At 38.9% G+C, this 54,766-nt stretch overlaps 1 protein-coding gene across 5 annotated transcripts; it reads left to right on the plus strand.

The window, feature by feature from the left end:
• The first annotated feature begins 18,840 nt into the window (after positions 1-18,840).
• Positions 18,841-50,850, plus strand: Map7d3 (MAP7 domain containing 3). Of its 5 annotated transcripts, XM_040286093.2 has the most exons (18): positions 18,841-18,980; positions 24,360-24,458; positions 24,547-24,630; positions 25,429-25,592; positions 29,283-29,397; positions 33,557-33,649; positions 34,559-34,684; positions 37,640-38,208; positions 38,741-38,922; positions 39,191-39,393; positions 41,161-41,296; positions 42,460-42,598; positions 43,793-43,897; positions 45,002-45,055; positions 46,230-46,332; positions 47,417-47,615; positions 48,671-48,942; positions 49,514-50,850. In XM_040286093.2, the coding sequence occupies exons 1-18, from the start codon at positions 18,914-18,916 to the stop codon at positions 49,519-49,521; spliced, it is 2,718 nt and encodes a 905-aa protein (XP_040142027.1). In that variant the 5' UTR covers positions 18,841-18,913; the 3' UTR covers positions 49,522-50,850. The 5 variants fall into 5 exon arrangements, with proteins under 5 accessions (XP_040142027.1, XP_040142032.1, XP_040142020.1 ...); XM_040286098.2 differs by having other exon boundaries at positions 48,671-50,850; XM_040286086.2 differs by having other exon boundaries at positions 42,460-42,586; positions 48,671-50,850.
• Positions 50,851-54,766: the final 3,916 nt, after the last annotated feature.

Below are 54,766 nucleotides of genomic sequence, written 5' to 3' on the forward strand. Positions count from 1 at the left end.
TTTTGAGACAGAGTCTCCCTAAGTTACCTAGGGCCTCTCTAAGTTGCTGAGGATGGCTTTGAACTTTTGATCCTCCTGCCTCAGTCTCCCACTCCCAAACTGCTGGGATTACAGGCATGTACTACCATGCTCGGCTCTCATTGTGATTTTAATCTGCATTTTCCTGATCACTAATGATGGTGAGCATCTTCAATGTGCTTATTTTCTAGCACTATGCCTGGTACATAATATATGTGCCTCTACAAGGTTTCAGCTAGTTTTTACCCTCTTCTTCCCCAAAACATGACTTCAGCAAAATCCACCTAGAGACAATAACCCCAGGATTTTAAGTAGCAGTCACATGCTTGGAGAAAAAGGCAGGGGGAGCTAGGGAGAAAAGGGGGACTCTTTTGGAACTTGTCACACACCACATCACAGAACAAACCACAGACTTCTGATAAAAGAAATGCACTAATTCTAAAATTTTTTTTCAACATTAACTTTTCTGAATTAACACACATACATACACAGAGGGAGCTTTTTAAAATATTATTTTAGAGTCATTTGTACAGTAAAGGTAGACAGCTAGATTGTCAAGGAGCTGTGGCAAGTCACTGAAAAACTGCCCATATGTGCTGCATTATCACAGTTATGACTCATGTAAAATGAGATGAGAACATTTACTATCTTTACAATCTTCCCTTCACACTCTGAAATGAAGTCTCCATAGTTTCTCATGTGTTTTGTTATTTTTAAAAAAAAACACAACTTGATTCTCGAAGCCTGATACCTGATTACAAAGCTCCTTTTCACTTACCAAATATATATTGAGTACCTAAAACATACCAAGTGCTACACTACACAACATGGAAAAAACTAATGATACATGAGACATTCTCTCAATTCTTGGAGGGAAAATTGTAGCCTTCTTGTACCCCAGGTATATTTTAGGAAACAACTGAAAATTCTGCTTGTCATCTAGTGTGAACACATGGAGTCTAGGCGTAAAATGAGTCTTCTATTTTTTCTTTAACTGGGCCTTTTCCCTTCTGATAACCCTCTGAACATAAAACTTCCTTTAGTCCTGGACTCACTTCCTCTTTTTTTAAACAGCTTCTCAGCTTGCATTCAAGTATTTCCTGTTTGCATATTCTAAATGTCCTTGTTTATTATTCTATGTGTTTAAAAAACCACAGAGAGCCAGGTGCAGTGGCTCACAATGGTAACATCAGGAATTCAAGAGGCTGAGGCAGGAGGATTAGGATCCCAAGTTGAAGGCTAGTCTCAACAACTTAGCAAGACCCTGCCTCAAAATAAAAAATGAACAGGACTGGGGATGTAGCTCAGTGGTAAAGCAGTCATGTATTCTACCCCCAGTACCTCCAAAATATCACAAAGAAAAAATATAAAATGTTAAATTTGTCTCAGCTTATTTTTTTAGCCTAAGGAACCCAAAAAAGTCAAGGAGGAGTGGAATAGGGGCAAGAGTAAAATCACTGTGGTGCATATTTGCTTCATAATAGATTAGATAGATACATACATAGATATATAGATACATAGAAATATACTGGTTTAAGGAACCTCTTCACCTAATTATAACTCAATAGGAGGAAGAGGAAGAGGGGGTTGTATTTAACAACAAACACCAGAAGGAAGTCCATTCCTTTCAGTGAATGATTCTTTACATGCTTATTTACTATTGAAGAGAATTTTGAGTGTGAAAGAGAAAGATTTGGGTTACTTAACTACAGTTAATTCTTAATAATCCATGTTAACAGAGAGAAGCAATTGCTCTGATAAACTGAGACAACAGATAATGAAAAATTATTTTCACTAATTAGTCACCTATCCTCCTACAGTCTGTCTCCTGCTCCACCTGCCCACCCCCAGACAGCAAATTTTTTTTGCACATTAGAGAAAATATTTTCCCGAGGTAATCTCTCCCCCTACAGGCAACTAGCCTACCAAGCCCATCTATCATTCCCTGAGGAGAGGCTGTAATGCTGAACTACCTATGCACTCATTTACATCAGGGTCTGGGGATAATAAGGAGGAATCTCCTCCTAGAGACAGAAAGATGCATGTTTTAACCAGAAAATACACTCACTTCCTGCTTCTTGGTATTAGACACCCAGGAAGATTAAGAGCTGATATGACCAGAGAGAGCCATGTGATTTCAGGGAAACTGCTCTGAGCCTCAGTTTACCCCACTGTAAAATGGGTATCACAAAAATCATTACTTCATCAGGCTATTGTCAGATATATGAGATAATGAGTGCAAACCACTAGATACAATGGATGTCCTTGATGATAACAGCCATTATTATTAACTAGGGTTATTGACCGTAAAAGTCAGGATTATGTGGATTATCTTAACTAGGGGCTGCCAATTTGTTGTTTGGGGTTTTTTTGTTTTGTTTTGTTTTGTTTATTTGGTTTTGGTTTTGGTTTTGTGAGTTTTATTTCTTTGTTTTTATTTTGGAACAGAGTCTCTCATAGGGCCTTGCTAGGTTGCTGAGGCTGGCTTTGAACTCACAATCCTCCCGATTCAGCCTCCTGAGCTGCTAGGACTGCCAGTTTGTTGTAATTGATCTATTATAATTACAATAAAAGCTTTGTTTTTTAAAAGAATTTTTTCTAGAAGAATCTAGAAAATTCATGTTATTTCACAAAAACGTTTGCTTTTTTCACTCTCACTTCTGATATTCTTTCCTTGTAGCAAAGAAAATGGTCAGATTGCACCTGGTGCAATGAGAACCCTGGGAACTCCCTCAGAGGTAAAAATGTATAGCATGAAGTTTGAGACATGCTAACTGCAGCCTTGACATGCAGCCCCAAGCTGCTATAAGTCCAGATGAGCATGAGCAAGCAAGCCCTTCTTCCAGCCAGGCACAGAGTGTCTTTTAGTACCTGAAGCTCTGCTCAGCTTCACTTTCTCCAGGTTTCTAGGCTGACCACTCATTCCTCCTTACCAGCACAACATGGCTTCCTTCAAACATGTTCACATCATTGATATGTTTCCTCATCTTGTCACAGACCCAAGAGCTATATTCTCTTGTGAAAATGATTCGGCAAATATCCAACCTCATTCATTCTAGGCAGATTTTATCAGACCAGTCTTCATTCTGGAAGCAGTCTACAGGCAACTTTGCCTGCATTAACTTTCTGCACAACCTTGGTCAAATCCATTTTCCTCTGTCATATGACGAAAACTACCCTATAAATTCCCTGAGGGTGATTCCTTCCTTCTCGGACTCCATAGGGTTCTGGGATTCTAAATAGGAGAGAGAAAGGACCAGTGAGAAAGGACACAGTATAAGCAGACGTTTGGAGAAGGCCAAAGATGGATCATGTCTATTTACACTGCCCAGAGTGAGTCTTCTCCCAACCCTGTTAGCTCAAAGGAAAACGTATTGGTTTGAATATGATGAATAAATCAAACACTGAGGTATTTAATGTACCAGTGAAATCCCATAAGTTATCTGCTTAACTAGATGATTTATGGTATTTTTCAATGGGCCTCCACAGAAGGATCTGACCTTGCATGAATGCAATGCTCCTTTTACACACTAGGTGGCAGCAACACTCAGTTTTGCCAACTAGTAGAAAGTGGCCTTTCCGTTGTCATTTCTGTGATTTGGGAACACCTCCATACTTTGTATTTCTATTTTTATTTTTTCTGAGCAACTAAGCACAGTCTAATCCCACTTATGAGTGATCACAAATAATTGCAGAATTAGAATAGAAATTAGAATAATTAGAATATAAATCCAGGAAAGAATGAGAGTAGTAATTGCATATGACTCTTTAATTTACAGAGGATGAAACAGAACTGGACTGACTTGCCAAGGTCATACAGGTAGTTAGTGACTCAAAACTTAACTCTCAGTCCCAATATCTTCCCCTTTTCTTCTTTTGGGAGGTGAAAAGTCCCAGTAGTTTCACTTAGTAACTGCATGTGTACCCTGTGGTAATTAGTTACACTCTCTAGGCCTTGAGTTCCTCATTTTTAGTATAGAGATAATCATAGTATCTACATCATGGGATTTTACCAGAATTAAATGAGGCCATCCACAAAAGGTTCAGAGAGGTATGTCACACTCAAAAGGCATTTCACATACAGGGATGCCTTATAGCATTTCATAACCCAATTTCCTGCAACAGAGTCTGATACAACACACTACATACAGTGTATGCATCTAAAAAAACATGGTGTCATTTTTAATACCTTTGTTTTGTTTTGTTTATTTATTTATTTATTTTTATGTGGTGCTGGGGATTGAACCCAGTGCCTCATGTGCACTAGGCAAGAACTCTGCTACTGAGCCACAACCCCAGCCCGTGTATGCATTTCTAACAAACTATATTCAAAAAATAAGAAATGTCCCATAAGAGATTGTCTAAGGCCTCTTCCAATGCAAATTGTCTCTGATTCTCATCCAACAATTCATTGTGCCTAACTCCAGTTTCCTTTACTTAGACGAGGGACAGTGGCTCCTTCAGTTAATACCCTGTTTCATCAGTCTCTCACCGACACCAAGATCTGAGGTGGAATAATTGAGTTCCCCCTGACAGTCTCTGAGAGCCACTTCTGGTTCATCTGACCCTTTTGAAGGCATGAACAGGACCCCTCATGTACAAAAACATCAATACAGGTAAGTCTCATACATGTGGGAACATCACACTTGTAAATATCATAGTCTAACTATTATCAGAGACCCAACAGTCAGAAATTGTTCTTAGGACAGGGTCCTTTCCAGCCACATAATTACTGGGCCACATTATGTGGCTGGTAGCATTATATAGAATAGCTGTAACTAAATTAAATTCAAGTCACTATATTGCTTTATATTTACAAAATGCTTATACATTTATATAATATTTTGTTTGTTTTTTACAAGGCACTTTGGGATTTTTATCTCATTAGATCCTTGAAACAACACTGGAATCAGTATGGAAGATAGACACCATCTCAAAAATGAGGAGAGTATGAGAGGCAGAACAAGATCAAGAACAAAGAGGAGCCAGGCACGGTGGTCTGTACCTGTAGTCCCAGCTAATCAGCAGGTGAGGTAGGAGGATTGCTTAAGCCCAGGAGTTCAGGGCCAAGCTGGACAACACAGCAAGAGAGTCAAAAAAAAAAAAGAAAAGAAAGAAGGGGCGAGGAAGGGAAGGAGGGAGGAGGGAAGGAGGAAGAAAAGAAAAGAAAGCAGGCCCTCAACTCAGAAGAATTTGAGTTGATATCACAGCTCTGACACTTCTTTTTTTAATTATTTATTTATTTTAGTTGTAGTTGGACACAATACCTTTATTTATATGTGGTGCTGAGGATCGAACCTAGGGCCTCTCACATGCTAGACAAGCACTCTGAGCCTCAACTATAGCCCCTCTGCCACTTCTTAACTGTGTAACTCTGGGCAAGATAAATGATCTTTCTAAACCTCAGTTTCCTCCTTGGTAAAATAGGGATAAGAGAGTATTTCTAATAATTGTTATAAGGATTAAATAAGAGTGCATAGAAATAATGTGCTCATCATTTTAAAATGTTTCTTCTTATTATTAACTGATTGACAGTTTGTGACAGAAGTCAGAACAGGCACCTCAAATCCAGTGGGCTAAGTGCTCAAATTCAAGGAAATGGTTACACAGATCCAGAGGCAGACTTCTCTTTCTAAATAAAAAGAGCAGACTCATCAGCTGATCTTTGAAACCAAAATCCCCTGTTTGTTCCAGGTGGAAATTCACAAACAAATCTCTAACATTTGATCTGGTGAAATATTTAGACGTTCAAACTTCCATGTGTGTTGCTTTCATTAAATTTTGTCTAGTATGGGTGCAGAAACTGTTCATTCTGTTCTATAATCAGCAGGACCACTTCTGCTCCAAGATTCTCTACAGAAAGAGGAAGTTAGAAAAAGGCCAAGAAAGCATTAACAGTGTGGGGTGGGTGGGGGTGCAGAAGGAGGTTTCAGCCAAGAACCCTCAAGTTCCTTTTCTATGCCTGGAGAGAAGCGTTAAGACACTTTTTCCCCAAAACATATAACTCCCCATCACTGATGACACAAAGATGCAATAAACTGGTGATATTTCCCTGGAAAGTAGTTTGATTTGAAAGCTTTTTACATCTCTTCCTGAATTCCAGAGACCATATTCCAAAGATGCAATCCCCCAAGGAGCAGGGAGTGAGATGGTGTAAGATTGCAAAAGGTCATTCCAAGCCTTACTATTTATAATGGTGAAAAACTGGGAACAATCAATAATAGTGTCTAAAAAAATTGACCAGATGGAATGCTATTTAGGCATTAAAAGGATAAGTATGTGGGAAGTGTTAAGTAAAAACAACAGACTATAACATGACATAGACAAAAACATTATAGCTATGCAAAACTAAAATATATGTGGACATTAATATGAAAGAAAGAAAGCATGTGTAATGGGTAGAATTTTTTTTTTTTTTTTGGAGAGGGAATTGAACCCAGGTGCACTTAACCACTGAGCCACATCCCCAGCCCTTTTTTTTTAAAAAAAAAATTTGTTGTGGATGAACACAATACATTTTTTATGTATCTTTATTTTTATTTGTTTATTTTTATGTGGTGCTGGGGATTGAACCCAGGGCCTCATATGTGTGAGGCAAGCACTATACTACTGAGCCACAACCCCAATCCTGGACACAATACTTTTATTTTTTTTATATGGTGCTGAGGATTGAACTTAATTCCTCACACATGCTAGGCAAGCGCTCTACCACTCAGCAACAACCCTAGCCCCTTATTTTTATTTAGAGACAGGGTGTCGCTGAGTTGCTTAGGGCCTTGCTAAATTTCTGAAGCTGGCTTTGAACTTGTGATCATCCTGCCTCAGCCTCCCGAGCTGCTGGGATTATAGACATGAACCATCATGCCTAGCATGGGTAGAACATTGTAATTGAGTTTGATTTAGCTACTATGCATGCCATTTTACAAACATTATCTCATTTAATAATCATGTCAACTAACAATCTTGCTAATTCATGCATCAAAAAAAAACTTGCCTGGAATATAATTTGGATTGCACATACAGCATTTTGAAAAGGGGACTTTAAAATGAATGTCTTGACCATTAACTAGCTATGTGACCTTGGACAAGTCACTTCATCTATATTGTTTCCTGCTGAGGGCCATTGCCAAGTAGGTATGACGCATCGGAATTTCCTTGCCAGCGTACCCCATGTTGCTTAGAGGAAGGACTCGTGGAAATGGGTGTATCTTGCAGGTTTTAGGAAGTATCCCTGTTTAAGACAATCTGGGTTTAGGGCAGTTCCAGGTTTAAGGTTATTCCTGCTGGGAATAGGGATAAAAAGCCTCGTGGAGTATGTGAATGGTGCGGCAGAACTTGGATTTCCCCAGAACGTGTGTAGAGGCTGGTGTGAGTTCAGGAATAAAGAATTGCTGTTTCAATCTACAAAGCTGTGAGTGGCTCGTGATCTTTTGCCCAGCCAGACTGCAGCAGTTTCCTTCATAAAATCAGGGAGAAGTTGATTAAATGTTCAATCTGGGTGTCTTCAAGCTATCAAGTGAACCATACTTTTAGCTTTTGTGTCTCTGGTGTTCCTGAGAATGACAACTTAGACTGCCTAGCATACAGGTTTTGAAAAGTAAGGCACAAAATGGCACTAGAGAAAAATATAACTGAGCTTCCTATTTTAAAGCAATACAGAATCTGAAACTTTCTATTACTGCCATTTATATTTCCATGAATTTTGGAGACCAGACTGAAAATATTTCCTTTCTACCACACCCAGAGAGTTGGCAGTCACTGCGGTGGAGGGGGAGCAACATATCCAGAAATAATTTGAAACTATGCACAAAGAGTTGCAGTGAAAAGTCTTGAAATTCTGTGCCATGGCATCCCCAAAGCCAGAGAAAAACCGGGTTGTTTTCAGGAAGCATTTAAATATCTTTGTCCTCTAGAAGGCACTATTCCTCCCAGGGCAAGTACCTCCTGAGGTGCTTGAAGTGGTTTTAAACACATGATCTGATCTGGTTAGCCCCTCCTTAACCTGATCTTCCAGGCCTACATGCCTCCCTCTTCACCATAAACTGCTGAGGCTATGGCCTCCTAGCTCAGATTCTCACTAAATGCTGATTTGTTTGTTTTTTTATTTATTTATTTTTGGTACCAGTAATTAATTTTGAACTCAGGGCCCACCACTGAACTACATCCCAAGCCCCTTTTAAATATTTTTTTTTCTATTTTGAGACAAGGTCTGGCTAAGTTGCTGACATTGGCTTCAAATTTGCAAATCCTGTGGCCTCTTCAGCCACTGGAGTCGCTGGGGTTACAGGCTTCAGCACCACTCCTGGCTGATGCTGCTTACTCTTGAAAGAAGTTTTCATTTCTTGCAAATCTATCTTCCAATAAGGCTGTTGGCATTTGTAAAACAAAAAAAAATGAAGGAAGGGTTCAAGCACTGTGGTGGTAGCTATGATCTGCTAGTTTGGAATGTATTTGCTCTGCTTTCTGGAGAGGAAGGATGTGCCTGGGGGAGGGGGCAGATGGGTCTGTGACTGTACAATGTGCTTTGCCACTACCTTGAGGGAACAGACCCTACCTTGTCCCCTTCTGAGGCAGGCCTTCTTCTCCTCAACAGCTGAGGGAAGTGGAGGAAGGAAGGAAGGAGGTGGGGCAGGAACACAAAGGGTACTGGCCTCTGTAAAGTTCCAGTATTCTGCTTTTTAAAAAGATTTCAAGTATATGAATGACTCCTGTGTTTATTTCTCCCAAACAAGGCTCTTTGTTAAATAATTACACACAATTATTATCCCTTGCCTGAAAATGTCTTTCAGGCTGCAAACCCCTCTGCTAACACTTTGCTTACAAAATGCTTGTTCTCTTGACCTCTTGTCTTTATTGGCTGACCATCTGGTGAAACATATTCATCTCTCTGTTCACAAATGAAGATATTTAGGAACAAGGTGCAGGGGAGGAATATAAGGCCTTCCAGTAACTGTAGTTAGGGCAGGATTAGTAGGTGAGGAATTACCTATTCCAATCTGAACTATGTGGTATATCATCATTAGTAGTAAGTAGTATTAGCATTTTAGGGGATAATTCTACTGACTCTTATAGCATTATTGTCAAAGGTAAGTGAGGTCACATGAACAAAGTGTCTAATTCAGTAGCTGCCACATACTGCCTCCTCATATTAGCTATTATTACTACTAGCCATGTCATATGGAGTCTGTACTATATATTGGATGCTATATCTGATCTTTTATATCAACTGATTTGAGTATCAATAAAGATTTAGTTGTTACCAACTGTCATTATCCTCATTTTACAGAGGAAGAAAGTAAGGCCTGAGACTGCACAGTCAGTGGCACCCAGGCCCAAATGTACTAAATTTCAAAACCCACATTCTTCTCACCACACTACAGAGGATAAAGAACACTTTTGGGGGCCATACAATTTAGCCAGTCAGTTACTCTCTTAGCTAGTCTGTAACTAAAATTCAAATGCTTATATAATGACAACATTTCTCCCTGAACCAATTTCCTCCAAATGTCATTTCCTCCTTCTATAAACAGACTGAACACATCCCTGACTCACATTTGAACAAAGTCATTTCACATTTCAGATTTTCTTTCCCCTGCAGTCATCCCTATGGCAATTCCACAGGCCCAGGGCCAAATTCCAGCTCATAGTAGAAGATGTGTGAATACCATAGGCTAAGAAATTAGCATGGGACCAACTGACAGAGTTCCCCTAAGAGCTCCTTACCCAGCTATTTCCCAGCAGGCTGTGGATTAAGATATAAACGAAACATATGGAGATGGGAGAAAGCATCAGGCATGCTGTGGCCCATGTTCCTGTCAAGCATACACACTGGGTCATTTTTAATCATGAAAACACCACCAAGCAGTCTACCCAAATATTTCTAAAGAAACAAAATTAAAGTTACTGCTTTATTTCTCACACCTTCCTTCTTAAATCACTCTCATCAGCACTATGCCAGTGTACACACATCCAGAAGAAACCAGAATTCAATACATCCACCCCTTCCCCCATACAAAGCAAAGAACCGTTAGTTCCAAAAGACTGAGCAGTTCCTCCTGGATCTGTTTCCACTGAATTAATTATCCCCAGGCATCATGGTAAATGTCGTCATCATCAACAAAAACTACTGAATATAAACCCTCTGCACAGCACTGGGATGAACTCTGGAGATAACACATACAAGAACTTGTTATAGGGGTTGTGGCTCAGTGGTAGAGCACTCCATTAGCACATGCGAGGGCTGGGTTCAAGCCTCAGCACCACCTAAAATAAATAAATAAATAAAATAAAGGTGTTGTGTCCAACTATACCTATATATATATATTTTTTTTTTAAGGAATTTGTTATCCAGTAGGGTGCAGTAGGGAGCGCCTGCAGTCACAACTACTTGTGGGACAGGAGGATCACTTGAGCCCACAAATTTAAGATCGGCCTGGACAACATAGTGAGACCCTCATCTCATTAAAAAAAAAAGTCCTTGCCAGCCAATAGACAGCAACCGCTTACACAATTCAGTTGGAAGAGCTATTTCTTCCATGAAACCTCTCAGGTACTCTTGTGCTTGGCCATATCCGCATTTCCCACCCTCACTCCCAGATTTGGCACTTGTTGAGCCCTTGGCCTAGGCTGCCAGGCACTGTTTTTAGTTGTCTCTCTTCCTCTGACTCCTCAATCTGCTGGAAAACTCCTGAGCTCTGGAGTCAGATTATCCTGACTTTGAATCATGCCTCTGGGAGGCTGGGGGAGGGAGGGGGGATGGTAAAGATGAAGAAGCAGAGGCTCATGGGCTAAGATGATTGCCTGGGAGGAAGCAGTGAGGAATGTGTGTGGACCAGAAGGCAGGGGCCACCTCACAGGAGCCCTACAGAAAGGACAGTTGCTAAACTGTCTTGCAGTATGCCTTTCACAACTTTGCCACATCTCCCTTCGTTTCCCTCTCTTTTTCAGTTTCATCTGAAGGGAGGATATAGGTCAAATTCCAGCTGGATTACATAATGGTCCCCAGCACTAGTTCAGCGATGCTCACTTTATTTTTCCTCCAAAAGATTGTTTGGACGGCCTTTCACATGTTTGTGTAGAGCAAAGAGCATTAGATAGGGCCTCAGGCGACCTGGGTTCCCACAATGGGGACTTGAGTCAACTCCTAGTCTAAACTAGGTAGCCTTCCTACTGCTGGTATTCTGTGATCTGTCCTCAACAGTAACAACTGGAAACTAAAGAAGAGCATGAGTTTTTCACCAGAGCAGAGAAATATGATCTTAAATTTATCCACTGCCTCAGAGAGATCACCTTCACTTTTTCTCTTTTCCCTCTCGCTTCTTCCCCCAGTCTTCCTCAACACTATCCTTTGGGGCTTGGAAGGGCTCAGTGGGTAACCTGAGCATTAGAAGTTTTACTGTGTTTTTGTTGAGTCCTTCACCCCAGCTGTGTGCAGAGACAATGAGAACCCATTGATAAAACCTACTTCGGCTCTAGGCTGCCCAGGAAAGTGTGCCCTAGAGAGTGCACACACAGTTTGCTTTATACTCTTTGGCTCTTTTTTTTTTCCCCAGAGTACACATTCTCTAAATAAATCTTCAAGCTGGCCATGAAACAAGGTGGTTTACAGTACAGCCTTTTGACTACACAACTCTTTTAGCCCATTCACAACTCAGTTTTGCAAATGGAAATTCTCAAGAAAAATAAAGTCAGATTTGTACCCACTGAAAATTGTTTCAGTTTGGGTCTCAAAGTCTTAAAGATGGAAGACTTTTTAGAACAATAGGACTTGATGATTCATGAAGAAAAAAATACGAATACGAATGAAATTCCTTCCATCTCCACAGCTTTCAAACATCTAAATCAATACTCAAAGCAACAAACCATGCCCTCTTCCATGGAGGCATCTGAATTTGAAGCAAAATAAACTAGCAATTGAGTGTCATGGGTCAGGGAATGGGGTCTACTCTCGGTCTGGTTCAAACTCCCTGGGAAGGGGCTGGGGTTGTGGCTCAGTGGCTGAGCGCTTGCCTAGCATGTGTGAAGCACTGTGTTCAATTTTCAGCACTGCATATAAATAAATAAATAAATAAATAAATAAATAAATAAATAAATAAATAAATAAAGGTATTGTGTTCATCTACAACTAAAAAAAAATATTTTTTTAAAATTCCCTGAGAAACCTCTCAGGAGTTTCTTCTGCCTTTTGCTTCCTGTGTGCCATCTGAATAGCTGTACTTTCCCCTTGCTCAGATAACTAGCTCATACTAAAATGTAGTTGGGTTTCTGCATGCACTATCCTATGTGAGGAAAAGAAGAGGCAAACCATGTATGTTCTGTATTGTTTCAGATGATACTGCAGGAAATATGGTTACAAAATGCCATTAGGCCCCTCTGCCACCCCTCCATGTATGTGATGCTCCTTTCACCTGCCTCTGTGTCTTTAAAGGGCATTCCTTGATATTTTGTGCTTGTTGGCATCCTATGAAGCTTCTTATATTGCAGGCCCATATTTAGAATGAGAAGTCACAGCCCATGTTTGCTCTACTTTATTTGATGTCAAGAAAAAAAGGGACATTTTCTTGCCCTTTAATGATTTTGAGTCTGAGCTTTTTCAACACCCTGGAGACCAATCAAAATATTTTCATTTCTTCCTCCTTCAGTACTCAGGGAAGCTTTCAGTACTCTCTTTCATTTATTCAACAAATATTCTTTGTGGGATAAACAGTGTGATAAATGTGGCACACTTTCCTTTTACACATGTATTTTTTAAATTTGTTCTCATTAGTTATATATTAAAGTAGAATGCATTTTAACACATCACACATAAATGGAGTATAACTTCTCATTCTTCTGGTCGTACATGATGTAGAATCACATCAGTCATGTAGTCATTTGGCACATAGGGTAATAATGTCTGATTCATTCCACTGTCCTTCCTACCCCCATTCCTCATCCCCTCCCTTCACTCCCCTCTGTCTAATCCAAATCCCCACCTTATTGTGAATTAACATCTGTATATCAGAGAAAACATTGGGCTTTTGGTTCTTTGTGATTGTCTTATTTCACTTAGCATGGTATTCTGTAGCTCCATCCATTTACCAGCAAATGCCAGAATTTCATTCTTCTTAAAGGCTGAGTAATATTCAATTGTTACACATGAATTTTTAAAAATTTCTTTTGTAGTTATAGATGAACAGCATGCCTTTATTTTATTTTTTGATTTTTATGTGGTGCTGAGGATTGAACCCAGTGCCTCACACATGTGAGGCAAGCGTTCTGCCACTGAGCTACATGTATTTTTGAAATCAATAACTTGGGGGCTGAGCCTTTCTAGAAAGAACTACTTAAGAGGAATCATATCTATGTCCACTGCCAGACATGTATTAAACTCACATTTTAAATGGTTTCTTATCCAATAGTTTGAGTCGATTCCATTAAAGGCATTAGAGGCAGCTATGCTGATACTTAGGTTGGGCAATATAGTTGTGATAAAAGTTTGCCAATGAGAAAGTACAACTATGTAAAGGCTCCATCACCAGGGTGTGAGGATTGGATCAAGGAAGAAGAGATGACATGGGTTGTAAATTAAGAGTGTACTACAGCTTATCAAATAGGAACCTGAGAGGTGCCAGGAAGAGGATATGAGCCCGAGAGTCAAATGTACTCACTCTGCTCCTTCCTGACTCTGTACTAACCTTCAGCAAGTTACTTATCCCCCTGTGCCTGCTTTCTCATCTGTAAAATGGGAATGATCATAGAAGCTAGTTCATAAAGTTGTGGTGAGAATTACAAGAAACAATCCCAGTCAGACCTTCAGCACTGTGTCTGTCATTGAGTCATCATTGACAAATGACAGCTCTCACTATCTACCAGTAAGGATCCAAGACTTACCTACCACTCCAAGCAAATCACCACCACTGCCCCATCCTTCCTCCAAGAGCTTCTTGTGAATTTCCAGTTTGAAAGGAAATTGTCTCTTCTTTTTTTCTTTCTTTTCTTTTTTTTTTTTTTTTTGGTGGGGGTGGTACCTGGGATTGGACTCAAGGGCACTTGGACACTGAGCCACATCCCCAGCCCTATTTTGTATTTTATTTAGAGACAAAGTCTCAATGAGTTGCTTAGCATCTTACTTTTGCTGAAGCTGGCTTTGAACTCGGGATCTTCCTGTGTCAGCCTCCCAAGCCACTAGGATGCCACCATACCCAGCATCTTCTTCATCCCCTCAGAAGCTCACACCTCCCACCCTGGTGAGCCCAGACAATGAAAATCAGGCCCCTATCCCAAGAAAGACCAGAGGCTCCCTAAAAGAAGATGGCACAGGATAGCCTGTGGAAGTTCAAGAGTGAGGTGTCCTGTTCTATCCTTTTTATCATCCCCACCCTCTCTGCAGAAAGAAGGAGGGATGCCAAAGTGTCATTTGGGAGGAGTTGCTGCAGTTGTGGTAAGAATTATACATCTGAGAAGGCTTCCATGAGCAAATTGAGAAATGAACTGGCCCTGAGGTAGGTCTGTTCCTTAAGAGGCAATAGATTCAGGGCAAGAGTTGAGATGAAAGCAGAAAAAATTACAAAACCAGAGCTCTATCTAAACTGAGTGTAATGGATGAATCTGACAGGTAGCTCAGGACAGGGGAAAAAGAGCTCCCACATAGCTGGGAAGCTTACAACTCAGTACAGTGCTGAGGTGGTGGCAGCTTTAATACAACAAATGTGTTGGACTGGAAAGTTCTCTGAATTTTTATTAGATGTAAATTAAATTTTTATAAATTTTATTTTTTAATAGAAAAATATTTGACAATCCCTAGACCTGTTATGACTGTGGTTTCTGAATATTTTTCCTGTTGGTATAAAGTTTTTTTAAAATTTTTTTTTCGTTGTAGATGATCTTTATTTTATTTATTTATATGTGATGCTGAGAATCAAACCTAGTGCCTCACACATGCTAGGCAAGCACTCTACCACCGAGCCACAACCCCAGCCCTGGTGTAAGTTCTAAAGGGGAAAATGAGCCAAGTAGGAGAGAAATAAGTGAACTGGATTCTTGTTCTCTTCTGCCCTCCTTAGGGAACAGGAGGAGACTAGAGGAGAGGAGAGGGAGAGGAGGAGCTGCCTATATTCTTTCCCAGTTCTGAATCTGTTTTAGCTCCTGAATAGTTGCCACTCTCCCCAAGCTGGGAGCCTTACCTTCCATGTTATTCTGAGAAATGTACAGACAGTCTGGCAGGGGGTCCTTATGGAGCTGCTCTAGGCCCAAGGAAATATCTAAAGATACTCAGATATGAATCATTAGCTTAGAGTCAATGAGATGTGTAGGCCAGGTGCAGGACTTCCTTCTCTGTCTTTTGATCTGTGCCAGACACAGAGTAGGTGGGCAGTAAAAGTTTAATTGGATGACTTACCTACAGAATGAAATGATGAATACTAAATTTCATAGTAATCCAACAAAGATGTTAGAGAGAAAGAAGGGTTACCTATACATTAAAATGTGCTTAAAAGCATATCAATTAAGGTAATTTATGGACTTAATTTGGTTTTTTAAAAAATTAGTTGTTGATGGACCTTTATTTTATTTATTTAGTTTTATGTGGTGCTGAGGATCAAACCCAGTACCTCACACATACTAGGCAAGTGTTCTACCACTGAGCCACAACCCCAGCCCCTGATTTGGATTTTTATTCAAGCAGCAAATAGTGAAATAATTGGGGAATGTGAACACTGGCTAGATATTTGATATTTTTGTTAACCCTACAGAGTATTTTTTAACTTTAAATGTTGTCATCATTTTAAAGTAAGAGGTTTTACATTAAAATCCAGATTCCAAGCTTATTTTTTAAAAATAGAGAGCTCTGATCCCAAATGGACCCATCTCCTCACTCAGGAACTGTGTGCTGTGGTGAAGGCGTACTGGTCTTTTGAAAGTAAAACAAGGACTATCTGGTTCCCTAAGCCCCCATCTCAAGTTCAAAATAAGTGCCACTTCTTCCCTTGACATCTCAAACAGGACTAATGTCTCATCCTTCTCAACTCTTAGAACCTATCATAATTAGTTAACCAGCTCCTTGTACTTTTGTATGTGGTTGTCTTATCTCCCCTCCCTCTCTCACACCCAGGCTAGACTAAAGTTTTAACAGACTCTGAATACTGAAAAGATTGTGTAGGGTGCTTCCCCATATGTAGTTCCCAATCAATTTTATGTTTCCAAGTAAGCTGAAGACAAACTTTCAAGATTAAGAAATGAAAAAGAAAAACGTATGGAATAGTTGAAAGAATGGCAAAATGAACTCATGTGACTGTCCAGATTTTTAATATTTTTTGGTATTTGCTCTTATCTGGCTTTCTCCCCGAACTCCTCCTCATCAGTGTGTTTCAAATATTATGAGGCTTCACCTCCAAATTCTTTTTAAAAAAATATTGTTTAGTTGTCAATGGACCTTTGTGTTATTTATTTTTATGTGGTGCTGAGAATCAAACCCAGTGCCTCACACATGCTGGGCAAGCACTCTACCACTGAGCCACAATCCCAGCCCCACACCCAAGAAATTTGACCTTTATGCAGTATTATCTATTATACCATTTATATTCAAAATCTTCCAACTATCCCAATAATGAATGTCATTTAGAGTTATTTTTAAATTCAGATTCTATTCAAGGATCATGCGCTGCATTTGGTCTCTTTAGACTCTTCCAAACTAGAACCCTTTCTTGATGTTTCAGTCTTTCATGACACTAACATTTTGAAGTATCTAGGACCATTGTTTTGTAGATTAAGTTACAGCCTCACTTTGTCCAAATATTCTATCATTTCTAGATTTGAGTTCCACATTTTTGCAAGAAACCACAATGGTGATGTTGTTTTCTAGATTTTCTATTTGTGAAATTTCCAATGAATTAAAACCCAATTCATCAAAGTTGAATTTGGGTTTGTGTATGTGTACGTACTTTGCTGGTGCCCTAATCACAGGTGTGTCATAATAATAATCATGGCACCATGATCACTGTATTTACTTCGAAGCAGGGCTTCTAGTGTTGTTGATTATTTCCTCACCAATACTTATTGTTCAGTCTTTAATTTGTGCCAAATCTGTAGGTGTAACATGATATTTTTTGGTGCTTTTTATTTGTATTGACTACTAAAGACTGAGCATTTTTCAATATGTATTGGCTATTTGTGTTTTCTATTGAGAGGTGTGTTTATGCCTTTTGCCAAGTTTTTAGAAGTTGTTTTATCTTTCATACATTTAGATCTTTGAATTCTGAATACTAATCATTTATAAATTTTCTATGTCTCAACTCTCATGAACCAGTATCACAGAAGGCATAAGCACATGAATACTGTAGCACATTTTGTTCAAATTCCAGTTTTTTCACTCTGGACAAAAGATTTAACATCTCTCTGCTTTATGTAAAAATGAAGTTGATAATGGTACATACGTCATAGGTTAGGAGGGGGACTAAATGAGTTAATACATGTAGTGAAGTAAGAACAGTACATGGATCTGGGTGTGGTGGCACACATTGTAATCCCAGTGGCTCAGGAGGCTGAAACAGGAGGATTCCAAATTCCAAGCCAGCCTTAGCAAATTAACAAGGCCCTGAGCAACTTAGTACAACTCTGTGTCTAAATAAAATATTAAAATGGCTAGGGAAAGAAAGAAAGAAAGAAAGAAAGAAAGGAAGGAAGGAAGGAAGGAAGGAAGGAAGGAAGGAAGGAAGGAAGGAAGGAAGGAAGGAAGGAAGGAAGAAAGAAAGAAAAAAGAAAGAAAGAAAAAGAACAGTACATGGCACATAATAACAATAAGTGTTTGGTATTTTAGATTCTTCCATTTTATAGCTTCCATTTTTTTATTTGTTCTTATTAGCTATACATCATAGTAGAATATATTTTGACATATTATACATATATGGAGTATAACTTCTTTTTCTTCTGGTTATACAGGATGTAGACTTACATTGGTTGTGTAATCATATACACACACACAAGATAGTAATGTGCCATGTCATTTTGATGTCTGATTCATTCTGAGACTCAGTGGGCTTATTCAAGTGCCGTCCTATAAGTGGTCTCCTGTTCCATTTTGAGGGTCTCCTGCAGCCCCAACCATAAACCCTTTCCTTTCAACCATGTGTCATAAGACACAGTAATAATACATTAATGCCAGGGGTGAATGCATCTTGTATAAGCAAGTGTCCATGAAATCATGTTCTTCAAGCCAACTTAGTTTGTCCTGTGAATGGGAAAAATATTCTGCAACCTCAAAAGCCTCCCTCCAAATCTGGAGATTCATGCCAATAAGTGCTCTGTTTTACTTTAAAGGTACACACATATCCCAATGATATTTCACTCAACTTTGAGGCCCAATGGCGTCATCATTTGGTCTGCAACCAGGTAAGATAGTCTCTCCTCACAATGGAGCCCCTAGCACCTCACAGTAACATATCCTCCCATCCTGTCCCTGGGCCTCTTCCCTCAACTCAGGCCTTTGTGGTTCAAAGACTAGTAAACTGGTGATACAAGTGCTCGGTGGAGGCACTCCGTAAATGTACCCTAACTAAATGAATGGATGGGGAAGGATGGAATGTTAATGCGTTGCTAGGTAGAGATGAAAAAAGGAGAACAGGAATGTTGGATGGACAAGTAGGCAACTGATTAGCTAGCACCCAGGATGCGCAGGAGTACAGCACGAAAATAGGAGAGGGTTTCTTCAGATAAATTAGTCACTGCCCAGTCGGTGAGGCGACCTGATGTGTGAAGAGCCGCGCTGCCTAGATTGAGGGTTCCACGGCGGCGCGGTGGCTCTCCGGGCCCCGCCCCGCCCCGCCCCCCGGGGTCCAGGCCGCGGTCCCCCCGGAGGCTACGGCAGCGCCTGCGCATTGCCGTTCCAGAGTCACCAGTGGGTCCCATCTCGCCTCCGAAGATGGCGGACCACACTGTCGCCGGCCCCAGCGGCAGCACATCCTTGCGGGGACTTCGAGAACGTATGGGTGAGCTGGCCGGTGGCTCTCAGGTTAACTCGGGCCATCACGGGAGGTGGGCTTCCCTGGGCCCTAGAGGCCGAAGGAGCGGCGGCGCGAGTTCCACAAAACTTTTCTCCGGAGTCGCCACGCGCGGTCCGGTCCTTCCTTCACCCCCGCGGGAATCCCCTGGGATGGAACTCGGGGAGTCTCGAGCAGGGGGCGGGAGGGGAAACGACTGTCCAGACCTGCCAGTGGTTGAAGTCCCGCTGCCAACGGCCAAACTGTCGCTGCCAACGGCCAAAGTCCCGCGGGCTGGGCGCGAGTGAGCTAACGGGCACTGCCCAGGCGGGTGGGGCCCGCGCGGCTGGAACCCCGGACTCCGCCGTTGGCCCTGAGCCCCGCCGTTGGAGGACGGAGGACACCCGTGCGACCGGCCGAACGGATGCTCAGCTACCGGGGATGTGCGGGAGACCTAGACCCCGCGCACCCGCGCCGCCACTGCGGCTGGGGCAGCGCTTCCAGCCTTGGAAAGTTTGAGTTTTTTCCCAGCCCGAGGCGTTCACACCCTTCTGGTCAGAGTCCAGGAGGGAAGGAGCTGTGGGTGGGGGGTTTAAAGTTGGGAAGAAACTTGGCTCTCTGTACCTCCTGATTTGCCTTGCTGTGGCACATGACTTCGACAAGATGTCACCTTCCTGGGACATTTTGCAGTCCCTAGGCTGAGCAGTACTTAGGAGTGCTTTCATCTCAACAGATCCCATCGTCAGAAAGTTTTTCCCTCCTAAAAAAAAAAAAAAAAAAAAAAAAAAAACCCGAACAAACAACAAAAACACATTAATCAAACGTGGCAGTGCGTTGTTTGATTCGGGATAGTGCGCTCCTACCTGAGCCAGAGTATTTCTTGCTCACGGGAGGGTGTTTTAAGCCTGTCCTCAGTAATTACCTCTGCTATGAGCGTGAATAAAACGGTTTTATTGTGTTTTTTTTTTAAATCCTTTTTTCATTTGCAATTAAGAAGTTAATTTAGATTGAGATTGGGAGGCTATATGGTACTAAACAAGACTTTGAATCAACTTTCCAAAGAATATATCAGAAAGAAATACACTTTCATTGTTCCGTAGGGAAAAAAGACTATACCTTCTGCGTCTAGGTTTGGTTCACTCAGAGTTTGCAGTAACTTGTAGTGCTTATTGACACCTTAGGCCCTCTGATAGTAGATTATCAAGGATTGAAATTAACCAGCATTATTCCAATATGTTGGAAAGAGCATGTGTTCTAATATGTTGTCTGTATACCCACTAAAAACATTTGTATATTGAGTTTTGGAAAATGTTTTAAAATTATGGAAAGTTGTCTGAATTTACAGCATTTCCTACTTCAAAAATGTCATGCAAAAAAGCCTTAATCCTTCTGGAACCCTAGTTTACAGCATAGTTTACATCCTTGCTGCCCCTTTCATATTCACAATCAAAAACATCACATGTTAGACTTCCACAAAGCACTAGCTTGACTAGAAATGCCCTCATGGTGTCAGCATTTTCCTGAAGGGGTCAATGAGACAATGGAATGTTTTTGCTAGAAGGTCAATTTCATCTCCTACTGGGAGCCTAGCTGCATGAATTAAAATAGAACAAATAACTTATGTAGGTGCACAGTAAACTCTACATATACTTATTTTATACATTTATACATGTATGCATTAATATATACATTATATAAATGTACATGTATATATACTATATAAATGTGTGTATATGTACATTTACTGAGTTACATTTCTCTGTATAGCACTATGCTAAGGTTGTAGTATTATATTGACAAGAGACACTTTTATACAGAATTGTTTTAAAATAAAGTTTATTTGAATATTTCAGCCAGATGAGCATAAGAAACTTTGCTCCTGACATGTCACCTTTTCCTTCTTATTTTTTAAATCTGCACATGATTTCTCAGTGTAGAGTTTATTATTCCAAGAAACAAATGCAGAAAAAGCCACTGAGACTGAAAGCCACATTATCATAGAATTTGAGAGCTGGAGTAATCTTAAATTTAGTTCAGAAGTCAGTATCCCAGCTAGAAAATTCTGGGCAGGTTCTACAACTGGACCATATACTGTAATGGGGAATTTGCTGTTTTTCCACATAGCCATTCTATTCTAGACACCTCTAAATGGTAGAAAATTGCCCCTAATTTTTATTGTGTTTAAGATATTGGTTTGGCTTTGTGTGTGGGGGGGGGCGGGTGTCTTCTGAAAGTACTTATCCTTAGGACTTTGGCTGTTGCTGTTTTAGGCAAAATTCTGTGATCTACCTTTGTGTGTGTGTGGTTCCCTGATTGCAAATTTGTGTTCCTATTAGTTTTTTCTTAATACTTTAATATTTCAAAATTAGTTGCTTTTTAATGTACAGTTAATTCCTGGCTTATCACTTACTATTTTATCACTATTTTTCTCTGTGATCTGGGAAAGTTATATTTAGCTTCAGTTTATTCATTGATGAATATAAAAATGTGTACTTCATAGGATTGCTAAATGAAGTAATACAAATGAACTTTGTAGATTGCAAAGTGATATGTATTATTTGGTTTGGCAGTTCTATAAATATTAAGACTCATAATTCAGTTATTTAATTTTTTTAGTTATAGATGGACATACTATCTTTATTTTGTTTATTTATTTTTATGTGGTGCTGAGGATCGAACCCAGCACATCACATGTTCGAGGCAAGCACTTTGCCACTGAGCCACAACCCCAGCCCTATTTAAATTTTTTTACCTCATTCAATTTTAGTAATATTCTTCAATTTCCAGGCAAAAGGTGGCTTGGTCCCTTACTTTGAGTTTAGAGTTGGGATAACAAGTATTGAAATAATATAGTGTTGTATACTTACTGTACCTTGCCATTACTTTTTCTTTTTCCCTTCAGGGCTGGGAATGAACCTCAGGGCCTCATATGCTAGGCAAGTGCTCTGAGCTATCATCCATTGCCCTTGCTGCTGTTACACACACACACACACACACACACACACACACATATATATGTCTATATATGTGTATATTTATATATATACATATATGTATATATATACATACATACACATGTATGCATTAATACTTCAAATGAATGTTAAACAAATTTTCTCATTCAGTGAAGTTGAATGAAGTGAATCTGGAAGGAATTGAATCTGGACATAATCTCTCATTACCTGGACATTTAAAATAATTTTTAAAGCCTGTCTTTTTTGTGAACATATTTCTTACCAGTAGGAATTTGTATACAATGATCTAAAAATCGGGTTTAATATTATTACTACATTAGCCTTTATATGATTTAGTTCATTAATCCCACCGCAAGTACTTCTAAGGTTATGTGGTATAAGATTTTTATGGGCTGAGGTTGTGTGGCTCAGTGGCAGAGAGCTTGCCTAGCATGTGTGAGCATTGGTTTCCATCCTCACACCACATTAAAAAAATAAATAAAATAGTTATTATATCCATTTACAACTAAAAATTTTAAAAAAGATCTTTAGAACCTGGTAAAATTGTACCTTTTGAATGAAATTTCTTATGGTCAGCTAAATTGTAAAATTCAGAGTCCAATTCTTAGGACTTCTAAGTAGGAGAATTGAATGTGCAAAAACAACACTGTGTTCACAGAAATGTGAGTGGGGAAGTATGTGGGAGGGTTCAATTTATAGACTATTTGTAAAAATTACTGTCTCCACATAATTGCCAGTAGTTGAATTATCAAGAAAGAGGAGAAGAGTCTCATTTTCAAATTTAGCTAGGTCCTAGATTATCTGAGCTGTTAGGTCCATGGGTCAAAAAATATCCCTTTTCTCTCTTGAAATAGTGATCCCTATGGCAGCATTTGTGATTTCACTTTTAAGGTTACCCTGTAAAACAACTTCCATGTAGCTTAAGTGCAAGGAAAGCAGCTCTTTTCTCTTATTTTTAATATTTTTTAAACTTTTATTTATTTTATATTGTGCTGAGGATTGAACCTAGTGCCTCACATGTGCCAGGCAAGTGTTCTATCATTGAGCAACAACCTCAGCCCCCTTTTCCCTTATTTGTTTTGATTGCCCATCTTTGTTATATTTTTCCTATACCTAACAATCAGACTTGTGTGCCGTTTCAAAGGTGCATATTTTCTGTGCTTTTATACAGGAGTAAAACAGTTTTCAGTGTTATTCTCCATACCCTTCCTAAAGAAGTCCAGGATTGTGGAGTATTTTAGATACAACCATCATGGAATCAAAGGATTCAGAGATCCCCTATAATAACTCTCATGTGTATCATTTTATAGTCTTTCTTACTTTCTCTCAAGTTGCAGTCTCCTAATCTTGCATATAGTCCTTACTGAAGTTTATTTTCTCTCTTTTCTGCCTGTTGATATATGTTAGCAACTTTGCACAATTTGTATTGCTTTGCTTGACCGTTTTACTACCTAGAATGATATGTCATTGGAAATTCCTTGTACACATTGCTGCTGCCTCCACCTTCCTTGTAAATTAGAATAGACTTGGGAGGCCTGGAGGTGTAGCTAGAGTGCTAAGAATACTGGAAAGCCTGGATTAAATCCCCAGCACACACCAAAAAGAAGAAAACAAGAAAGAGAATAGAGCTTTTTACAATTGCAGATGCTTGTGCCCCACCTGGGGCTGGATTAGGCATTGCTGATGTTTTTAAATTGACTCAGGTGATTCTAGTATGCAGCCACGATAGAAAGCCTCTATTCTAGATGACTTCTATTGGGCCCAAGCACTGAGGATTTCACTGTTCATACTCTGATTCCAGATTCAGATCCATAAATTAATTTATATATATATATATATGTGTGTGTGTGTGTGTGTGTGTGTGTGTGTGTGTGTGTGTGTGTGTTGTATTTGGACACAATAACCTGTATTTTATTTTTATGTGGTGCTGAGGATCTAACCTAGCATCTCACACGTGCTAGGCGAGCACTGTACCCTCAGATCCATAAATTTTTAACCTCTTAGTTTCTAAATTCCCAAATTATGGTGAAACATATTTTTTCCCAGTTCTTGGCCAGCTCAGTTTTTTTCTACTACTTGGTGTAATGTCCTTCTCATACATTTTGAAGAGCTATCAATCATTGGTTCCCCATTGATCCATAAACTTGTGCTGCCACATACAATACAGTTGTCTTTATGTCCACAAATACTTTGGCACATCCATAGTAAACACTTTTAACTCTTTAATCAGGTATCGTTGAACAATATAGGTATTCAGTACATCTTTATTGTTGACCCAGATTAAGCAGTCACAATTTTACCTTGAAGAGTGACCCAGTTCTTTATCATCACATAAAATTGACTGTGGTGATCCCTCTATTTCCTGTTTGTGTTTTGATATCTAATCCCTTTCCTTTATCTCCTAATATTTTAGTTGCTGCCGCTCAAGCAGTTGCAAAAGAAAGACGAGATCAAAGTGGAGTTAGCTCTTTTTCAAGTCAGTCTCCAACTATAAGATCAGCATTTAAGCCAGGTATAATTTCTTTAGTGCTTCAAGAACAGCAAAGTGTTATATCTTTAAGATTTGATAGCATATTAATGTCTGTATTCTTTTTTTAAAGTAATAGATGGGTCTGTTCTAAAAAATGACTTAAAACAAAAATTAGCAAAGGAGCGCAGAGAAGAAAGAAAAAGACAACAAGAAGGTATATTTCAGACTTTTATTTATATTAAAATGAATAAATTTTATGTAAAGTTCATATTGGTTTTGCTTGCTTTTTCTCTGTGTTTATATGATAGATAATAACTTTTGTTATATAAAAGATTATTATATTGGATTAAATTCAGTTACCAAATCAGATAAAAAAATCTTTGACTAAATTATTCAATTTTTCAAGATGTAGTTTCTGTTGTCTGTAATTTTCTGAAAAGTAAGGTATGAACATTTCTTCAACATCTGTAAAAACAAGCAGAATGGGATTTTAGTAAAAATGATTTTAAGCCAGGTGTGGTGGCACATGCCTATAATCTCAGCATCTTGGGAGGTCGAGGCAGGAGGATTTCTAGTTCAAAGCCAGCCTCAGCAATTTAGCGAGGCCCTGAGCAGCTAGTCCCTGTAATCCAAGGTTTACAGGTGTAGGCCACCATGCCCAGCTAATTTGTTTTATTTTTGCTTTTGTTTTAAGTGTTGGGGATGGAACCTAGGGCCTTGTGCATGCTAGGCAAGAGCTATATCTGCTGAGCTATATCCTCAACCCCCTTAATTTGAAATTATCATCTGGCTCAGACACTCCAAATCACCAGAGTTAAATGAGCACCCAGTGAAAAATGGTTCTTTAGTGTCCACCTTTATCCACTTATTACATAAATCTTTAGTTTCTAGCTAGGTTATGTTGTTTTGAGAAAGACAATGAGTAATATTAGCTGTTTTCTTTGTGTGTAATGTAGAAAACAAATTTTTTTCTTGGCTCTTACACCTTGAAATTGTGTTTGGACTATTTCAGCCAGTAAAGAAATACAACTACTTGAAAAAGAAAGAAAGGCCAAGCTCCAATATGAAAAACATCTGGAAGAAAAGCAACGAAAACTAAGAGAACAAAAAGAAAAAGATGAGCGGCGAAGAGTATCTGCAGAAGAAAAAAGAAAACAAAAATTCGAGGAAGAAAGGGTATCTAATTTTATAGCCTATTCATCAGATGATACCATATGTTGCCTGAATCTGAAATATGTTTATTCTTAGCCCTTGTCTGCTTTACTCCCTGTGGAAAAGGACTCAGTCCCAGCTCTTTCCTCTCTTCTTCCCTTTTCCTTCCCTCAGCAGTAGAGGCTCTTGCTCTGTCCTGATAAGGTCCTAGGAGCTCAGACCCTAACCTCAGAAAGGAGTAGCCTTGCAGATGTAGGAACAAAGGTCCCATTTGCCTTTGGGATATGGCTCATAGGATACCTGTGATTTGGGTTGTGCTCTGAGCAGTTCTATTATCGAAAACCATTCACTATTGTCCCAATGCCTAGAGACTGAGGACAGACCCCAGTGCCTCAGCTCCCTGACCTGCCCCCATCTGACTAGATGGTTTCTCTAGACTCCTCTGATTGTGTGACTCCCCAGTCAAATCTAAGCACTTTCTCTCCCCTTCCATGTACGCTGGCTCTCTTGTGTGTGTGCCTACTCTCTCCCTTCCTGTCTCTGTCCCTTCTGTGCTTCACAGTCCCTTTTCTGACTTGGCCCCTATGGACCTGTGGTTCATGGTCAGCATTCTTCATTTTTTCTCTTGTCTGTGGCACTACCACTCTTCCTTTCTGGGCTCTTTTTGGTGTGTGACATGTTAGTGTGAGCCGGTGGTTTCCTTATGCCCCCTTTCTTCCTCATGTGTGCCTCTGCAATCAGTTTGTCTTTTGTTATTTAAACTGTGCATCTGGCTACCTGTCATTCTCTATGATTTTCCCTTTTTTTAATCATAAACTTTTGTCTCATAGGTCATTTCACTGCTTGACTCCTTCTGAATCTGGCATGTTCTCTGTGACACAGTCTGTTTGTTCCACTGACTATTCAGTGTCTCTAAATATGTTTTAGACTCTCTGACCCTGACTTTTTCTTCCTGAGACCACTCACTTTTCTTTTTATTTTCTTTGTCTTAGAGTTTCCATGCTTTTCCCCATCTTCTAGCTCTCTGCCTGTCACTCTCTCAGTGTGTATGCATCTTTAATCTCCCTTCCTTATTTTCGGTTGCTCTGATTTTTGTATTTCTTTTTTTCTCCTTGTCTCTTTGGTTCCATTTCTCCCTATGAAACTTCTTTTGTCTTTCTCTGTGGTACATACTTGTCCTCCTTTCTGGTGGATGCAGGTGCTCTCACATGTGCTTCATGCGCAGCCCTGCACCCCATCTGGAGATCTTCAGTATTTTCTTGTGCCTTTTTTTCCCCATCCATGGTCTGTTACCTTTTCCTCTCTGCCTTACTGAACATTTTTTTTTTCAGTAGTGGGGATTGAACCCAGGTGTGCTCTACCACTGAGCTCTATTTCTAGCCCACACTTCTTTTTTAATTTTGAGATAAGGTCTCACTAAGTTGCCCTGGCTGGCCTCAAACTTACAATCCTCCTGCCTGAGCCTTCAGAATAGATCAGATTATAGATGTGTACCACCATACCCAATCTGAGCCTGTTTCTTTTTTCTTTTCTTTTTATTTTTTGGTACTAGGTATTGAATCCCGGGGTGCTTAACCACTGAGCCACATCCTCAGCCCAACCTGAACTTTTTTCTTTGGATGTTTGTGATCTGCAGGTTTCATGTTCCAGTATTTAGTATAATATCTTTCATAATTTCTTGTCACTTTCCATTGTCTTCTGTGAAACATGTCCTCATGAAAGCCAGAGAAAATAGTAGGAACTACGGAAAGACAGTTCAAGAACCAAAGAATGCAAAATAGAAAACTTTGTGCAGATTGAAGGAGGGTCCTTGGAGAAGAGACAGTCCCAGGGACTGAGAGAGAAGGAGAGAGAGATAGAGAAAGGACCATCTAAGTTAAAAAAAAAAAAGCTGAAAGACAGAACACAGAGAAGAGAATATAACAAAATGACACTGCAAACAAAGGGGGAGCCAAAGGCTAGGTGTGGTAGTGCATGCCTGTAATCCTAGTGGCACAGGAGGCTGAGGTAGGAGGATCATGAGTTCAAAGCCAGCCTCAGCAAAAGTAAGGCCCTAAGCAACTCACTGAGACCCTGTCTCTAAATAAAATATAAAATAAGCCTGGGGATGTGCCTCAGTGATCAAGTGCCCCTGAGTTCAATCCCTGGTACCATAAAAGAAAAACGAAACAAAACAAAAAGAACAAAAGAAAGAAAGGGAGCCAGAGACATAGCCAAAGGGGCAGGAAGGAAGAGAGAACCACAGAGAGCTAGTGTGAGGGAGTCCCAGACAGAGTAGGGGACATGGGGCACTTTAAGTAGGCTTGGCTATAGGAAATGAGAATATAATTTTGAAGAGTAGAGAAGGAGAGATGAGTATAGAGAGGAAATATATGACACAAAATGGAAACTACACGTAAGCTATGGGCAGCTACAGATTTGAGAAGGAACCTGAAAGACAGCACAGAGGGTCAGTACATTTAAAAACAGTGGGATGCAATTCTTATGGATCAGAAATATTTTCATAAGGCAAGGTTCTTCTCTAGTTTTAGTCTATTATAGTTCCAGGGTTTCTAAGCAATTTAGAATAACTTGACTTTTCTGTTAGAAAATGTGATTTTCAAATATTGCCATTACATAAATTCTCTTTCATTTTCCTGGCATGTTTATCTTTGCCCTCAGAAATGGTGGGGACATTATAAGGATGATGTTGCTATGAAACGGTTGTTAAGGAAGAATAGAAAACCTCTGGCCCTGAGGTTGATTTGCTTACTCAAGTATAGTACATGGTATTTTATACACAGAAATGAGAAATATCTGAGTAAAGATCTCGTTTCTGGAGTGCAGCTCTTCTGCCACAGCATGGCAGTTGTGAGTGGTGATTTGACTAGCTTAATGCACAGTTGAGGTCAAGACAAAGACATCACTTATCTTTTTTAGAACACTATTAGTTGACACCAGAATTAAGCTGCTATAGGTGTGGGTATAATAGATGACTGTGGCATAGATTTACTGATATGCATGCTGTTATTTTCTTGCTTCATTTCACAAAAATTTAAGGAAATTTAAAAAATACATACCACACCAGATATTAAAATTAATGGTTGAGAAAGTAATGATTGAGGGAATCAAGCTGAGGGGAGAATTTAGGTAGACAAAGGTATTAAGGTAGGTAAGATATGATTAGCACTCAGTCTTTGCAATTGCTAAAAATAGACCACAAACCAGGCATGTAGCACATGCCTGTAATCCCTCCAGCTCAGGAGGTTGAGACAGGAGGATCTTTTGAGTTCAAAACCAGCCTCAGCTATTTTGCAAGGTCCCGAGCAACTTGGTAAGACCCTGTCTCAAAACTAAAAATAAAAAAGGGCTGGGGATATGGCTCAGTGGTTAAGCACCCTTTGGTTCAATCCCCAGTACTGAGAGAGAGAGAGAGAGAGAGAGAGAGAAATAAACCACAAGTTTGACTCTAAATTTCCTAAGGATATAAGCAAAGAGGAAAGCATGGTCAGTTCATTGATGCAGGGTTCATAAAACAAAATAGAAACTATTCAGAAGAAGCACTGATATTGATTGGTACCTGAAACATGTCTCCAATTATTTTAAACTTTTATCTAATAAAAACTTAACTTCTGATAATGAAATTTGGTGATGAGGTTTGCTTTGTAAACCACAAATCAAAATTTTACTAACATAGTGAATGTAGAAAAATGTGTTGGCATTTATTTTAAATAGGAAAAATACAAAGCTGTTCTTTCTCGCACTTTGGAACGGACTAACCGTGTTGATCAACGGCAAAAGAGATGGTCATGGGAAGGCTCCGCCATGGCAAATTCTGAAAACAAACCTGGTAATGAACACAACTATCAGATTTTAAGTTCACTAATGTTCATATTTAAATGTTGGCTATTACTATAAGGTTGCATTTATAGCAAGATTATAATCTCTATCCTAAACAAAAATGCTATACACAGTAAATTTATATTTAAATTTGTGTCATATGCCAGTGTAGAAGAAACAGGTAAGATTTTATATTTTAATTCAGTATACCCCAAATCTTAATTAAATTTATAACCAGCATAAAATTATAACTACACACTACTTGTTTAAAAAAATAAACTATTTTCTTTACTATTTGCTCACCATAAGTTTTTTTTTATATGTAGGTGTAATTTTATGCAGTTTCATAAAATAAAATATTAAGTTTATATATAGTTTGGAAGGAATAACAATAAATATTATATTCCTAATTAATGTAAATCTGTCCTCCATAGAACTACATCTATGAAAACTCATTTTTTCAGCTAATATTATCTTGTAAAAATATGATTACAGTAAATATCATATCTTTTCTCAGTTGATAAATGATCTATATTTACTGAAAATCTTGAGCAGGGCTTATCTGCTTTAATTAAATAGATGCCTATGTCATTTACAGGTCTTAAATTCTATTGCTAAGAGTAAGTAGTTATATCATGAATTCTGCTGATTTTCAACTTAAGGAAATCAATTATTTTTATGTATTTACACAGTGCCACTTGTTTAGATTGTAGAACATTTTAGATTTATTTCAGAAAAGCACCTCATTATTTTACAGTAGAATGAGATGGCCATTGTTATTTTGTATTTTCATCAATATAAATCCTTGTTTCATGATTTTTGTGTTAATCATATTAGATGGAATTTTGGGGGCTCAAATTTGAAATGTTTGAAACATATTTTGCCAAAAGACATTGGCATTAAGTGACATGATAATTTATTTTACTTTTATTTTATTTTATTTTTTTTTTAAAAGAGAGAGTGAGAGAGGGGGGAGAGAGAGAGAGAGAGAGAGAGAGAGAGAGAGAGAGAGAATTTTTTTTAATATTTATTTTTTAGTTCTCGGCAGACACAACATCTTTGTTGGTATGTGGTGCTGAGGATCGAACCCGGGGCCACACGCATGCCAGGCGAGCGCGCTACCGCCTGAGCCACATCCCCAGCCCCTATTTTACTTTTAAATTAATTCACATTCTAGTCAACTTCTAGAATGTAAATTAATTTAATTTACTTTTAAATTAATTCACATTCTAGAAATTTTGTTTTCTAAAGTCTGGTTTGACTAGTCATTCAGTTTACACTAAGTGTCATTTAAAGAAAATAATAGCATAAATATAGTGGTGGACAGATTGATCTGCTTTACAGATATCATATTTGTTATCTACAGTGAACTTGTGAAATAGATCGGCAAGTACAATTGCCTTCCTTGTTTCATAATTAAGACATCAAGAAATTCAATGATTTCTACCTTAACATGCTTTATTTTTATTTTTTATTTTTTGCTACCAGGAGTTGAACCCAGGGGTGCCTACCAATTGAGCCATAACCCCAGCTATTTGTTTTACATTTTATTTGGAAACAAGGTCCCCCTAAACACTTTAATGATAAGAATATTACCAAGTTCACTTTACAAATCTTCATAGTTAAAAATGCAGTATTGTTTTAAATAAAATGAAGTTATCTGTTATGAATACTTTAAATACCTTTTTTGTTCCTGGTGTTTCATCTTTTCATTACTATTTTTTTATTTTTATACTTTATACCTTATGCTTGCTAGGCAAGTGCTTTGCCACTGAGCTACACCCCAGCCTAGTATTACTTATTTTTTTTAAAAAAATCTTTACTTCAGTGTGTGTTGGTGACCATTTCTGACTTTTTGCACATGGTGTTTCTCACTGAAACACCATGTATTGAAATATATTAAGCAACCATATCTATCAATCTAAGAGGAAAAATACTTTTGTCTTTCCAGAGGAAGCAGTAGGAATGATCTTGGCAAGAAAAACATTGGGAAACAAATTCTGCATCATTCCCTCAAACTTGGCCATTAAAAAAAGATAAAGATAGCTGGGCATGGTGACATGTGCCTGTAATCCCAGCTACTCAGAAGGCTGAAATGGGAGGATCACTTGAGCCCAGGAGGTTCTAGGCAATATTTTGAGACCCTGTCTTAATAATAAGGACAAAAAAAGATGAAACAATATCATTTTTATGCCTGGAATAAGACATCATAATAGTTTGAATTTAAAATGTGTCCTTGTTGGGCTGGGGATGTGGCTTAAGCGGTATAGCACATTCGCCTGGCATGTGAGGGGCACTGGGTTTGATTCTCAGCACCACATAAAAATAAAATAAAGATGTTGTGTCCACCAAAAACTAAAAAATAAATGTTAAAGAATTCTCTCTCTCTCTCTCTCTCTCTCTCTCTCTCTCTCTCTCTCTCTCTCTCTCTCTCTTTAAAAAAATGTGTTCTTGTGTTATTAGGTGCTTTGACATTTTTTGAGCTATGCTGATGACTTTAAAATTCTAGTACAGCAAAAGATTCTGGGTGGTACCATTTAAAGAATAGTGAATCGTAGCAGTGACTAATCTAGTGGATAGGATTTCTGTTTTTTGTCCAAAGCAATATTATACTTGTGATAGGTTCAGGGGAAAAAAGGATTTTTATTTTGTTAAAACTCACCTGTTATTTGTCTTTAGAACTCTTACAATTTCAACTATGAGCTTTCATTTTGTCTTTTGTTTACTTTTGTTGACAGTCTTAGTCTAGCACATTTTCTCTTACAATAGTCTGGGAAAAGTTGGATCCACATACCACCTCCTCCCTCATTGTTCTTTTCCAAAGCACTTTTATGTGTAGCCTGGGTTCATTCATACACTAATGTAGGAAGACTTTTTTTTTTTAGCACCTTGCTTGTCCCATGGTAAAATTAATGTATTATTTACCAACTAAATCTCTTAGAAAAATTAGATAGCAATAATTGCAATAGCATATTTGTGTCCCACAAACATTGTTCTACAAGTGTTGACTATGTTTTATTACCTATTTACTTCAAGAATTAGCAGAGATTAAATATAATATTATATAAAACTATGCTTTCATTGATATGTCCACTTGCCATATTCATGAAACATGTAAAGAGAAGGGACAGGCGATGACTTAAAAGGTAAGGTAATGACTAGTTAAACTACACTGAAGGAGCAATACCAAGTTAACTTTTTAAATGATTTCTTTACTAGTTTTTAATAGAAGGTATGTATGGAAGATACTTTGTGAAGTAACCTACTTAAAGGTACAGTATGATATATACTCCAAAGTGATGAATGCTGTAATTAATGATTCCAGAAAATCTCTTTAAATTGAAATGAGACCTATTCAATCCAGAGAGATCAATATTTTAAACTCAAATGAAGTTCACAATTTAATATGTAATATTTTAAATAATTTTGTTTTAAATCTTGGTTGATTCAGATAGTCTTATTTTTCTTCCACTCATTGCTGACTCATAACTATTCTCAGTATTTTGTCATTTCTTGCAGTCTACTAATGAGGAATTGTGTAACTTAATCATTGACTTGCTTACAACTTTGTAGTTCATGCTATACAATCACATTATCAATTCAAGAAATTTTCAAATGATGCTAGATTGTCAATATGTACTTTAATTTACAGATCTCCAAAAGAGAAATTGTTTTTTTCAAACAGACATTCCTCAGTATTCTGAGGAATATTTGAAGCAAAATGAAAAAAGTGTCTATTGGAAGCAGATTGTTTTCCCTTGTGAATGGTTGGGTTGCTTAAGTTGTGACATCTATTCTAAACATTAATATTTTTGTCTAAAAATACTAGTTATAACTAACATATAAATCACTTTTACTATTAGACATCATGGATTGTGTCTAAAATCAAAGGTTGTATATTCCTAACTTGGGAACTTTGATGTTGTGGATAGTATCAGACATTTTACCTCTTAAATTTTAACATTTTCTAAATCACCTTATTTTCATTTCAGTAACAGAGCAAATTAGTTTTAAGTTTGGGGAGTAGAATCTCTGTATTGTATTTGAAATTAAATTCTTATAAGCAAGGGTAGACAAGATAAACAAAAATATGTAACCATGAGTGGCTCCTAAAATAATATATTTATGTCATTTATGAACAGTAATATTTCTTTGCTTTTGACCTCTAGGAAAACCAGAAAATAAGAGAAGCTCATCTTTGAATAGAAGAGAAAACAAAGTACATTCATCTACTGACTTAGAACACATGGAGGACAAGACAGGTGATTAGTGGTTAAAACAGGCATATTTATGTCAACATTATTGGTTAAAAATCATTTCTGAAACTGAAAAGTAAAGCATCCTTTTTTTCCTCCTTGAAGTTCTATGGATGGAACCCTATCATATGTGTTTTGTTGCTTTTTGTTTCTCACCATTCACTTATGGAAGACTTTGTACTTAATTGATTCAGGTTCAACCCTATTGGAACAAATGCCATTTCATAGGAATCTTTAAGAATATAAATACTTATTGGAGCAAGATATTTATTTATAACAATGCTCATTTTGGTAGGAGGTACTGGGGATTGAAATCAGGGGCAGTCGACCACTGAGCCACACCCCCAGCCCTATTTTGTATTTTATTTAGAGACGGGATCTCATTGAGTTGCTTAGTGCCTCATTTTTGCTGAGGCTGGCTTTGAACTCATGATCCTCATGTCTTAGCCTCCTGAGCTGCTGAGATCACAGGTGTGCACCAGCATGTCTAGCACAAAGCTCATTTTTAACAAAAAAGTTCAGTCAATTCCTGGGAGCTTTTGGCAATGCACTTGATCATTATAATTGTCAATGACATATATCTGGGAATCCATGTAAAGGTTGTGCAATTCTTTTTCTCCATGTGTGAGTTCCCATAAGGACACCATACTATGGGAGGTGGTTATGTCAAATATGTTACCTGGGTTTCTTCTTTGGGGGTATTGTGGTATGCTGAGGCCTTTGCTCCTTAATTCAGGTAATCTTGTCCCTGACAGTGCAATCTGATTAGATTAACAGTGTCCAATCCTATTATACTATGTATTGTTGGGAAAGTTACCATTTTTACAGCAGTTTACATTGATAATTCTTGCTTTGTATTTATTCATGTGTAAGACCTCAAATTGAATGCTTTTTAAATTTATTCTCATCATTTAGCTCGTCGATTTTATAGCAATCCCTCAGAGAATAATTTAATCAGTCGCCTGCTTATCCCAACAAGAGCATCAGTAGCCAGAAGCAAGACTGCTGCTTCATTATCCATCCCAGGAAAAGATACTCCAGGTAACAGGCACATGGAAAAAAGCCTGAAAGTACTTGTGTTTGCACTTAAAAAGTAGGCTCTAACACTTGACTTTTTGCTTTTAGGTGTCAAAATAATTTGATTCAATAGTTACAAAATTTCTAGCATGGTAGATTAAACTGGGTAATGGGTACAGGATGAGAAGACTAACTTGGTGATGGTTGTTAAATTTTATTTTGTTTATTCAACTATTATTTATTTATTTATTATTACATGGTGCTGAGGATGGAACCTAGGGCCTCACATGCACTAGGCAAGTGCTCTATGACTGAGCCATAACCCCAGCCCATGTTGGTTAAATTTTAAAGCTCTATAGATTCTAAAAATATAGAAGAACTTCACTAATATCAAACAAGAAAATTTCCTATTAACCTTTTTTTTTCAAAAATATGGAGCAATAACATTGATCAAACTTTCAGTTTTCAATTAGGGACATAAAGATTGTAAGTACAACAAAACAAATCTTCAGGATTATGAGGACTTTCTCATTTGTAGTTTACATAGCCTGTGGACAGCAAGATATCCCCAATAATGGAAAGGTCTATTGCATTGTCCCCATTATTTACCCCCTCTGCTCTCTCCTTTCCAGAATACATCCCACCTCTTTTTTTTCTGTCATTTTCATGTGATTAGTAAAATGAATCAACATTGTATCAGTCTTTCTTGTAGTGCTCTGATTCCTGGCATGCTTTAGGTATGTATGTGTGTGTGTATATATATATATATATATATATATATATATATATATATATATATATATATATAATCAGATTCGTTTCTGCCAGTTTCCCCCACTACCAATCTAGATATCTCTGATTATTTTTGTTTTAGCTTAATAGATCACTATCATGAAAAACTCAGTATTTTGTCTTAAATTTCTATAACGAGCTAAGTGTAGTGATGCACACTTAAAATCTCAGCGATGTGGAGGCAGAGGCAGGAGGATGGCAAGTTCCAGGCCACCCTGGGCAACAAGACCCCATGTCAAAAATCAGAAATAAAATGGACTGGAGTGGGGCTGGGGTTGTGGCTCAGGGGTAGAGCGCTTGCCTAGCACGGGTAAGGCCCTGGGTTAGATCCTCAGTGCCACATAAAAATAAATAAGTAAAATAAAGTTATTGTGTCCAACTACAACTAAAAAATAAATATTAAAAAATGGACTGGAAGGAGATAATGCTCAGTGGTAAAGTGACCCTAGGTTCAATCTCTAGGATCACACAAAAATCTTATACTTTATACATTTTCTATAATACTAATTGTTGGTGTTAATTAATGTAACTGTTAGGCACATGTAGATATGTAAATAAACTGCTTTCTTTATCAAAAATGAGGAACTAAAAAAATAACAACTTTGTCAAGTTTTATTCATAAGTAGTTAATTGGTAATTCTATTTTAAATATTTAACAAAATCGTGAAAATTTGCCACTTAAAGTTGATGTGCCAAATAATTTTACCAAGTGTTAAGAAAGCTACCATGGAAGACATTTTTAAAATGTTTACTTTATTATATAAGCAGTAAACATTTAGCATAGAACAAGATTTTAGGTGTAATCTCCCTATTATTTCAAGGCACACTGGTAATTTAATATCTTTCCACATATATATTTTTTTCACAAAAGGAGATAGTAGCCTGCCTTTGTTAAACTCAATAAATATCATTTTCTGTATCCAAAAAATTGCAAATTACTTCTTTTAATGACTGCCTTCCTATAGTGCAAGTTTTCTTTTGAATATTTGGATTATATTTTCAACTATCCCAGTATTTTAAACAATGGTTTAGTTAGCAACAATGTGAATACATTTTTACATATTTATCTAGTTTTTTTTCCAGGGCTAAGGACTGAACTCAGGGCCTTGCTGTGCTAGGCAAGTGCTCTGCCACTGAGATAAATCCCCAACTCCTTTATCTAGGTTTTTTTATCTTTATTTTTTTACTAAGGATAAATCCAGAGGTGGAATTGCTAAAACAAAGAGTATATACTACTTAAATGGCTTTTGATACATATTACCAAATTGCTCCTCAGGAAACATATACAAATCTACAATCCCACCAGCAGTGTATGAGGTTGCCTGGTTCCAAATATTGGAATTACCATTTTCTTCCATACAAGCTGACATGGAATATTAGCATTTTGCTCCTTCCATAGGCAAAAAAATATTTGGTTTGCTGAAACTGGAAGAGACCTTTGAGATCTAGCCCACTCTGAGTAAGTCTTAGTACAGTTTTTAATATGGCTGAGAAAATGCTTTTCTTAATTCCCTTCTGCAACAATCAACTATGAAGTGTCTTATGTAATCACCTCTAATGGTTAAAATCTAGTCCTGGTGAAGATGTTCATATTACTTTTTAAAGGTGTTGAAGACCTTGCAATTTTCATGAAAGTAATTCTGAAGTGCAGTGCAATTAAAATATAAATGGCAGGTCTGGGGCTGTAGCCCAGTGGTATAGCCTTAACTGACATGTGTGAGACACTGAGTTCAGTCCTCAGCACCATGTAAAAATATAAATAAATAAAACAAAGGTATAAAAAACAGAAATGGCAAATATGAACTTTGGAAAAACATCTTATTTTCATCTGTAATAAAGACCATTGTGGGCTGGGGATGTGGCTCAAGCGGTAGCGTGCTTGCCTGGCATGCGTGCGGCCCGGGTTCAATCCTCAGCACCACATACAAACAAAGATGTTGTGTCTGCTGAAAACTAAAAACTAAATATTAAAATTCCCTCTCTCTCTCTCTAAAAAAACAAAAACAAAAACAAAAAAAAAAACATTGCTTTCACAGTGACTGTTGTTGGCGAATACTTCCTGTGATGTATGTAATCTCTGTGATTTCCTAATAAACAGTTGTCTCTTTTCTCTGTTCCTGTTCTTATACTGTCTTATCAAATTTCTAACTTTAGGGCATTTTACTCTCCATCCTCATTCACTTATAGGTGTCACCAATCACTTCCTCCAGTATGTACATATGCCCTTGCGTAGCCACAGTAGTGACGAATTGAAGAGTTCCATCATGTTCAGTAAGCCAATAGTGAAGACACCTCTTCAGACAAAATTAGAAATGGCTCCCCTAGAGAAAGTAGTAACACCCTTCAAGGTAAATGTGGAAGCTACTCCCAAGGCAAAAATGGAAGTGCCCTCTGAGGTGAGAATGGATGCCTTGTTGAACATGGAAGCCCCCCCCATGGAGAACATGGAATTGTCCCCTGTGGCGAGCACAGAAACATCCCCCTTGGTTAGTGTGGAAGTGTCCCCTGTGGTGAGCATGGATGCCTCCTCTGAGGTGAGCCTAGATACATCCCCTGAGGGGAGCATGGGCTCATCCCCTAAGGTGAACATGAAAGCTCCCTGTAACGCAAACATGGAAGCATCCCAGAGTTCGGAAACACTTCCTGAGGCAAATGTGGAAGTGCCTCTTGAGGGGGAAGTAGAAGAATCACCCAAGGAGAGCTTGGAATCATCTCCTAAGATGGTGGCAGAAGTGTCCTACAAGGCATCCCCCAAGGTGAGCATGAAATCATCTTCCAGGTAAAAGTGAGAGACTCTTCAGAAGTTTGTCATGTTTTATTGACAAGTTTCCTATTAAAATGTGTGTATTTCATTGTATAGAACATAATAGGTTGGGTTTTACAACAAAATTAACATTATTATAGTGTTCCACAATAAAATTAACAAAATAATTCATTAAGTAATTTAAAATCTCTGATGTTTGTTACTCTAGTGTAATATTTCCCCCAAACTGTGGAATATTACTTTTGGTTGAAGGGAGAAAGTGTAACATTCCTATGAACTGTTTCTGAACTCTGAAGAAAAGATTTTTAAGAAGTCTTCCAAACCCTTAATTAAGACTTAGAAATGGAAATAGGTTTTGAAAAAAAGATTTCTCATAAATTAGTTATTTCTGTAATCCATTTGAATTGTGTAATATAATTGTTAGTCTAGAAGAAAATGTGTCTGAACCTGATTTCAAGCACTAAAGGAAATTCGTGGATTTAAGGAACTATAATTGTACTTTATTCAGAATGTTTTTCTTTTAGAAAGCTAGCTGCAATAAAATACTTACTAATATCCTACTGCATCAGCCTGTTCAGAAACCAGAAATGGACAGACAGACCTCCAACCCTGTTATCAAGAAGCATCCATCCTCAAACATACTATCTAATATGCAGTCACCATCTCCTGCCAGCGGGTGTCATCCACCCTCTCCCGTAAATACTATGTAAGTAAGTAGCCTACTTGCAACCGTTCTGGTAGGTGTTAATTTCATGTCAGGACAAATTTCATATCAGTGTTTGATGATGAAATATGATTGTATGCGCAGTAACACAAATGTGAAGAAAAAAACTTTTAAAATGGATTTAGCTTTGTCTATTATAAAAATTCCCAGATCATAATCTTATGATCATTATCTCATAGTGTTGAGACATTATATTTTATCAAATTGTATACTAAAAATTAACTAACACACATTTGTTACTTTTTCTCAGCAGGCATATTCAAAAGAACCGCCCACCATCACCTTCACCAGTTTTGTCAAAACAATCAGTACATGCTCCTCTGCCCTGTAAAATCATACCTGTTCAACGTACCCTATTTGTGCCAGATGGTATTGTCAAAAAGAAAAGAGAAACGGTTTCTAAATCCCCAAACAAATGTGAGCCTGTGAGCCAAAAACAGATGATCTCTGAGGGTAAGTTCTCTCATTAAGAAGTGTATTTTAAGCCAGGTGTGGTGGCACATTCCTCTGATCCCAGCTACTCAGAAGGTTGAGGCAGGAGGATCACAAGTTTGAGGCCAATTGGGACAAGTTGGTGAGGCCCTAAGCAACATAACAAGACACTGTCTCAAATGAAAACTAAAAGGGCTGGAGATGTAGCTCAGTGGTAAAGCACCCCTGTGCTCATTCCTCAGTATAAAAAAAAAATTTAAGAAGTTCATTTTAACAACACATAAAATCTTGAGGTACTTTGGGAATGGTCAATATCATTTTATTCCCCAATGGAGAGAACTTTAGGAAGTGATCTTTCTTTTAGATATTAAGAGAATTTAACTAAATCACTGGTTCTCCTGGAATGTAGCTTCTCTGCTTACTTGTCATTGCCAAAGCTTCGTTTTCACACCTCTTTGTTTTAGAAAGTTCATTTTGAAACTACTGCTAAAAGCACAGGTTGGATGAGAGGGTTGGTCTAGGAGATCCCTGTAGGCTCTCCCAGCTCTGATGTTAGATGATTGCTGGAGAGAACACATCTAGCCATTCCTGGATGAGCAGGTTTCCATTAGGAGATGTAGGTCAGGTTTCATATATAGGTCAGACCATGTGGTGTGCCTTAGTTTGTATTGTATGCAGGTTCCTGAAAATTGCCACATGGCTGTTTTGCCTGCCACACACATTTTTACACCTACAGACATTATTTAATTTTAAATACATTAGGGAGTTTTACTTTTTAAAGGAATTTCACAGTAAATTCTTTGTAACAGAAATAATCTTTTTATTGCATATTGTTCATTCTTGATATGTCTTAAAATTTTCCTTTTCACATGTGATTTGTTTGAAGTAAAGCAATGAGTTACACAGACTAAAATATGATAATAGGCCTCCACATCTTCACCTTACTTTACTGATAGTCTTGGTTTCTTTGGTTATCATCTACAGTTAGCCACTTTATGATAACCAGATATACACACTGTTATCAGAGTTTAACTGGAAAGTAATGAAAATGTACCACAGATCTCCAGATGTATGCCTAATGTATTTTTGGGTTAATCAGGTATTTAAGATTTATACTCTTCATTTGGACCAGGCTAAACCTTGACTTTCCCTATAATCAGTATATCTTAATCTTTTCCTATACAGTCATTTGATTGAGTTATCTCCAAATAGCTAAAACAAGGCCAGATGTGGTGGTGCAAGCCTGTAATGCCAGCAGCTCGGGAGGCTGAGGCAGGAGGATCCTGAGTTCAAAGCCAACCTCAGCAAAAGCTAGGTGCTAAGCAACTCAGTGAAACCCTGTCTCTCTTTTTTTATTGTGGTGCTGGGGATTAGAACCTAGGGCCTTGTGCATGCAGGGGCAAGCACTCTACCAACTGAGCTATATCCCCAGGCCAAGACTTTGTCTCTAAATGAAATATAAAATAGGGCTGGGCATGTGGCTCAGTGGTCGAGTGCTCCTGAGTTCAATCCCTGGTACCCACTCCCAAAAAAATATAGCTAAAATAAAGTAGAAGTATAGTATTGCATTTTGGAAAAAGTATTTATTTAAAAGAAAATGCTAATTCTCTTGTCAGGGAACAGTTGAGGCTTTGAACAAATCACCTATAGTTTGCATATGGTTTATAAATTTGGATCTATGCACACATTGTTAATTTTTTAATGTTTTGGGTTATATTGTACTTATTTATTGGATTGAGAGACAATAAGTTCCCTAAACTAACTATTTTACATTTTCATTTAAACTAGAGTCTGGTAATAAAATTGCACCAGGAACCATGAGTGCTGAGGAAGCAACGAAAATTTTGGCAGAGAAACGCCGACTTGCTCGTGAACAAAAAGACAAAAAAGAAGAAGAGAGACTCCAGAAAGAAATGGAACCAAGGTCAGCACAAAATCATCATCCTTTCTATACTAGTCTAGGCTGGGGCCCCAATTTTGAAATATTACCCACAAGTTATAATTTCTCAAAAATTGAATTTTTCTTCAGCAAGGATCAAAATTTCCTTGTTACCTTCTAACCAAGTGAGTGGCTGAACATAGAGGACCTCTCTGTCCCTTTTAATCTCCATACATTGTGTGCCATTAGGTTGTGCTACTGTATAAAAAGACCAAACTCATGCCCAGAGTTCCCATCTCTAAGCACAGTAGCACTTGAGTGATCACATGACATTTATATTTGTATTTTCTGGTGTCAGACCCTTTAAGACTTGTAACTTAAGTATTTGTAAACCTGGAAATTATACATACTCCTATTTCACTTTGGGTACTTTCCAAAGACCTTTGTGATACCTGAATCTCATCTAACTAGTGAGTCACTGCTTGTAGGATGTCTTGTGGGCAGCAAACCTCATATACAGCTATATGCCTCAGAACTTGAAAAGAAAGGTTCCTTGCTCTTCCATTTAGGGGCCCATTTTAAGTTGAGCCCTGTAATGTAAACCTCTGTCCACTGCCTGCAAGGAATACCTACAGCACTGGCTTTATTTTCTGTGCAATATAATTTCACACTTTCCATAAACTTTATATGGGCTCAGAGAAAGAGGAGAAAGGGGATATTGTGAATACTAACAAATTATAAGTGGAAGAATATTATCACCTAATGTAAACATGGCTAATTTAGCATTTGAAAGCGCTGGATACTGGGGCACCACTAGACCATCCTCTACATTACCCAGGTGAGATTGGGTGTAAGCATGTGTAAATAAGGACTTTGGGGAGGATCTCTAAAACAGTTCAGGAGTAATTCTTTTCTGTTTTGCATATGTGCATGTGTATGCACAGTTTTTAAGATTCAAAGTAGTCCAGTACTTGAGAGAAGTCCTTTTCTACTCTCACAGGCTAGTTCCCCCACTTTTTAAAAAAAAGGGTGAAATTGTGTAAATTTTGTATAGTAACAACACAGTAAATGTGGTGAATATGGTGTAAATGTAAACTGTATTAATGTGGGAGCAATTTCATTATAAAAGGTTGCATACTACTGCAAGCTGTATATGGTAGCAACTAAGATAAATACTAAGAATTATTTGTATACTCTTGTTTTCCTAGGAAAGTGGCAGATGTGATAGAGAAGGTGGACAAAGGCCAAGCAGAAGAGCTATCAAAATGTGAAGATGGGCAAGAACAAGAAAAAGAGATTAAAAAGAACAAAGGATGTCAGCATCAAGACCAGGAAGTACTACTACAGGTTTACTGGCTTAACATTTTAGCAGCAATTAAGAACCAGCTAATAAAATTTAGTTGAAACTCACAGCAGGGCTGGGCCTGGGGCTCAGTGGCAGGATACTTGCGTAGCATGTATGAGACTCTGGGTTCCATCCCCAACACCACAAAAAAAAAAAAAGGCAGCAATCTTTGTTTCTTATTTTTGGTACCAGGGATTGAATGCAGGGATGCTTAACCACTGAGCCACATCCCCAGCCCTATTTTATGTTTTATTTAGAGACAGGGTCTCACTGTTACTTAGAGCCTTGCCATTGCTGAGGCTGGCTTTGAACTCACGATCCTCCTGCCTCAGCCTCCTGAGCCGCCAGGATGATAGGCTTGCTACACCATTCCCAGATGAAATTTGTCTGTAAGGAGATGTAGCATTCCTTGTGGCACTTTAACATTACAGTTTCACTATAATCCATCACCGCAGGTCATCTTCAGCCATCCTTGGCAAAGTCCCCAAGTTTCCCAAGGGCAGCTAAAAAAAAAGCAGAAAACAGTATATTATAGATTAGTAGTCCTTTAGTTTGAAATCCAAACTGCTTGCTCAGATAAGATATCCCAGGTTGGTTTTCCCCAAATTTGCTTTCTGTGGTAACACTAATGGCATTCACAGCTGCACCCCACACCTCCCACACCAGGCAAAGTTCAAAATCAGATTCACCAGTAAGAATATATCACCCTTCTAAATTCAAGCCACTAGGAAACTAAATTCCTGAACTGAGCTCAAACTATACTCAGTTTGAATTATTACCATAGTCTAATTTCTAGTCCCAATTTTAGTGTGTGATTCATCAAATTTGGTAACATGTAAATTCCATAAATGATTATGTGTGCTTGCATTTCTCTAGAAGGAACCTTTGTGGATTCTCTCAGTGACACTGGGAGAAATATGACTTTTCACTCTTGTTGCTATGTTAATGGAAAGCTCCATAGTCACCTACGTAGTTTTAAAGTAAGATAATGTGATGTTCATAATGATACTCTTGACATCCTGAGCCTTCCAGGTAACATTTCACCTAGTTCTGTGTATTCTAACTAATGGTTTGAAAACTGATAATCCATGACTGGTCATAGATAGGAGTGCTCAGTCAAGAGGTTACAACAGTTGACTTTTTAAATGTGCTATCATATATCGAAATTAAATGATATTTTTACACACTTTTTCTAGAAAGGGGATGCCAAAATAAAAGCTCAGGAAGAAGCTGATAAACGCAAGAAGGAGCAGGAGAGAATTATGTTACAAAATTTACAAGAAAGATTAGAGAGAAAAAAGGTAAGTGTTTTCTGTTTTGGGGTGTTTGATTGTGTTAAACACAATTGGGTGGCATTTTTGAAAATCACAAGTCAGGTGTGTATTAGCATCTGGCTTTTTTTCCCACTATACTCTCCTCTTCCTTATTCAAGGAGCTGGTTTATATATAGAAGGTTTTTTCTCTTCATTACCACTTCCTCAAGAACCCTTGGTAATGATTACAGCATTGCCACAATATAGCAAACCTGTGGGAACACAGCTCCTTTGAACAGAATGACTAGTCATGGTACGGGTTGTCAAAAGTTAGAGTTTCTTCTAAACTGGCTAGCATTTGCAATAACTATCGTGGGAAGAAGTGCAGGCATCTTTGAGAGGCCAAGGTGCAGGCCATTTGTAAGGGTGAGCCACATTTTATGCAACTCACATGGCTCATCTGGGAGCCCCAACCTGGGCTGAGGTGTGCAGGACCTCCCTGTCCATAAATCATCAGGCACCCTGAGGTGGCCAGGGAGTCACAGTTCTCCTCACCTTATGCATGGTAGAGAATTCTTTTTTGTTATAATAGATACAATATTTTATTTGTTTATTTTTATGTGGTGCTGAGGATTGAACCCAGTGCCTCAAATGTGCTGAGCTATAACCCAGCCCCATGAATGGTAGAGAATTCTTAACCCTCCCTAAAATATACCTCTTGTCAGCCTCCTGTCTATTTTTAGTAACGAAATCTGTTGACAGTGCCATGACTGAGGTGCATTATTTTCATTTAGCCTCAGGAAAGGTCCGTGAAGACTAAAATCCTACTAAAAACTCCAATTTGTCTGCAATAAAATATGCTTACTCTAATTAATGTCTATGTGAAAATAGAAGTAAGAAATTGTCATTTGGGTATCTATGTTGTAATAAAAAGTACAACTGTCACCATTCATGGCATATTATAGCTGAAACCAGTTCAGAAGAACAGGGAGGCCAGCTGTCCTGCCATGTCTTTTGTGGGTGAAATCTATGGTTTTGGAGCATACATTGTGTGTCATTGTCCACCTGTGTAAGATGGAGATAATCAACTGCTTCAGGACCATTGGTTTTTAATCTCTTTTCATGTTTGACTTTTTGTTTTCCTTTTAATAGAGAATTGAGGAAATAATGAAGCGGACAAGAAAGACAGATGTGAACATCACAAAGGTAGTCTCCATTCTACTGCCAGCAGTATATAAGAATTCCTCTTAAAAAATAAAAATCATTGAACACCTGTATTTTTAAAAAAAAGAAAGAATGCCTCTTACTTCCCATCCTTGCCAACTTTAGCCTTTTTGCTGATCTTATGGCCATGGAAAAAAGTATCAAGTTTACATTTCCCTGATCATTACAGAGGTTGAACACGTTTTCCTGTCTTTAATTAGCTTTCATATTTTCTCTCATGTGAAATGCTTTATAGGTCTTTTTACCTAAATCTTTTGGTTGTTTTGACTTTTTCTTGCACTTTAAATCTCCTAGATATTGCTGCTTTTTAGGTTGTGTGTTGTAAATATCCTCACCCTCCAAATGGTTTGGCTTTTTGAATTGTCATCTTCTGCTAGGTAGAAGCTCCTACTGTCATTGCTGTTGAATTTATCAATACTTTCTGATGACTAATGAGGTCAAGTGCTTTTTGATATGCTTCCTGACCATTTGGAGATTCCCTTTGGTGACATGTCTTTTCAAGTTATTTGCCCATTTTCCTATTTTGTCACTTGCCTTTGTAGGAGTTTTTGCCTACCCCAGTGAGGAGTCCTTTAGATATATGTACTACAGGGAGCTTCTCCCACACTGGTTTGCCTCACATAATATTAGTTTAATGGACCAGATGTTCTTCAATTTAGCAAACTCCAGTTTTTCTCCCCTTTATGGTGGAAAGTTTCTGTGTCTGTTGCATCATTATTTGCTTCCCCCAACAGTATGTCTTTTGATTGAGCACGTGCCTTTTTCCTAGATTCTGTGCTGCTCTTTATATCCTATGTTACAAAACTTATATTTTGCCTTTTTACAATTGTTCAGTTTTTATACTATTAAGCCACCCTGTCTTTAGTAAAATTCTAAGCAGAGATGATGAATACCAGTTCAAGGCTGTAGTGTCTGTTCTTGCTCAGGGAAATCTTTAATTCTTGAGGGTCTTTCTCTAGCTGAAAGACACAACAAGGGCAACCTGCCCCTGTCCCCATTCTTTGGACCACTTAATGTTGTTAGAATTTTTTTTTATCTTATAGTTGAAGTATTGAAAGTTAGCCATCAATCCAGTCTTGATATCTAAATTCTCTGAAATTCTAAGCCAGAATGATTGAATATTAGATATAATATTGATTTTCTTTTTTGACCATAGGCCTCAGAAATATCTGGCAGTAATACATCTGAAGAGGATGAAGCTGATGATGAGGATGAGACAGAAAGTGATGAGGACTCCCTTGATAAAATGTTCCCATCAGGTTTGTTTGTGCCTAATGTTCCATTAGTTGCCATGAAGGAGCTGGACTGCCTTGGTTTATATTTAAGGGCTCCTTCACATCTGAGCTTTGTGACCTTGGGCAAGTCATTTAACCTCTCTGTGCCCAGCTTTACCATCTGCAAGAGGGAGAGATAATGTCTCTTTACCAGGGTTGGGCATGAGATTTCAGTGAGATAAATCTGAGTAATGCTAAGAATAGCAGCTAACATGTAGTAAACTGTCAATAAATATTTGCCACTGCTTCTTAATTTTACACTATATGCTATTAGATTGTAGGTGCTAGCTTTTCCTCAGTAGAATATGAGGACTGCTGACATAGCTCAGAGCCTCAGAAGGCAGCCATGATTAACTCTAGGTGGGATTTGACTTTCTAACTTATAAGAAAAAATTGAAATTGTGTCATGATGCTCATACCCTCTTGAAATATATTGGTGACTCCCTCCAAGTAGGAAATACTTCATAGTAATGGGCATTTGAGAAAACACTATTGATCCATATTTATCCTGAAAGCAGACATTGAACAGGTAAGCAGGGTATTCTCAAGGTACTGAAAAGCCATGGGGAGATAGACACCTGAACAGAGAGTGGTTACTACCACACAAGGACTCGGTTCAAAGAAGTCAGGTGAGAGTGCAGCCAGTGTATGGCATTAGGACAGAAGCCTTGGGTCGGCTGGAAGGAGGAGAGCCCACAGGAGAGTCCAGTGTGAGAAGTAGCATTTGGGGGCAAGACAAACTCAGGGCCAGCCTGTTCTAGATGAATGCCAGGTGTGAGTAGCAAGAAGTAGCCCTACCCACTGGTCCACCAGTTTTTCAGGAGACAGGACAGGTTCCTTAAAGGTGGCCCCTTTGTGCATGGAGGGCAGGGTGAGTGCAGGTACTGGGCAGTGCTGACTGTAGCTCAAGCACCACAAGCAGCCGGGGGTGGTAGGCCTGGCTCCCCAGAGTGTTACCTGCCTGATGCCCTCTGTGTCAGGCACCCGCATCTACTCAGGATTGCAGCTTTTTCTTTTTCTTGTGTTGTTTGAAACTCCAGTTTTAATTTTGTTCCTTTCTCTTCCCTAGCCAATGGAAATGGCAGAGAGTCACCTAACAAGCCCAAAATGCCTTATAAAAATGCCAAGAAAATGCCTCAGAAACTGGTGTTTTTACAAGCCACAACTGGTGAGACCGATAAAGAAAAGAAATCATATTTTAATGGTGATTTGAAACCTTTTAGGCAAAAAAGCCTGAAAGAGTCTTCGACTCAAGCAAAAGGCTTAAAGTAAGTCACTCTGCATCTTATTTATCTGAATAAACTTGGGGGGGATTATGATTGACCTTCTTAGAATGCCAAGCAATATTATTTCTTGAGCTCTTAGTTTGCACATGCCAAACACTCAACTTTACAGAAATAAGCTAAGTCCCACTATAGCCTTGCTTGGTAAAGAGCCTCCTCCTGATTAGACAACCAAACTGAGGTGCAGTGAGCTAAGGGGATTTCTTCAACATCCCACTGCTAAATGGCAGAGCCCAAACTGCTTTTCTTTACATAATGACTGTTGTTTCATAAAATCAGAAAAGGGGCCATTTATTTATTATGCCTGTTGTAAACCAGGCCTTTTACATGGCCTACTTTAATTCTCACAGTACTTGTGAGATTGGTAATAATATCCTCATTTTTTAGATGGGGAACCAAGTTAGAGGTTAGTTTCTTGGAAAGGAATAGTAGTTGGGTGATTACCTGAAAAGATGTTTAACCTATAAGGGCCTGTGGAAACACAAGGCTGCTAAGAGGCTCAGAAACAGTTGAAAAGAGCTCTAGAGTTACAAATCCTACTCTGCTTCTCTAACTGTGCCATAGTGGACATTTCCCTTGACCAACTTGAAGGAGGGGGACTGGGTTCCTATGTGTTTATCTGCTCCCTATGTCCTGGTACCTCTGTGGCACTGTAGGGCTTTCAAGAATGCAATTTGAAAAGCAGTGTGTGATCCCCTGGTCCCTTCCAGCCTTCCCATGCTAGGATTCAGGAAGTTCATTAATCGTTTAGAAGTTAACTAAAAAATAATGCTTTTTTCAGGGTACAGGCTTGGTTTTGGAACTATCTGGACCTTGTTTTGTTTTGTTTGTACCAGGGATTGAACCCAAGAGCACTTAACCACTGACCCACATCCCCAGCCCTTTTTTTATATTTTATTTAGAGACAGGGTTTTGCGGAGTTGCTTAAGGCCTCACTAAGTTGCTGAGGCTGGCCTCAGCCTTCCTAAGCTGCTGGGACTATAGGGGTGTGCCACTGGGCCTGGTACTATCTGGATCTTAACCAAAACATCTCTCTCCAGGTCATCTACCAAAAGATCATCTACACGCACAGCAAAAACTGGAAAAGCAAAGGAACTCAGCACCACCACCCAATCCATCCCGAATGTCAGCACACCTCAGGAGCAGACTTATGGCAAAATTGACAGTAGTAGTCACAACACTGAATCACCAGACACAAATGTCACCCCTGATAGCCACAAACAAAATTTGAAGGATTTTGTGACATCCCACCCAAATCCTCAGATGCCTACAGACCATAAGAAAAAAAGCCAATCTGTGCCTGCTAATTCCAGTAAGGCCTCATCCCATCTCTGCTTTGCTCCAAAGGCAGTTGACCTTGAACCCTCTCCTACTTCTAGCAGTAGGGCATTCTTTGGAGGAGAGGAAGAAGATGGTGTTGAGTCTGCAGGAATGCTTTAGAAGAGTCTTCCATTAAGTTAGTTTTGAGAGAGTAGATGGCTTGCTTCTAATTTTTATGTCCTGCATTTCCTGTCAGATACAAAAAACTAAGTTCTTTTCAAGATCCAGATTCCTCAGAGCTCTTGATCCGCCAGCAACTTGACAAGTACATAATTTTCCTTTAGGTCAGAGGTCCAGGAAGGTCTTTGGAATTAGTCCCTCATCCTCTGTTTCCAAAACCAAAAGATCCAAAAGACCATTGTTTCTCTTGAGAAGCTCTCTTAGAAATCAAGTGAGGCAGTGTGGGCTCCTTTGGGGATCTAGGAGGAGGGGAACATTTTAAGGGACCCAGTGTGTCAGTCCAGGGAGTCCTAGGCCCACCCCAAAAGGAGGCCAGGGACAAGTTGCCATGAGACCACCAGCATCTTCTCTACTGGTCTTTCTTTCCTTTTCCCTCTGCTTAGATACATAAACCTCATACAGCCTAGAAGATTGATCTATCCTCCACTCTGGATAACTCCCAGGCCTATGCCTCAGAATTCGCCTGCTTCATACTTGAACCTGGCAAAGGAAATGACCATTAAAACAAAAAAGAAAGGATACATCCGAAGGTCACCCTGACATCTGTCTTGGAAGGTGTTCATATCATTTTTTTCTCTTGTGAGAGTTCTGAGTTAAAAAGAAATGCTTTGGTTTCCCTTAAAAAATCATGATTGTCTTTTGTGTGTATCTCCATGTGTGTTGGAGTGTGTATATCCAGGGTGCTTTCATTAGGTAATAACTATTGAGTTTCTAAAAGAACTCTATTAAAGGAACGATGTTCTTTCAGCATATATTAGAAGTCTTAATGATTCTTGTTTGACAATGACATCAATTTAACTACTAGAAAATTTGATTTTGTGGAGAACTTGATAGAAGATGTGAGGCACTCAGGATTGCTGGCAAAATTGTCTCTAATATACAAATGCCAAAGGCTGCATGATATAGTAAAATTTGAGCATAATATATGCATATTTCAGTTCTTCTATTGTCAGTGCCCCGCATTGATACCCACAAATGCTGGCAGTCTTGGAAAGCATAAACTTGGAGCATTCAGCATCTCTCACACTCCTGTCAGTGTTTCCTTTGAAGTACATATTGGGGCTTATCTACCAAAAGATGGGTTATATTTGTTGTGTCCATAAAGCAGTACTTGGCCATTGTCTCATGGGGTATGTTTAATTCCTCTAAATGTTGAATATTTATCATCTTTTTCTGTTTGTGCTTCCTAGTTCTGTCCATCAGTATAGGCTTAGGATATGTAACCAAAACATACTTGCCTTTCTCTAGGCACTGGCTGCAGGTGAGGACAGCAGCAGTGTTATTCTTCAGTTCCCGTGATAGGCACACAGATGTATGTACACATACGTACATACGTACACACATAGGCTATATGATTCCATAAAACTTGAATGCAGATTCCTTGTCCTAATGGTAATGAGCATTTAGTGTTGAATCACAAATAGTTTGAATCAGGCCTGTGTTCCTTTTGGCCACCAGTCTTGGATTAGTCAATGAAGGTAATGATTCTTTCTGATTGCCTAGTTCTTTGCTACACAGAGTACTGTACCTTTGTTATAGATTAGGCAGGATGCCTAAGGTTTAAAACTATTTTTATACACTAGCTTTTTTGTATAAAAGGCAGAGACAATCATCTTAAAATATGAAATGCTATTTTTCTGCACAAATGTCACACGCTGAAACATTGTTACCGTTCCCTGTAACTCTGATCTGTATGAAATAAACTTCACAGATAAAGCAATTTTTGTTTTCATTATAATGGCAAAAAATGTACTGGTACTGGTCATACCAAGTTGTTAACTAAACTATGAACACAAGGAACCAGTAAGGTCAAGAACTAGTAATCAAATCTTCTGCTTTCCCTCTTCATCTAATTGGTGATTAGACAGAATTACACTTCTAGGACAGTAAGAACTCTTCTTCCAACTCTTAACTTCTTCCTTCAACTCTTAGGATGCTGCTTGTTGCTCTTCCTGTGATGGCTTGCACTTATCATCAAGGCCCATTGTTAAAATCTCTTTATTGTAAAAATCATAATCTAATAGTCACCATTTTCTTTTCTTTCTCTTTGAGATGGGGTCTCCCTGTGTTGCTCAGGCTGGCCTCAAACGCCTGGGCTCAAACAGTCCTCAGCCTCCTGAGTAGCTGGGGCAGCAGGTGCATATCACTACATCCAACGAAAAGTCATTGTTGTAATTGAAGTGTACGTTCACAAGGTTGTGTAGGTGTCCCCACTATCTAGTTCCAGAACATTTCAGAAAAGATATCTATTCCCCTGGCCTTTTAAATATTGAATCCTTGAATTCAGTGCTTGACTCAGAAGAGGAAATCTATCTCTACATTTCTTAATTTCTTTATTCTTTCTTTTGCTCACTTTTGCTTGCTTGCTTGCTTGCTTGATTGATTGATTGATTGATTGATTGATTTTTGGTACTAAGGATTGAACCCAGGGAACCAGAGGCACTTACTTAACCACAGAACCACATTCCCAGTATTTCTTTATTTAGAGACAGGGTCTCACTGAGTTGCTTAGGGCCTCACTAAGTTCCTGAGGCTGGCTTTGAACTCACAATCCTCTTGCCTCAACCTCCGAAACCCTTGGGATTATAGGTTTGTGCCACCACACCTGGCGATACTTGCTTGTTTTTTAAAGTCTATACTCAGGCAGTTTGTGTGCTATTTTATATGTACATTTCTTCATTACATTACTGTTAACTGTGAATGATCAAACAAATATTCTGATATACCCACAGATGTTTAGTTTGACCCTTTTTTGGGGGAGGGGTAACCAGGGATTGATCTCAGGGGCACTTGACCACTGAGCCACATCCCCAGCGCTATTTGTATTTTATTTAGAGACAGGGTCTCACTGAGTTGCTTAGGGCCTCACTTTTTGCTGAGGCTGGCTTTGAACTCATGATCCTCCTTCCTCAGCCTCCTGAGCCACTGGGATTACAGGCATGTGTCGCATCCGGCTGTTTAATGAACTTGCTTTCCTCCACTAAGTTTTTTGAAAAGGCCAGGTACTTGTTATCCCAGGTATTTGGGGCCTGGCAGTTATGTAGCCATTCTCCACTGACCTTTCAAGAGCATTCTATGTACATTTGAATCAACACAAGCTAGACACATCCCATTCCTGCCAAAGGTACCACCCTCCATGTATTTATCTGAGGAGTTCTTCACTGCCAAGTCAGGTACCAGGTACTGTTGCTTCATCTGTTGGAACTGCTGAACCAGGGTGTTCTGTTTACAAGTCCAAGGTAACAGAATCCCTAGCCTTCTCCCTGCTTATCCCCTCATGTTTCCCTCCTCTATAGCTTTTAGGTCCCCTCTCCCTGAGACACAGATGTCTGGCCACTACCAGGTTTTACAGATGAGCACATTTCTTACATCACTGTTATCATGGGCACTGCATGTATAATGAAGCTTTACACAGCTTCAGTGCCTAGAAAACCCAGCAGTGCAATATGGGATCCTGTCAGTGCTCCACAGTACCCTGGAGACCTGAATCCTAGCCACAAGGATTTGTGTGTGTGTGTGTGACTTTGTGCATACTGCCTCTCCTCTCTGAGCCCTTTTCCTTGTCTATCAAATGAAGGGGACTCTGGGCCCTTTTGATTCTGTAATTCTGACATTGCTAAATGCCACTCATTCTGGTCGGGTCCAGAACATCAGGAGATATGAAACAGGAGTTACTGCCAAGGAGCCAGAGGTGGAAGGCAAACTGTCCATCACTTAATCTTATCAGGGGTCAATTCCCTGTTGTTACTTTTAGTGCCCCTCCCCTGGCCTGGTTTGTTTAAGCAGAACATCTCCCTTCCCAGCAGTCCAGTTAGTGTTTCCAGATGGGTCCTAGCTGCTCCTCTACTTCTCTAATTCTGTGGTATAATGGTGGTCAGCTCTCATGTACCATATGCCAGCTCTTTAGAGACATCATTTTAAATCCTCACAACAACCCTATGAGGTGTGGTATTCATTTTTACTTACAGAACATTGCCATTTATACAGGTTGGCATTTGTTCCAGGTTGTACAACTAGAAAGAGGAAGAAGAGCTGGTATTTGAATTTAAGTCTCTTCAAATTTGAAGACACCTCCCTACTGCTATGGGAGTAAAATTGTCTTTTGGCTTACAGGGTAGGTCAGGGACACCAGAGCAGTGTCTTTGGTGCTGGGGAGAAAATTTTTGCTAACATTGATTACATTTACTGGATGCCAGTCACCCCACTCATTAAGCACTCATAATCATGTCATCTGCATGTGATTTGGCAAAGTAGGAGTCTCATTTTAAAGGTGAAAAAAAAAACAATCTCAGAGAAGTTAGGGAACTGCCAAAGGTCTCATCGCTAAAAGATGGCAGAGCAGCCAAGGTTTGAACAGGCAGCCTGGCTCCTGACACCATCCTATTAGCCTTAGTTGGCCTGTTTTGATATTCTGATCCCCTTTGAGGATGAAAATGCCTCTTTATTGACAACGTGGTAAGTAGAATTTTACCCTCATTCCTCCTGAGCCTTACAGTTGTTGCTTTTTCAACACACACAATTGCCTTGTAAAGTATTGAGCATAGTGCATGGTAGTTTCCTTATTGTGATGCATTCCTTTTAATGACAATGCAGTGTCACCATTGATAAACTAGAGGGTGTGGCTTGTCAGGCAAGCTTCTCAACCCATCTGAACCTCCATTTTCTCATCTAGAAAATGGAAACAATGGGCCTAGCATGGGCTGGAGGAGCAGATCCAAAATGTATGAGGTATTCTGAAGATGTTTAAGTACTAAGTGCTGAGCAATTGCTGAAGGCAGACACTTGATAGGCCTCCATGTCTTAGGTGAAGAAGATGGTGGAGGCAATCTGTTGGGAATGTGACCAAGTAGTGGAGTGGCTGTATTAGGAATGTTAGGCAATGTGGCTGTTCCTCAGTAGAACTCAGGCCACTAATTCAGGTTTTTTGGACTGGGGGTGAAGGTAACAGAATGAAGGCAAGAAAAGAATGATTGAGGTGCTGGGAGCAATCTAGGACAGATTTGGAGGGGAAGTAAAGGTAGGAAAACAGAGGAGTTTAGAGCAATGAGCAGACTATAGAGGCCAAGGAACCAGCAAGGTAAGTGCCAGTTTCCAGAAGGACAGGAGTTCTGGGTAAAGGAGGGTGAGCTTGGGTGTGGAAAGGCCCATCGCCTGGCCCAAGTAGAGCTTGCAGAAGTGGAGATTACTGGGGTGCTGTCATGGGCTCTCCTGGGGAAAAGGGCATAAGCCAGGTTCCAAGTATTCAGGGAAGGGAGTGGCTTTTCTGTCCCTTTGGGTTTTTTTTTCCTTGTTGTAGTTTCAAGAACCTGCTCCCTTGAGAAGCAGAGAGAACAGCTGCTCTCTACTCCCTAACCCACCACTCCTGCTCCCTGGGGTCCCCAGAAGACTGGACAGACTCTCTGTTGGTTTAAAGGTTTTTGATATCAAATTTGATCTAGAGAAACACAAGGGGATGTTCCATGTTCTTAAAAACATTCATGGTTGTGCAAGGCTCATGTTCAATCTCTAGCACCAAAAACCAAAACAAAAACCCCAGTGGTTTTTGACAGGTTTCTATCCTCTTCTGAGATGGTAAATGTTAGCTACTAAGGGATTCTGCCGTAGCCATGGAGCCCATCAAAACCTAACACCCTCTC

Source organism: Ictidomys tridecemlineatus, chromosome X, assembly GCF_052094955.1.
Source record: "Ictidomys tridecemlineatus isolate mIctTri1 chromosome X, mIctTri1.hap1, whole genome shotgun sequence".
Lineage (NCBI taxonomy): Eukaryota > Metazoa > Chordata > Mammalia > Rodentia > Sciuridae > Ictidomys > Ictidomys tridecemlineatus.

Excerpts from the sequence above, each read along its gene's own strand:
- Map7d3 (XM_040286098.2), top strand. The coding sequence starts at position 18,914 with ATGGCGGACCACACTGTCGCCGGCCCCAGCGGCAGCACATCCTTGCGG. Across the intron at positions 29,398-33,556 it reads AAATTCTGAAAACAAACCTG|GAAAACCAGAAAATAAGAGA; the intron begins GTAATGAACACA and ends TTTGACCTCTAG. Across the intron at positions 33,650-34,558 it reads ACACATGGAGGACAAGACAG|CTCGTCGATTTTATAGCAAT; the intron begins GTGATTAGTGGT and ends CTCATCATTTAG.